Here is a 72,089-nt window from a genome sequence, read left to right on the forward strand (position 1 = left end):
ATCGTCACGCTGTGGCAGTCGGCGACCAGTCAAAGTGCGCTGCCTGCGCAACTCCTCATAACTTTGCCACAAGCTTACGACTTCGCTTACGTTTTGGGGGTTTTTCGCCAGCAGCATCCAGAACGCGTCCTCGTCTATGCCTTTAAGGATGTGCTTGACCGTGTCGGGCTCAGGCATCGACGGGTTCACGCGGCGGCAGAGATCTACTACACCCTCAATGTAGCAGGTGAAGGTCTCACCGGCCTGTTGAGCCCGCTCTCTTAAGCGCTGCTCCGCGAGAAGCTTGCGCACAGCTGGGCGACTAAATACGCCAGTAATGTTCGTTGTAAATGCGGGCCACGTTGCCTTATCAGCTGGGTGGTTCAGAAGCCACTGTTCGGCTACCCCCCTCAAGGAAAAACCCGCGTTACTGAGCTTCGTGACATCGTCCCATCGATTGTACGCGCTTACTCTCTCAAAAGAAGAAAGCCAGTCCTCGACGTCCTGGTCGTCCGCGCCATTGAACTGTGGTGGGTCACGCTGGCGGATCGCGCCGGAGCAGATGATAGCCGGCGGGGAAGGTGACGCCCTGTGTTGGGCATCACCAGGCAGGGCTGACTCAGGGGGAGATGGCTGGGTGCGACTTCGGAGCTCCAGGCTTGAGGGTACACGGGGTGAGCTGAGGCGGAGAACCCGCCCCTCACCAAACTGTAAGATGGGTTTATTGCGGAAGGAAATGCGGCAGGGTGCTCAGAGAAGGCAGTCCAAAGCAAGCGGGGCACACGGCTGGCTCTCACGCGCTCTTCTCGTGGTCCACGCTGATGACGATGATGATGATGTCCTCAATTTTTTTGGCACGTACCCACAAGGGGGGATTGGCCAGGGCTAAACCGGTTAAAAACGTGGGGACTTCAAAATACTTATTTCCGGAAAGAGGCTGTAAAAGGAAACTTAGTTGTGAATGAAACCCGAATTACCCATTAATCAGCACCGCTTAGCAATTCAAACCACCTGAGGCAGAAAGAAAATTTTGAATGCAATTATATATATCCCTTCTTGCAAACCCCAGCTTTGATGCGCCAATAGATAATATAAGTGTTATCGATAATGTCAACCCCAACTTCTCAATCGGCTCCTTCAAAAACAGTTGTCTAGCTGTTGAGAAACGGCGACAGTCGAGGAAAAAATGTTCGATTCTGAACAGATAGAAATTAAGCCTCGAAACCCTGCAGCGCAGCTCGGTGAAGGTCACCTCGCATTGCCGAGAGGCACAAAAATGAACATTCCATTCGTACTTTAAATGTTGGAACTCTTCAAATGATAAGAGTGAATCGGAACGGGTGGCGTCTAAATGCCAATATCGTCTTAGTCTCGCAGACGCTGAAGATGATGCCTTTCCAGTTCAGCGGTGCTTCATCTTCCTTGCCGTTATTGCCCGACGGCCAATCTCCTTGCAAGGGTAGGAGATAGCATAGAGCTTTTGACCTCTGTCACCTCTTCACACTACAATACTCAAATCTTGACTTGGCGATTGGTTCGGCAATTCTCTTTCCATGTCTTGAGTGGGGAGTAGGCACGTGCCCATATGGCAGTGACCACTTCCCCACTTCACTAACATATATAGGTAAAGGCCCAAGCAGTCCATCTTCCCATAATAGGTTCAATGAAGCACGAGCTAACTGGAACACATTTAAAAAGACATCGAAACTACACCACACATCCACAGGACACCTACACGTTGAAGAAGCTACCCAACTCCTCACGGCGCACATCCTCGACGCCGCCGAAAAGTCCATTCCCCACGCCTCTGGTGCCCCGTGCAACCAGAGGAGGCCGTGGTGGAATGAGGACTGTAGGCGGGCGCGAGAGGCCCAGAACAAGGCGTGGAGTATCCTTCGTCGGTACCCCACGTCGGGTAACCTCATTGTGTTCAAACTGGCCAAGGCGTTAGAAAACGTGTGCGCCGTGAGGCAAAACGAGAGAGTTGTCGTTCCTTCATAACATCAATAAACTCTTACACAGACACACGGAAAGTATAGACAAGAATACGCAAACTCAAAGGACAACAAACACACAGCCTGCCTCTGGTCAGCACAACAGGGGACACACTCAAAGACCAGGCTGACACACCCGCACAACACTTCCAACACGTTTCCAGTTCAGCACACTACACAAACACTTTCATGCAACACAAACTTGTGGCCGAAAATAAGCCTTTACAGGACAATGACAGGTCAGCCACTTCTTATAACTCCGAGTTCACGCTTCCTGAGCTGAAGGGTGCTCTCAGCACGTGTAAACCCTCAGCTCTAGGCCCAGACAACATTACATATACAGTGATACAGAACTTACACACAGACACTCGTGTAACACTTCTTCACCTTTTCAACAAGATATGGCTTTCGGGGCACATTCCAAAGTCTTGGAGGGATGCCATAGTTGTAGCATTTTTAAAAGAAGGGAAGGACCTTTCTTCTCCCGCTAGCTATCGACCAATTGCCCTGACCAGCTGCTTGCGCAAGCTTCTCGAGAAGATGATAAACCGGAGGCTTGTGTACTTTTTGGAGTACAACGGTCTTCTTGAGAGCTGCCAGGAAGGCTTTAGGGCGGGAAGATCCACAAACAATCAACTTGTGGCACTAGAGTCCACATTAAGGATGCCTTCATTCACAAACAGTTCTGTCTTACGTTGTTTTTTGACATAGAGAAGGCCTATGACACCGCATGGCGTTATGGCATACTTACTGACCTTAAGTCGCTCGGTGTCTCTGGTAACAAGTTAAATACCGTTATTAGTTATTTGTCGGAGAGAACCTTTCACATCAGAGTTGATTCTGCACTGTCAAAGGTACACGTGCAGGAAAATGGCGTGCCGCAAGGTGGAGTTCTAAGCTACACTCTCTTCATAGTAAAGATGAACTCCCTTGGGAAGGCACTGCCGCCTACAATTTCTTACTCTATGTATGTAGATGACGTGCAGATATCGTTTAAATCTTGTTATATGTCAATATGCGAACGTCAAGTCCAGCTCGGCGTCAAGAAACTTGCCAGCTGGGCAGACAAGAATGGTTTTCAATTGAATCCTGCAAAAAGCTACTGCGTTGTGTTCTCTAGGAAGCGCGGGATCCTTCCAGACCCAGACATTACATTTATTGGCGTGTCGCTTGCTGTGAACAAGGAGCACAAGTTTTTAGGTGTTGCGTTTGACCAGAAACGTTTGTTTGACCACACATCAAGAAACTTAAAGATAAATATCTTAAAACAATAAATATCCTGAAGGTTCTCTCCCACCATTCATATGGTTCCGACAAAGAACTCCTACTACGGCTCTATACTGCTTTGATTGGGTCTCGTTTGGACTATGGCAGTGTGGTGTATGGGTCGGCGAGGAAAACAGCATTGCGAATCCTTCATGATTTACCAGCGCAAATTAAACGGGATGAGAGAGGAGTACACAACACGAGCGCTAACACGAGTACACAACACGAGTGTACTCCTCTCTCGTCCCGTTTAATTTGCACTGGTAAATCATGAATGTATACCAACTAGCTCAGTTCTCGACCTGGTAGCATTGCGAATGCTTGACCCAGTACTACACTTGGGGCTACGGCTTGCGTCGGGTGCTTTTCGCACTAGCCCTGTCGAGAGTCTATATGTTGAATGTAATAAGTGCAGCCTTGAGAACCAGCGAACGTACATGGACTTACTTTATGCTTTTAAAATTTCATCTCAGAATAACCACACGTTTTATCATGTCCTTAACAATACATCCACATCTGTGCTGTTTGTAAATCGCCCGTCCGTTACACTGGCTTTTTCACTTCGAGCGAGAGAGCGAGCCTCGGATCTGAGTGCTTCGTTTTAAAACGTGTACAGGTCATCCTCTTTAAACATTTTACGGCCCTGGCAAGTTCACCCTGTGTCCTGTGACCTTTCTTTTATAAAGCTTGACAAAAATCGGATACCGCGAGCTGCAATACTGCAGCACTTTCTTTCTTTGCAGTTCAAATACCCACGTGCTGAATTCTATAGTGACGCTTCTAAAACCTCCACTATGGTGTCGTGCGCTGCTTATGGTCCAAATTTCAATGCAGCCAGAACCATGAGCGTGCACACAACATTTTTTTTAAGCAGAAGCGTACAGAATTTTAATGATTGTAGGACATATCCTTGAAAATGAAATTCCAAATTCTATCATCTACACAGATTCTTTGAGTGTTGTTCGCGCATTATCATCGCATAAACCCCCCAAAAACCACATAATTAATTTTGTATTCAACACTATCATGTCGGTGTATGCGGAGAAGCATCGGCTGCTCTTCTGCTGGGTCCCAGGACACGCTGGGATCGCTGGGAACGAGTTGGCAGACGAGAGGGCCGGTGCTGCTGCACTCAGGAACACTGTAGACATAACAAGCGTCCCATATACAGACCTCAAGCCACACATAAGACAACACTTGCGCATAACATGGCAAACACACTGAAACGAACAGGCAGACAACAAACTACATGTAATAAAGCCACACTTGGGACGGTACAGAGCTGACTCACACAACAGAAACACAAAAGTCGCCTTGGCTAGGCTACGGATGGGGCACACGCATGTAACTCACTCGTATCTGCTGAAGGGATCTCCTAGACCCCAGTGCGGCAGGTGCGGAGAGGCCCTATCCGTAGTGCACATACTAATAACATGCAAGGCACTTCACACAACACGACACAAAAACTTCAGAGAACTCTACAGACAACATATTCCCCTACATCCATCGCTGTTTCTTGGTGACAATGCCATGGTTTCCCTGAAACGTGTGTTTGAGTATTTGTTAGATGTTAAGTTTTTAAACCTTATCTCATATCACGCATAATCAAATCTGGCCCTATACACCAGCCATCACCATTACCTTTATTTGATTTTACTATGTTCGGTTTACATGTTTTTATACCTACCTTTTTGTGGTAATCACTTCGCTTCATTATATAACTTCTTTTCTGGCGCTCTTTGCCCTCGTTGGCCTTGCGCCATGAAACACCAACCATCACCATCATCATCATCATCATCATGCAACGTACGTGATGTGGCTGCTGATGAAGGATTTTACCAGTCTGATTAGGCTCACCTCTCTCATGCCTGCCTTCGGGACGAGACTCATTTGATAAGTCACGTCGCGTCGGCCGCTTTTGCTATGAGACGGGCAATGGTTACGCCGTTTGTACCGTGCTTTTTTATGACCTTGCCTAGGGTCCTGATTTTGTTGACCTCGGGGATCACATTGCCGGATTTGGTCACGATTCGGATCTTTCATATATGCGTTGCATGGCCTTGCCTATGCTGTTGGTGGGTGGGAGTATTAGGAGCTCCCATTTGCTCGGCGAACATCTCGGGATGATGCCTTCCAGCTGGTGTTATATCGCATCGATAACGACTTGAAGCGCGCTCTAGATGTTCCCTTTGAAATATTTGACTGCGTGCGTACCACAGCATACGGTGGCATATCCAACCACATATAATAAGAGACTGGACGTAGACGTTTGTGTTCTCAGTATTCACTCTGCAATTTCAGGATATGTTTTGGCTCATACCACAGCAAGCACGGTTGTTTATTGCTGCAGACTTTGATGCTTTCCATTGATGACAAACTGAACTGACGATATAGATGTCTTAGAGGGCAAGGTTTAAGCAGACAGGACTTTTTTCAACGGAACCACTTGTTTGTGTTTTTTTATGTTGCTAGCATGCCTAGGCTTTTCGTACAGGGCTGCTGCTGTGACGGTGGTCAATGTTGTTACGGGGAGCATAGTCATGGTCATATAGTCAACAATGTCACGGAGCATAGTGGTGGGCAATAGCACTATACTCCTTGTCAATGTGCTTGGCTATTTATTATTTTTCATGTGGTCGCATGGTTCCTGGTGACATCAGCAGGTTACCTGGTGTATTTTTAATTTCAATTTTGTTATTATAGCTAAGCAAGGCAATTGCTTCAGTCGCGGCAGTAGAAGGCACTTTCAATTTTTCGCACTGCACGTTGCTTAGCTCACACTTCTTCACATAGCTGCCAAATGCAACAACGGTATTGTTAAACGTAGCAGCTTGTTTGGGGCTGTATAGCTAAGTAAATATTTGTGACAACATACGAGACGACATACCGGTTGCTTCACGACCCTACAGATACTGTCTAGCGGATCGTAACTTTATGAAAGAGCAAGTCAACGGATACTTAAAGAAAGACATCGTTCGTCCAAGCGAAAGCGAGTATGCCGTACCGACGATTGTGGTTGACCAACCAAATTACCCGACCAAACCTCGATGCATGGTGCACGACTACAGAAAGCTAAACGAGACCATAAACCCAACGTATCTGACGCCTGTGATGAAAGACGTCATCTTTGATATCACCGCGGACGAAGCGCAGTACTTCACGGTTATAGATGTAAAGGCTGCCTTCTTGACAGTTCGAGTGAAGGAGGATGACGTGCACAAAACAGCATTTGTCAGCCCAGATGGGAAGTACGAATATCTCAGTATGGCGTTCGTTTTCCGCAAAGCGCCACAAATAATGCAGAAAATAATGCGCCACACATTCGACGATGTACCACGTACGGCGAACTGCATGGACGATGTTGCTCAAGGCGCCCGCACGATTCAAGAAGCTTTGGAACTTCTAGAAGAAGCTTTAGCTCGAATCAAGATCAATGGACTCAAGATGGACATCCGTAAATTCTAGTTCATACGTAGCTACATCAGCTTTCTTGGCTACAAAACCTCACTGGAAGGCCGAATTCCAGAGGGTTCACGCATCGCAGCCATTGATAAGTTTGAGCCGCACGTCCACGCTAAGAAGCTATACTCCTTCTTGCATTCTGCGAACCACTATCGCATAGTTATTCCGAACTTCTCGAAAATCACACGACCTCTACCGAATCTGGATTCGAAACAGGCTGAATTTCCGCGGACTACAGAACACGAAAGCATCGTTGACAACCTCAAAAGCACGCCGAAGAGTCCCCCGATTTTGTCAAAGTTTCGTCCCGAATGTCAGACACGAGTCCACGTTGACGCCTGCCAAACAGGACTGGGAGCTGTACTGACTCAGCTCCAAGACGGAAAGGAACGAGTTATCGAGTATGCAAGCAAAGCGCTCAACAAACACGACTCTAAGCTTCATTCCAACCTATTGGAATGCATGGCGCTGCACTGGGGTCTAACAAAGAAATTCGCATTGTATCTACGAGGAGGACCACGTTTCACCGTCTTCACGGACAACTTCAGCATAACGTACCTCATGAAGAAGGGAGCAATCAATCGACGATTTGCTCGCTGGATGCTCGACTTGGCCGACTACACGTTCGACGTGTTGCATCGCCCAGGCCGACTCAACACCGCCGCAGATGCCTTATCACGCCAGACAGAAACGGAAAGAATGTCAGGAGACATTCTCGAAACGGAGGGTGCCAGAGGCTACGTACTTCAATCCGTCATCACCGGTAATCACGAGACGCTGCGGACATTCCAAGCTTTAGATGAGGACTGCCGCAGGTTCACGGAGGACAGCCGGAGACAAGACAGTGCCTTCAAGATGGACGACGGCATTCTGACCAAAGATATCGTCAGCAAGGGGCGTTCATCGAAGAAAAGTATTGTACCGGGAGCTTTGGGCGACACTATCATGAAGATTTTCCACGACAGTAATGGACATCTCGGCGCAACGAAAACGAAGGATCTCATCGGACGCAAATATTGGTGGCCTTTATGTCAAAGGATGTCAAGACATGCGTGCAGTCCTGTCATACCTGCCAGACTATAAACGCAAGAACAAAACGGAATCACGGCTGCCTCCGCCCACAAGAGATTCTGTACGACCCCAACACTGTTATCTCCTTGGATTACCTTGGTCTAATTAATGACAGCGAAGACGAGGATTACGTCATGGTATGCATCGATCACGCCACACGCTATACGGATGCAATAGCAGTGCCAAGTACGGCATCGACATACTACATAGATTATCTACTCAACAGATGGATTCCACGTTTCGGCGTCCCAGAGGTAATCATCACCGACCAAGCCAGAAGATTTGTGAAGAAGAAGACCGCTTCGCTTCACAAACGACTCGGCATCGAACACGTCAACACGCCAACTTACTGGCCTCAGGCCAATGGCCTCGTCGAAAGAATGGTGGCAACATTAAAGCAAGTTCTCAGAAAGCTGCTCAATGAGACGCGCGACTGGGATCGTATGCTTGCAGACGCAGTGTTTGCCACCAAAGTTGAAAAGACACGAAATCAGGGTACAGCGCATTCTGGCTTATGGACGGATACCAGCCGAGACTACCCGGTGAGCTGAACAATGCCTCCGTCAGAAATGACATTGAAGACTCGGTACGTCTTCACGAGCTTGCGATGGCACGCAAAGAAGCTGAAGAAAACTTACAGAAGATCCAAGCATGCTCTACGAGACGATACGACGCGAGAAGGGATCCTCCGAATTTCAACGTAGGAGACAAGGTTTTGTGTTCTATTGGAGCCCCAAAGTGGACACTCGACCCATGATATGACGGTCCCTACAATATCACGGACCTTGCTGGCGAAAGCAGGTGCGCATCAAGAAAATCGGAAACCTCGGAGGCCCAAGTGATAAAACTGTCAACGTGGAACAGTTGCGTCAATATTACGAGCACATCAATTACCCCACAGAGCTCGCGGATAGCTCTATGGGGCGCCAACTCGGTGAAGGACCTGGGGAAAGATCCTTCTAATGGGAGGTCGTGTCAGGGGCTACGAAGAATAAAAAAAGTACGAACGGAAAGCGGAGAAGACGGCCCAGCAGCGTATACGACACCACCACAGCTTACGTCCAGAGCAAGCGCACAACGTTTGCAAGACCACGGCGCCAACCGCCTCCCCAAGACGCCCCCGGTGGTTATAGGTACCATCACGCGGCCCCGAGACGGCGCCACCGTATATACGTGTTGTGCGCGTGTGGCTCGGATTTCGGACTCTGTCTGTTGTGAGGGTGAACTCTGGCGGAGAGACTCGCCCCACCGGCGCGAAACGTGACGGACGTTCTCAGTGCTGTTTCCCCGATCCTATAACGCAATGTAATAAGTTTTCCTGTCATTAAACAGTTTAATCTCTCTCCAAGACAAGTCCTTACTAAAACCGGCCTCACTGACACGCCCCATTTCTATTCTCTCTTGTCTAAGTAAACTTATTGAACAGCTATTTTCCAAACGTCTCAACAGCTACCTCAATAAGTTTAATATACTTAACCCTTGTCATTTCAACTTCTGGGCTGGGCGTTCCACTAACCTAGCTTTGCCTACATTAAGTGACTTTATTAAGAAATCAATTGACTGTGGAACTTTTGTGGGTTCATTTTTTTTTAGACTTCACTAAAACCTTTGATACCATTATTCACCAAATATTGTTTCATAAATTAGAAGCTTATGGCATAACCAGACCTGCATTAATATTTTTGAAAAGTTACTTTCTAAACAGACAATACACGGTACATGTTGCTGATGCTTTCTCTGAGACAAGAACTTTTAATCAAGGCGTACCCCAGGGGTAAATCTTAGGTCCTTTACTTTTTCGTTTATATATTATTAACATTCCAGATTGCGTTAATTCCTCTAATTGCGTCTTGTATGCGGACGGCACAACCATGTCATTATCTAATAAATCAATAATTTCCCTCACCTCTAACTTGAATGCAGTGCTTAACAATGTTGTAAACTGGTGTCATGACAATTACCTAATTATAAACCGAGACAAAAACTGTATTTATGGTGTTAAGGTCATGTCAGAAAACTGTCAGTATTTTTCCGGAAATAAAACTTGGGCCTAATTTATTTGCGCCCTGTGACTGAGTTACGTTCCTGTGCATTCATCTCGACTCTAACCTGACATATAAATCTCAATTTTCAAATCTCAAGAAAAACACCGCTTTTAGCATTGGAGCTTTAGTAAAGGCTTGCCGCTGTTTCCCTCATCATGCAATATTGTCATTATATTTTGCTTTTGTCCACAGTCACTTTCATTATGGCATTGTTTCATGGGGCAACGCGTGCTCTTCTCACGTTTCTGCCATTCAACATATTCAAAATCAATGTATTGGCATTATAACGTTCAGTTCTTGTCGTTCCGCTGCCTCAGGGCCACTACGTCCGAATAACATACGATCAATAATGCAGTATTTCATTATAACTTCGGAATATTTTTCAGAAATTATTACACTGTTACTATTCACATGATTTCATTGATCTTGTTAGTTTGAGAAGCAAAAGCTCCACCCGATTTTCAAGTAATAATAATTTGTTACTACCAACGGTTCGCACTAATTACGGCAAAAAAACCTCTTCTTTCGCAGCCGTCACATTGTGGAATAATTTGCCTGTCACGGTCAAATCATCGTCATCTATTACGTGCTTTAAAAAAATTTAAAGAGTTTCTTTTGGTTTAATTGTGATCCTCTTTTGTTCGTATTTATGATTGCTGTTCTCTTATGTTTTCTTATGCTTTTATTTCCTTTGTGTTATCTTCAAGTTGTGTGTATAACTTTTGGTATTTATTTAAGGCTTACTTTTTGAGTGTATGTACAATATATATTAATTTCACTGGTCCTTTATAATGCTTTATTAAATAATGAGCTGTCATGTCCATTTCCTGCTTTTAGAAATTTGTTTATGCATTCATAATCGAGGGTCCCTTTACCATCTGTTGACTCTGGGACCCTCGTCTGTATATCAATATGTTTGTACTGTTTTTTTTTATCAAATAACCCAACCCCTAAAAAATTTATATATATAACTATGAAATATACTCGAAAAAAACATAAAAACCCTTGTACTTTTCCCTGACTTTCTAGTTCGAAAAAGTTCCAAGAAAAAATTCCAAACTTATAAGGGCAGTTACCTTTGAAAGTTATTAGAAACCTAACAATTTTATATCCTTTTCAGGCACCCTAGAGCAGCTGCTTTAGCTTAGTATGTTCAAAACAATGCAGGACATTTCTAAAAAAAGAACACCTGTTTAAAAATTTTAAAATTGGTATTTTCATCAAAAGTTAGGGTTTTTTTTTGTAGAGGCCTGATATATCAATGCACAATTTGCTGGGTGATTTTAAGAAAAGCCGTTTATTTCAATGAGCGGTCAGCGGGACCTAGAAAAAAGTGCTTTCTTGAAGAAAAAAGCGGCTTTCGACCATACTTTTTGGTCATATTTACCTGACTAGTCATATTTTATTGATCTTTTATTTAATTTATTCGACCTTTAGTCATATTTAATTGATATATTATGGCCTCAACGTTTATATGACGAAAAAGTGGCATTCATACATTAAAAATTACAACATTCACCGACCTAAGTCTCAAATTCTGCAAAGGTCCGTCTATGAGGATTTCGTTAATAAAATATATCAGAAATAGCTGAGGCACTAAGGTACATCAATACAAAATAAAAACCACAACCAGAGGCGTGCGAAATGCGTCGGTAAAATATGTCTGAATATGTCAACGAAGAAAGTACCAGCAATATCTACAGCAAGTCTGCAACATATATCCAAATAACGTCAAAAATAAGCTACACCCTTTGCCCAAATTTTTTAGCGATAACTCTAATCGTACCCGAACGCTAAGAATTCTAGGAATAAACTTTGCCACTAAATGCAAAAAATGTTCCATTTTGTCACATTTTGACCCCAGACATAACTTTGTACATGACATTTTTTAGATGCGCATGGTCGGCTTGACTTAGAAAAAATTGACAAAGACTGTACCAACAACATAATGTTTACATCGCATATTTTTATTAGAAATTGTATCTACTTAGGACTTCTAATATATATACCACAGGGACATTGACATACAGAAGTCTTTGGCATGTCGCAGAGATATGAGTGAATTGCTCAGGTTATTCTTCGTTCAAGGGTAACATAAAGATGAGGTTGTTTGCTTTCTCTTTAAAAGTAGTGATGCTAACGCAGTTGGTGTGGTTGGTTTCTTTTGGGCTTCCCCCTGAGCGGCATCTGTTGCTAAGAATTCTGCATGAACCAGGTTCGGAATCAGAACGAAATGCAAGCAATCCTAAATATAGCAAACTTTAGGGGCCCATCTTTCAGAAAAGAATCAGGCGCAAAGGCCGCGGGTGCTCGTGAAGGCTCGAAATAAATATTAATAGAACAGAAAACCCCTTTTGTCGTAGTGTAGGAATCTCGTTCAACTAGAATAGATTAGCGAACCCGACCCTAAAAGACAATACAAACGAGATGAAAAGGAAGTGTGAATCGCTCGTTTATGTCAGACAATGAAAAAGTAAGAATCTCAAAATCAGAACGCTAAACGATGTCCCGCATTGATGTGGCGCAATGACTACTCACTCTAAGCACCGTTTGTTCAAAAATTAGGGCACCAAATCTGACGGCTTCCACGACAACGACGGATTGTAGAGCAGGGGGCGCGCCGTATGCGTTAACCGCCGATGCTGGCGATTCCGGTCAAGTGAAAGGCGGTTGTGATGGCCGGCTGTACCTTGCTGATGCCATGCTCTTGGTTCGCTACCGCCGGTATGTACAGGGTTATTCCCCACCATGGTGCACTCGAGAGAGTGGACTCGAGCCAGGCGTAGTTCCTGCGACCACTGTCCGGACACTCCCAGAGGTTGTACTAGCCTACATTGCACCGTCACAACCACGCACGCAGAACAGAAGTGGAACGCTAAGGTACCGATCTTTTCGTTCTGTCACAGGCAGGCTGTGGTCATACAATACAAAAGGTCTGTGTATCCTCAAGAGGATAAATCTGGTATTTAAAATATCACTTGATTGGGTGCTTTTTTAATTACTTAATTTAAACGCATTTCAGCTCCGGTCTTATAGAAAACTTAACTGCTGAAAGTCAAAAACTACAGAATAACACTGTTTCAGTGCACAGTCAACGTATTATATGGAGTGCGACATTTTTTATACCCAAACAGCATCAACTACGCAACCGCTTCGTGTGGAGCAGCTGTGTGGAGAGCTTTGTTGAAAACGACTATTTTAGATTTCAAGACTCGGAGGCGGGAGACATTAACGCGTTTAATGACGACGCAGCCTCGCCGGGAAACGAGACAAAAAGCGATGATGGAGAAGGCGCGACGATGATAGATGAAGAAGATGGTGTGGTGCTCGCATGTGGCACACTGATGATGAGTTGCTAGGTGATATTGGCCATTCCAGTAACAGTTATGAAACAACGATGACGCCTGTGCTCGCAATATTTTTTTACGGATGCGTTCAATATTACGAGGCCCTACGCGGGACGCTATAAATGCATCAGAAAATAGTAAACACAAAATTCGCCCTACTCAAAGGGGCACATCTGTTTTCAAGATGTAATAAACATTTTCTTGACAAACTTACGCCAAGAAGAGAAGTCATGTGTAATGAAATTTTCTGAAAGTTTTAAGAAAAATTAATGAAATGTTCTGAGCCGAAATAACAACAAAAATACCACTCCAACAAGACTACCTGGATGCGGGTGTGGGCAGACATTGCATTTTGTATTGGATCAACATACCCAATCGGTCAAAACTGAGAGCAGGCCAAGGTCTGTAATCAGGTTTAACGCCGTCTCAGAAGTGAAGAACAGGTCGACAAATTCACCCTTTTCTGCAAAACAAGAAAGATGACACCAAGATTTTTATGTTTTCGTGACCAAGAGCTCTTGGCACTACGGCAATGTCGTAACATGGCGTGTTGACGAAATTTTGATGCCGTGAGACCGTTAGTTACGTTTTCAAAACGGGTCGTGGATTTTCGCTTTCCTGTGAACGAAATTGGGCCTCCACACTTGGGACAACCCAGTTTCTATGGCTGCAAGTTTTAGAATTTGTGCAGACAAGGATAGAATGCACACGTAGCGGAGATTTTCCTACCGGTAATATACAGGGTGATCAAAATTAGCTCGACCGTTCTTTTTTTAATTGGGTAATTGAATTCACAAGACACCAACTTTACAGTGGAGTTATGCGCCCGGAGGACATGGTAATTATGGATGTCGGTGGTCTAATCACCTAAAATTGAATAATAGTCTTTTTAGGGGCTGCAGTAAGAGGCATGTTTGTATTGAGAAGTTATACGCAATTTTCTTCCAGTGAAGTTTCATTTGGCAGAATTGTTCTAGCGCAAGCGTACTGCGAGATCTCGTATGCGAAGTTTAATTGTCGTAAGCATGTTACGCATGCTAGACAGTGAATACCGGCGCAAAGCTCCTTTTCTTTGTTCAGTGTTTCGATAGCGGTTCCAAGTGCTGCAGATTGCGATAACGCTAGCCAAGACTAGAGAGTTTTAGTATAGAGGGAGCTAGCGTTTAGCACGCGAAAAATATTGCGCTTGCGCTCCGCAAACTTTTTCTACCAACCCCGCTTTAGTACTGCGCCGGCAGCGCTCCGCTAGTAGTGTGGTCCTGCTGCTGATGATGATTGTTGCGGCCAGAAACTCTTTGTATCGGGTGGACACCGAAATGTCCAATGCAGGCTAAAAAGTTTACAAAATTCCTTTAATGCCCAAAGTCACTGCACCGTCCCCACCAGCGAGAAGGCTCCGTGTCGTCGCTAGCGCCATCCAGGATATCAACAAAGAACTATAATTTCGCAAGCCAACCAGCCAATAAAAATACGACCTAAAGTAAACGGCGTTATCACCCACACCAGCGGTGTTCGGTACGGCTTGGCACAGCGATAAAGTGAAGTAAAGTCAAGTATTCTGTGCGACTTCAGGTACCTGTCACTGACAGCAACGCGAGATCGTCGGTGAAGGCAAGGCGCGCGCACAGAACCATTCCGGCCGGCCGGGGCCAGCGGGGACAGGCCGTCTCAAGCAAACAAGTTTCGCGAGACCAACGCGAGCCGCGCGGAGCCCGCAACGCCGCAAAGTTCTACCCGCAAACTCGGGAAAATTGTTTGCGCCCGCAAAACGCAAACCCTCGTTTTGCAGACTGCGCATGCGCACTAGGGCGCGCGCAAGGATTAGCGCGCGCTAAACGCTAGCTGACGCTATACTAAAACTCTCTACTGAAAGGGTTCCAGTTATCACTTTGCCTATGCCTCCACCCCATTGTCAAACGAAAGAGCGTACGCAGCAGCACGTCCCAAAAGGGAGGAGCTTTGCGCTGGTCCTCACAGTCTAGCATGCGTAGTTATGCGAATGGCAATTAAACTTCGAAGTTCAATATCTCGGAGTACGGATGTGTTAGAAGAATTCTGAGAAATGAAACTACGTGAAAATACGATTGCGTCCAACTTTTCACTACAACCATGCCTGCTTACTGTAGCCACTAAAATGTAAATGTTCAAATTTGGTTAATTAAGCCAGTGACATCAATAATTACCACCTAATTCTGTGTCTCCCTGGGCAGAAGAGGTCGGCGGACTCATTCATGAGTCCACTAACTCACAGTCATTTGGACTCACATATGAGTTTGAGTTTGAGGAAGCGCGAGGCTAGTGAGGAAGCACGAGGCCAACTGAGTTTGAGTATGCCTGACACCGAGTGAGTTCTCAGTCCATTTTGAGTACTAAGTACATTCTGAGTTTGAGTACATTTTGAGTTTGAGTACATTTTGAATGCCGAGTACATTTTGTGTTTGAGTACATTTTTAGTTTTGATTACGTTATGAGTTTGAGTACATTATGAGTGAGTACATTTTGAGTACTGAGTACATTTTGAGTTAGAGTACATTTTGAGTTTTGACCACATTTTGATTTCGAGTACAATTTGAATACTGAGTAAATTTTGAGTATGAGTACATTCTGAGTTTCGAGAACATTTTGAGTTTGAGTACATTTTAAGTACTGAGGACCCCCGCACGGGGCACCTCGACCAGTCTTGGTGACGGTACTGGCGATACCGCGGACCCCGAGCCCCCAAACATAAGCTGGATCCAACCGTGGCGATGTGTTTATAGGTGGAGGGTTAGAAACCACGAACGGTGGCCGTCGGAGCCCAGGTCAAGCTCCGGCAGATGGGCTCCCTGTCTGTTCACCAGGCGGGGAGCTCCGGGACCTCTTTGGCTACCAGGGTAAGGTCAAAGAAGAAAGTACCCCCGTCTCCCTGCTTTTTCCTATGCCATATGGATAAATCAAACCCCCCCCCCCCCCAGACGTGATCAGCCCCCGAAAAGGGGTCGCACCGAAGTTTCCTTTCCATCCCTTCAACCAATCCACATTCCGAAACCTGACAGCTATCCTCGTTTTTTGGTTATCGAGGCAGTTGACAAAACAAACCCTGTTTCTTCCATGTCCGTATTCTTGATCACTACGTTCCTGGAAGGCATCCTGGGAACATCGTTTGATGCTAAGAAACTCCGTACCGGTGAAGTCCTAGTCAATGTCAAGACGCCGCAACAAGCCACTAACCTCCTGTCGCAAACCTGCATGGAAGATCTGGCCATCAGAGTCACTCCCCATCGTAGCCTCAACAGCTCTCAGGGTGTGATCTCGGAGACCGATTTGTTGAATGAGACCGAAGCTGATCTGTTGGAAGGCCTGAAAGATCAGGGCGTAACTGCAGTGAGGCGTATCACCATCAGACGAGACAATAAGGAAATCCCCACAAAGCATATTATCTTGACATTCAACAAATCAAAACTTCCTGAGCACATCAATGCTGGCTTCATTAGGTGTGGTGTACGTCCGTACATACCTAAACCGCGCCGCGGCTACAAGTGCCAGCGATTCGGGCACGCTACAACTTCTTGTCGCGGCAAAACGACCTGCGCGAAATGCGCCGCACATGACCACCCTACTGAACACTGTGACTCTACTACCTTCACCTGTACAAACTGTCAGGGGCCGCACGCAGCATGGTCCCGCAGCTGTGAAAAGTTTCAATTAGAAAAGAAAATCATTAACATCAAGGTCACTGAAAACATCACCTTCCCAGAGGCGCGGAAGAGGTTCGCCTCTTTCCCTCTGGGGAGGTACACCGACGCAGCTCGCCGGGGGACGGAGCGGCGTCTGGTTTCTGCGGGGACCCATTACCGCGAGTCGGACTTGGTCCCGCCCCCGCCCCCCTGGGTTGCCTCAGGCAGCCCAACCCACGTCCGCACCGCTCGCTGAGCCAGCAGCGGCTGTGGGGGCAACCACGTCTGGTGAAAGCGATGCTGCATCCTCCACTTCCACTCCAACGTCCCAAACCACAAGCGAGGGCGCAGACGACATGGAGACGGAGAAACTAGCGGCAGCTCCCACCCCCACCGCACCGCCTGCGCCATCCGTGGTGGTGTTCCTGAATCCCTCGGTGGTTGCGGGCAAGGAAAAGCGCGCCCCAAAGGGTTCGCGGTCCAAGGAGCCTGATCCGTCAGGCGCTCTGAGGACATCCGAGGATGAAATGGACGTCGGTCCGTTCTTGTCTGCGGTGCACCGCAAAGAACGCGTCCGGACGCCAAAGCCTCCCGACAAGCCAAAAAAGACGAGAGCCACCGCCCCGAAAGACGACACATAAACAACACAGTCCAGTAGCTCCGAACACTTCATAATGGGAAGAGAGAACATAGTACAATGGAACTGCAGAGGCCTTCTGAATTATCTTGACGACGTATATGAAATTCTTCATACCAATCAGCCAAGTGTAATGTGTGTTCAGGAAACACAATTGAATTCTAAACACACAAATTTCTTGAATAGTTACCTGGTATACAGGAAAGACAGGGATGGCTGCACACACTCTTCTGGCGGTGTGGCCATAATCGTCCGGAAATCCTTAGCATGCAACCCTGTCACTTTAAACACTATCCTTGAGGCTGTAGCAATACGCTTAATAATATTTAATAGCTGGATAACGGTATGCTCCATATACATTCCTCCTGATGTTACACTTTTGAGCTCTGACTTCGAGGCGCTGGTTGACCAGCTGCCTGAACCATACAGTCTAACAGGCGACCTTAATGCTCACAATTCTCTTTGGGGCTCTTCTCGTACGGATGTCCGAGGTCGCCCGATAGAGAGGTTTCTTACATCCTCTGGAGCATGCCTTCTCAACAATAAACAGCCTACATATCATAACATAGGACACAACACATACTCATGTCTTGACTTGGCTATTGGCTCCGCAGTTCTCTTTCCTCTTCTCGAGTGGGGTGTGGGACCTGACCCATATGGCAGTGACCATTTCCCCACTTCATTAACGTATATAGGTACAGGCCCGAGACGTCCATCTTCCCATAATAGATTCAATGAAGCACGAGCTAACTGGAATACATTTACAGAGAGAACCGAACTACACCACACATCCATAGGACACCTACACGTTGAAGAAGCTACCCAACTCCTCACGGCGCACATCCTCGACGCCGCCGAAAAGTCCATTCCCCACGCCTCTGGTGCCCCGCGCAACCAGCGGAGGCCGTGGTGGAATGAGGACTGTAGGCGGGCGCGGGAGGCCCAGAACAAGGCGTGGGGTATCCTCCGTCGGTACCCCACGTCGGGTAACCTCATTTTGTTCAAACGGGCCAAGGCATTAGGAAAACGTGTGCGCCGTGAGGCAAAACGAGAGAGTTGGCGCACCTTCCTTACATCTACAAACTCATACACAGACGCGCGCAAGGTATGGACACGATTACGAAAACTAAAAGGAACACAGACACACAGCCTGCCCCTGGTTAGTACAACAGGGGACACACTGGAAGACCAGGCTAACACACTTGCACAACACTTTCAACACGTTTTCAGCTCTGCACACTACACAAACACTTTCCTGAGACATAAAACCGCTTGTCAAAAGAAGTCCTTACGTGATAATAACAGGTCAAATTCTGGTTACAACTATGAATTTACTCTGTATGAGCTGAAGGCTGCCCTGAGCACATGTAAACCTTCAGCTCCAGGCGCAGACCAGATTACATACACAATGATACAACACCTACACCCAGATACTCTTGAAACACTCCTACACTTATACAACAACATATGGCCTTCGGGGCACATTCCGAAATCTTGGAGGGAGGCTATTGTAGTGGCGTTCCTGAAGGTGGGTAAGGACCCGTCTTCTCCCGCCAGTTACCGACCCATCGCCCTCACCAGCTGCCTGTGCAAGCTTCTCGAGAAGATGATTAACAGGAGACTCGTGTACTTCTTAGAACACAATGGTCTTCTCGAGAGCTGCCAGGCCGACTTCAGGGTTGGGCGATCCACAAATGACGAACTCGTCGCCCTTGCGTCGTATATAAAGGACGCCTTTGTCCACAAACAGTTTTGTGCTACGGTCTTTTTTGATCTTGAGAAAGCCTACGACACCGCTTGGCGATACGGGATACTTAGCGACCTGAAATCATTCGGTGTTTCGGGCAATATGTTTAACACTCTTTATAGCTACCTGGCAGAACGAACCTTTCGTGTAAGAGTTGGTACTGCCCTTTCAAATGTTTTTGTGCAGGAAAATGGTGTGCCTCAAGGTGGCGTTTTGAGTTGTACGTTGTTCATAGTCAAGATGAACTCACTTCGAAAGGCGTTGCCACGAACCATTTCCTGTACAATATATGTAGATGATGTCCAAATATCCTTTAAGTCGGGTAATATGTCAATTTGCGAACGCCAAGTCCAGCTTGGTGTTGATAAGCTAGCTGGCTGGGCTGATCAGAATGGTTTTAAGCTAAACCCAGTTTAGAGCACTTGTGTTCTCCAAAAGGCGTGGGATCAGGCCAGATCCCGACATCACACTGAATGGTGTCTCGATACCGGTCAAAAAAGAACACAAGTTCCTAGGTATGGTCCTTGATGAAAAACTTTCCTTTATCCCTCATATCAAACAACTAAAACAAAAATGTATTAAAACACTGAATATTCTAAAGGTCTTGTCGCATCACTCGTACGGTGCTGACAAACAACTTCTGATGCGAGTGTTTACCAGCCTGGTAGGCTCGAGGTTAGACTATGGGTGCGTTTTGTATGATTCAGGAAGGGAAACTGCTTTGAAAATGCTCGACCCAGTGCAGCACTTGGGCCTTCGACTTGCGTCTGGTGCTTTCCGGACTAGCCCCGTGCAAAGTCTGTATGTCGAGTGTGACAGATGGTGTCTGGGGTACCAGCGCGAGTATGTCGATTTGCTATATGCTTTTAAAGTTTTATCAATGTCTCACCATCCCATTAGGTCTATAATAAACAATACATCTACATCCCAACTGTTTTGAAATCGTCCATCTATTTCTGCGCCTTTCTCGCTCAGGGCGAGGGAGAAAGCCTCTGAACTTTCTGTCTCGTTTTTAGACACTTTTACACCATCTCTCATTGATTCTATAGCCACATGGTATCTTCGTCCTGTATTGTGTGATTTGTCGTTTACGGAATTTAAAAAAACACGGTGCCCAGAACTGCCGTTTTGCAGCATTTCATGTATCTTCAGGCGAAATATGGGGCAACAGAATTTTTTACTGATGCTTCAAAAACATCCATTGTGGTGTCTTGTGCTGCACACGGACCCAATTTCAATGCTTGTAAAACCATGCATGTGAATTCTAGCATTTTTACTGCGGAGGCATATGGTATACTCCTTGTTTTAAATCACATCAGTGAACATAATATCGCAAACTCCATCATTTTTACGGATTCACTAAGCGTCGTGCGTACATTATCATCCCAAAGGTCTTCCAAAAATTACATTGTCAATCTGGTTTTTAAATCTTCGATGTCGGCGTATGCGTCAGGTCTGAATGTTACCATCTGCAGGGTTCCAGGCCACGCTAGCATCGCGGGCAATGAGTTTGCTGATGAAATGGCCGCTGCTGCTGCACTGAGAAACACTCTAGACATAGCAACAGTACCATACACTGACATGAAGCCAGTCAGTGTACGGTACTGTTGCTACCGTACACTGACATGAAGACAACACCTACGTAAAACATGGCAAACACACTGGAGTGAACAGTCAGACAACAAACTACATGTAATAAAGCCACACTTGGGACGATACACAACTGACTCACACAACAAACACACTGAAGTGACCGTAGCAAGGTTACGGATAGGCCACACACATGCAACACACTCGCACTTGCTCACTGAATCTCCAAGACCCATGTGCAGCAAATGTGGAGAGGGCCTATCCGTAATCCACGTACTCATCCAATGCAAGGCACTTGACAAAACACGACGCAAACACTTCCCACAACTATACAGACAACACGTTCCGTTTTACCCATTGTACTTTCTAGGAGATGAGCCCATGTTTTCCACCAACCTTGTTTTTAAGTTTCTCACCGATGTCAATTTTTTACATCTCATCTCTTATCATGCATCATGAACACCTGGCCCTTTACACCAGTCATCTTCATTAGCTTGTTTTAGTTTGTGTATGTTTACTGAAACCCTCTTCTTTTACTTTCACATCGCTGTCATGAAATCACTTTTGTTTGGCGCTCTTTGCCCTAAGCTGGCCTTGCGCCATTAAAATCCAGATATCATCAAGTACTGAGGACATTTTGAGTTTTCAGTACATTTTCAGTTTTAGTACATTTTGAGTTCTGAGCACATTTTGAGTTCTGAGTACATATGAGTAGCCTGGGAGGCAGATATGGTTGGCGGTTAAGTTACATGTGCCGCTTTGGGCTCAGAATTAAGGTTAGCTGTGGGTACGGCAGCATTCGCCATGCGCGTGATCGGTTGGTGGGGAGGTTGGGGACGTCGGGAAAGCGGGGATGGGGGGTGTCTGATTTAGCGGCTGGGCGTCTGAATAATAATTCACTGGTGAGGTCATATAAAAGGGTTATCGCACCTTTTCCTCTTTATGAGTCCTCTAAAAAGGTGGGAGAGGGTGGTGGGAAAGCACAAGGCGGCGCGTTCTTGCTGGTTATTTACCTGCTTCTGTTAATGGTTTGATTTGCTAGGGTCAAAAAGGAAGAGGTGAACACCGGGCAGAACGGGCGGCGGCTGTCGCCTCCGCTGTTTCAAATTTGTTGTCAACTGAACTGACGGGGCGACGCCCGTTTAGATAGAATAACGACCACAATATGAGATAGAGTGTGTAAAAGTGAAACAGGTGTCGCTAAGGCTTGTAAGGTATTATGGTATAGGTCCCGATGAACGGAATCACGCGAGGCAAATTAGAAAAATGCTTCCTGTGTATAGTCATCACACAGTCGTAATTTGTCATAGCTTGGGCTAAAATTCAAAAGAATGCCACGAGGGCGCGTGTTGAATCATATTAATATTCATAATATTCATATTCATATTCATATGTGGAATCATAATCACGTGGGCAAAAATGCGTTATGAATTTATTATAACCTAGTCATGGGTAGTCAGATTGGGTTAAGATTCAAAGTCATAGCGCTAGGGCGTGTGGCGTATGAAATTAAAGGTCTCGATGAGGGGAATCACATCTGAGAATTAAAGACATGCTTCCTCAATAATATCATCTAACATAGTCGTAATAGGTCATCAATTGGGTTAAAATTTAAGATCAAGCAACTAGGGCGCGGGACATGAAATTGAATTTTGGGATGACGGAAATGGCATGCGAGAAAAATGCGGTATGGGTATATCTTGAGATAGTCATGGCTAGTCACTGTTTGGGTTGAAATTCAAATTGATGCTACTAGGTTGTGTTGGGTATCAAAATAATGGTATTGATTAGGTGAATCACGTAAAACAATTACAGAAATACTTACGGGTTATAGTCATGAAATAGTCATGGCGAGTCTTATATTAGGCTAAAATTCCAAGTGGCGTGTCAAGCGTGTCGGACATGCTCGGGCGTGTCGGGTATCGAATTTGGGATCTTCATAAGGAAAATCACGTGGGACAAATAAAAAAGGCTTCGTTGTTCTAATCATGAGGTAGTAATGGTGAGTCATAGATTAGGTTAAAATTCAAGGTGATTCTGTAAAGCAACTGGGATATCAAATAAAGTGTTCAATTAGAGGAATCACGTGGGGCTTATAAATAATGCGTCCTGCTTACAGTCATGAGGGTCATGGCTAGTCAGATTTGATTAAAATTCCAAGTCATCCTGCTAAAGCGTGTAGGATATAAAATTACCGTCTCGTTGAGAGGAATCATGTGGGACAAATAGAAAAATTCTTTCTGGTTATAGTTATGAGACAGTCGTGGTGAGCCATAGGTTGAGTGCAAATTTAGAGTTACCCCAATGGGGCTTGTTGGCTATCAAGTTACAGGTCTCGATGAGGGGAATCGCGTGGAATAAATGAAGAAATGCGTCCTTCTTATCATCATGATATAGCCATGGTTAGTCAGTGATTCGGTTAAAATTCAAAGTGATGCCGATAGGGCCTGTAGGGTATCAAAATACTGTCTTGTTGAACTAAGGTAGATCGGATGCAACCATTGGAAATCATGGCACTGTATAATGACCAGTTAAGTAAAAAAAGTATTATTTAGTGCCTTATAGATACAATTGTATTCGTTGGCACGCCATCTTTAAAGCGTGGTTGGTTCGACGGATTGCCGCACTCAACATCCGTCAACAAGCCTGCATTCCCATGAAACAATTAAAGAACTATTGGCTGATATGCCTCCTACGTATGCGCTAAGAAGTAAGTGGATTGGCGCAATGAGCGAATGCCTTTGATCGCGTGCGATAGTGCAAATGTTTAAGCATCGCTTGCTGCTGTCAGTGCGCGAACGAGTTGGCATTTATTACGCGCTCCCACATCTCATACTAAGTTGGTTGTTAAACAAGGCCATCAATTACTCCTTCACTGTGAAGGTCTTCGACGTACATGCTCATAGAGGTCAAATATTTGCCGCCTCATAACACTATTTTCTGCTCCCACACAGGGACAACCTTTTTGATGCACCAAGATTTCACAGCCGTTTGATTCCTTAGAAGAGCTTTAGCGTTTCACCGGCAGGTGGGAACCGCGAACAGCTATTTCCTGACACGACCGGGCGTTCTCTGCCACAGTGACGCTTTTATTTTGCTTCGGCTAAACTTTTTCGCATACCCGAGCTGCAGCATAGGTGTCCCGATGATTTTTGTCATCTTCGCATTGATGAGGTGAACAGAACATACCTCCGGAGGATAAAAACTTGCGATAGGGATTGAACAAGAGAGTGAATAAACAGTGATCAAAGGAAGCAGCGTACGACCGTACAGGTTTTGGAAAATTTGCTTGGTTCGAATTCTTTCCGATTCTGAACGGCGACCAATTCGCGGTGACTTTGAGGGGGCGCAGGAATTTGTGCAGCGAATAGATTCCACTCAGGCGGACACTTTTTTTGTCGTAGTGCACTTCACACGTTTGTTGCACGAGCTTTTCACCCTAACGCGTATTGTTGGTGCAGCCAACAATGGCGTAATCACGCCCGGACGAGTAGCCTCTGCACATCGCCAAGTAATGGCAATGACGACAACCTGCCCCAATATGAAAATAAAGCCCAATTGGGAATGAAAAGTCGGGCGTCCTCTTTGCATGGTAAACGTAGCCTCACAGGCAACCCCCGTCATGACAAAGCGCTTGTAAGGTGTTCCGCCTCTTAAGCTGGTTTGGGTCAGAATTTATGAGAAATCTTACAGCTCCCGAACGCTTTGAACGTCCTCTTTGCCCCCGTATAATTTGGCGCTGCTGACTAACGGAATAAATGACACTTACCGATTTCCGATGCTGCCTGGACGTCAGATATCCACGCGCGGACCAGAAAAACAGCGTGGGAATGCGACATCGTGTGCTCGTCCCGCAGTACCCCAACAAATGCCTGCCAGGTAGTGCCTCGTTCGTTAGAAAATGGCCTACACGTTGCAATTCTAGTCAATGCAAGTTATAGAAGCGGGGTACAGTGAGCAGTGGTTAGCTGCGAATGTTGACCCATCCCGACATTAAAAAAAGTTTATCCGATTGTCATTTCCATGTTGCCTTTGTGGCTGTTCACCAGAGTTGTTTTGGTGGCTACACGGGCTTTTTTCCAGACATTTCAAGCCGCAGGGTGTCGACTAAGCCACGTTTTAAAGATGGCCTCGTCAAATGCCGCAAGAACAATTGATCCCTCTGAAGCACCAGATGAGCGTTTTTGAATTGTAAGGGCCTTGGGTACTTGGTGAAGTACGACGGTTATTTCACGACACAGCCGTCTCCGAACACTGCTCCAGGAGCCAACGATGATGATGGTCAGTTTATAAGAAGACGAAGTGTTCCTAGAAGTGTTTGATGATGGGATAATGTGGAAGTGAAATAAATTTTTACGCATCGGAGTTTCGCGATTACAACATTGCCGTCCTTCAGAACTAAAGTTGCCATTGCTAAGTAGCATGTGTTCCCTTTTGCTGCACGCGAATCCTGGCACGGAAGGCAATATTTGTACAGCCCCGATGAGCTTACGACACAACTCCGAATTTTTACTTACGGAGTGAGTGACCTAATGATCTTACAATGCTGTCGTTTCCCGGTTTAAATTTTCTTCCTCAAACGCTTCCCTTTTACACCACAATTCCTTTTGTGCTACTGTTCTAGCATCTGCGATGAGTTTCCGCAGTTTACTCCCAACTGGTACTGGTCAGGGGGATGCCCTTTTATCTGCCCCACATATTCAATTGATCTAAACCTGTAATTTTATACCCCCACACTCTGCCAGAATTTCTTTGAATTTTAACGTAATTTGTGTCTTACCATGACTATCACAAGGGGAAAACGAGGAAGCATGCCTTATTTGTCCTAAGTGATTACCCTCATCAAAAATTTCAATTTGATACCCAAACCTCGCCGCAGCATCACGTCGATTTTTAACCCAATCTATGACTCAACGAGCGATGACTATGTCATGATTATGACTAGGAGGAATTTTTGTCTCACGTGATTTCGCTCATTTAAACCTTCAATTTGACACCCCACACGCCCTATTGCAGATCTCTTTGAATGTTAACCATATCTATGACTCACCATGACTGTGTCACCATTATAACCGGCAAGCATTTTTTGTCCCACGCGAATGCCCGCACCGAGATCTTACATTCGGTGTGGGGGACACATTAGCGACATCCCAATAAATTTTAAATCATTGTATAATTCACCGTTACTATGTCATTATTACCAGGATGTATTTCTTATTTGTCCAACGTTAATTTGCTAATCGAACCACTTAATGTGAGACCCCATGCGCCTACGAGTCATCATATGCAGTCCAACCTTTTATATGACGCACTATGACTTAGCCATGATTATGTCCACGAAATATTTTTGTTTGTCCCACGTGATTTCCCCCTCTAGACCTTCAATTTATGCCTCACATGCCCTAGCGGCACATGACTTTGAATTTTAACGCAATCTGTTGCTATCCATGACTCTCGTGTTACACGATTCACCAGTTTCTATATTTGTTCTTATTATTTTTTATTGAAATTTTAAAAGTTTTTTTTGGTGAATTATCTACATTTACGCTTTTATATACATTACCGGTTAAACTTCCGTGATATCTGCATTTTTGTGGAAATGGAGGGCGTCACACGATGCTGGCCGGGGTAAGGGGAGGGGGGTACACTGCAAATAATGCTACGCATTAAAAAAGCAAAGGCATATCTATTTTCGCCTCGCGCTTCAGAGATTCGCGGGGAAAGTTCGCTTTGGCACGAGGCGTTCCTTCAGGATGCAGAGCAAGAATGCACGGAACCGTAACCCTAAACAGCCTCGACGTAAATGAACTGAGCAGTGAGCGCACGTCCCCTCGCCCAATTTTGTTTGTTTCGCCCCAGGGCCCTAGCACACCATCGAGTCTCGACCACCTCTGTGATGAACACGAACACGGAACCTACTTCAACAGTGTGGTATCCAATATATACGTACAATTGCTTGCAACCAGCGCTAATTACCATAGCAAGCAAGTATAGCTGTATTAAATCTGCAACAAAAATTGTTTCCGGCCTCACAGGAGTTACGGTGTCTTGTCGTACCGAATGCAAGAGTTTGAGCGCACAAATTTGCACCCATAATATTTTTACAATGCGTGAATTGTAAAACTCTGAATACTAATGAAATCCGAGTCCATCTGACCCAGAGTGAATTGCTGGCACGAGAGAGTTAAGTTCATTTGAATTCTGAACTCATTTTGAGTTTTTAGTTCGTTTTGAATTTTGAGTAAATTTTGAGTATTTAGAACATTTTGAGACTGATTACATTTTCAGTTTGAGTACATTAAAAGTACTGATTACATTTCGAGTTTGAGTACATTCTGAGTTTTGAGCACATTTTAAGTTTTGGGTACATTTTGAGTATTGAGTACATTGTGAGTTTGAGTACATTTTGATTTCTGAGGACGTTTTGAGTTCGATTACATTTTTTACATTTTGAGTACTTAGTACATTTTGAGTTTGAGTACAATTTGAGTACTGAATACATTTTGAGTATGAGTACAATTTGAGTTTGAGTACAATTTGAGTACTGAGTACATTTTGAGTATGAATATATTTTGAGTTTTGAGTAAATTTTTAGTACTGAGTACTTTTTAGTTCGAGTACATTTTGAGTTTTAGTACATTTTGAGTTTTGAGACCGAGTGATTTCTGAGTGTTGCGCTCACTGTGAGTTTGAGTTTGAGTGAGCGCAGATGTTCTGCTCATCAATGTGTCTGAGTTTGAGTGATTGGTGAATGAAAAAAAATGGTGAGTGAGATTGAGTGAGCCGCGCCTACTTTGCCGAGGTATGCCCCTGGGTGCCACACTTCATTGCAGAGGAGGTTGTCGCGCATAACTAAGTGCATAATTTAAAAAAAAAACCTGTCGATTTAACTTTGATCTTCCTGTATGTTAAGCACCACGGCCCTATTTTGCAGAATACTTTTGCCCTTGTGCATAGAGCACATTTCTGTCGTAGAGGATGTCGCTCTGATGTTGGCTCACTCATGAGCATTACAGTTAACTTTCCGTCACTGGATGCGTCACAATTGACCTCTCGAGTTTCAGAAAGAGTGAAAAATATACTACACCTTCAGAAACATTAGGGGCACTAGTGTCGGCTAAAAGACATTTCAGATATCTTTCGAATGCATAAATACCCTCATCTATTTTTACCACTTTCGGTGACTAAATAAAGTTATGGTAGCACACTGCATTATGCGGGGAAGCAACGATTTATTTTTGAATAAAGCCGTAGACGCCTTTGGTAGAGCGATGCTGTAGAAAAAATGACCACTCCATGAACTTCAATGGGTGTGGTGACGAACTGTCGTGACATGGTGCTTTTGAACATAAGGTTGTTGTGGCGTCGCGCGTCACCTCCTAGGGAATTTCCTGTAAGAAGCTGAGTGCCAGCGTCTAGCAGCAGACGACGCAAGAAACGGCTGGAATTGACGCTACCTTTCAGTTTTGACGGGTGTCTTGCTTGACGATATTCTTTATGAATGCGGAGCGTGCCTGCCTTCAATATTTCTTTCTCCTCTGTGTGGCCCTAATATTATTGCTGCGCCGCACCAACCAATCACCCGACTTGGAGGACCTCTTCTTCATTATTTCTTCGACACTGAATTACCTCTGCGTTTGAGTTTCTTGCTTCTTTCAAAAACGATGAGAAAAACAAAAAATCCGTGCAGAGCTGCGAGATTTCCTAGAAGCGCGCGCGTGTACCGGCCGGGGAGAATTGCAGTTATCGCAATATGACTTTTACTTGTGCAGTGTGCCACTTTTAAATTAAAAAAAAAGTTAGGACGATATATTGTCCCTTCAAGTCAGTTTCCAGATATAGTCATTCCAAAATGCACATTTATTGGCGATAGAGGGTAGTGTAGCTTATTTAGTGGCTGTAAGTGTGAACAAATGTAATTGCAACATGCTTGATTACTACGACAGTAGCCCTTTGTAGTAACTGACGTAGAGCAAGCATTAGATCGCTTTCATCTTACAGGCTTCAAGAGCAGATGTGAAGGCGAGTATTAAATCATGCTCATTTTTAAAACCTGCTGTTGTAAGTGAACCTGCAGTGTAGCATCTCAATCTTTAATCATGTGCTGTTGTAAAGACCTTTACAATGTTCCTCGGACAAATGAATTATAAGTTTCCAGCTTGAGAGGTACAACTTGAAATGGTTGTGAATGTTGGCTACCCTCCAGTTTGTTGTTTAAACTGCAGCATAAATACCAGATGTGAGACCAGGGGACGATGACGTGCCAGTGCTCGTGTATTGTCATCGACTTTATTTCCACGTTCCTGCACTATGTAAAAGGAATATACCAAATCAAGGAGATAGTTTTTAGTCTTATTTATTCCCAGCTCCACAGCCTCAGAAAACGACAGATATCAGAGGTGCCCAGCACAAACGTTGTAGGTGCATCCGGATGCTCGTTGAGACCTCTGTCACTGAAATGCAAAGAAGAAATGCCATTTTAACACGGAAGCGTTTTATTTCCGGCTACACAAAGATTTTGGTGACGTGATATCCGCCACGGAAGTGACGTCGCCAGAGAAAGTGCAATTGACGCGGCGGCGCCCAGTTCCGATCCCACGACTATCTGGCCGTTACGGTATGTACGAAGCGAGCTCCCGACTGCGCTACGAGCGGACGCGTGAATGGAACGACAAACACGCCTCATAGCCTTGCGGATGGTGCTGCGTGGCTTCCACGATCTGCTACCGGTGGCGCGCTGGTGCGCTGCCAGACCCGGTCCGCTGCTCCTTTCTCCTTTCGCTGCAGCGGACCGTGTGTTCACTGTTCACCAAATGATTCGCTGACAACCCGTTTCTTTTCGTTCGTGAGGACGGTTTGCGAGGGCCTGTGGTTTCAGTCGGATTTACGCATTGCTCCGGCGCGTGCAATCCAGTGTCTAACGTTGGTGCGCCGGTGCAACACCGGCGAAATACAAGTAGTGACGTGCAAGTTCATATCGATGCACAATAACCATTTAGCTGGTCCTGCAAATGCACATTTCACTTTCGTGTTCTGCCGGTTCCCATGCAAGCGGAAACAACAACATGTTCCGAAAACTGGCCAAGGGCTACATATATTTCCTTAGGAGCCTCCCATTCAACATTCAAATGACCAAATAGCTTAAACACAGTATACTAATACTATTGTGTTCCTTGCGTGTACGTTTTTAGTATGTGTATGGACACAGACGTTTCTGCTGTATTTTTCCTTTTATTTTGTGGTAATTGGGCAACAGTGGCGAGGGAAAATCCCAAAGGATGGACATGTGCCGGGTGAAGAGGAAGATGTGGCGCGACACGAGCTAGGATGAACATGGTGGACTCGGCTGGGCGAGGTGTGCGCATCTGGGTCGGCTGAGCAGTGGACCTTGGCGGAGAGGGACACCCAGTAAAGGTGTGATTGAGGGAGCTCAGTGCGTTTCTGGGGAACCGCCGCCGGGTGCAAGAACCCCAGTACCACATTTGGCGCCCTGAACGTGGGTCCGGCCGTGGTTCCTGTGAAGGGCATTGTGGTCTTCATCCTTGTTCTGGTGTTCCGCGGTGGGCGTTTTGCGGGGTTAATTACACAGGCGTTTTTTCGTGACCGCCGGGTTTTTGTAGTCTTTCTCGTATTTTGAAGCGCATTTTTAGTGGCTTGTGTTGTTTATCACTATTTTTTCTTCGTGTGTTCGCCTCACGGCACGTGAGAGCATTTCGTCCCAGGGACATGCCTGTCCGTGGAGCCGCTACCCGTCGGAGGTCCTTAGTTGCTTCGCGCGAGCCCGCAAGGGATGCGGTCGCCACTGGGCTCGTCGGCGTGCTCCGCCCAATCATGGACCTCTGCGAGAAGCTCACGAACCGGCTGGCAGGTCTCGGGCTATAACGCGATGGGTCCGAGCACGGGCCATCGTTCCAGCAGAACATGGAGGTACCACGGTTCACGGGATACGATTACCGCAAGACAGTGGCGGACTTCCTTGGCGACCTCACCGTATACAAGGCGGCGTCGGGTGCCTCGGACGAGTTCGTCCTGGCCCGCGTCCTGCCGGTTGCCCTGGAGGGATCCGCCGGTCGCTGGTGGCGCCTGCAGGCTCCTTTTGCGTCCTGGGCTGACTTGGTGGCCCGCTTCCGTGAGGAGTTCCTGCCTCCCGACTACGACTACCGCATCCACCGTGAGTTGGAAGCACGTACGCTGCACCCGCGCGAGGGCTTGCTCGAATACATCCGAGCTATCCAGGAGCTCTTCAAACGAGCTATCCCGGGTGCGTCTGATGCAGAAATGGTTAAGCACGTCTTACGACGATGCCATCCGTGCTTCCGACCTTACTTACGTGGTCATGAATACTCGAGCCTGGAGGAGATGGCACGATGAGGCCGGTCAATCGAGGAAACTCTCATATCGGAGCTGAATTATGTACCCCCTCCGCCAGTAGAGGAAGCAATCGAGCCAGCTTGTGCATGGAGAGACACCTTTGAGACTTCGCCAGAGCGAAGTCCACAGCCGCGTAATGCCGCGGCGGGCTTGAATTCCCCCTTTGCACTACATCCTTCTGCCCTTGGCGACAGGGAGTTGGAGCACGGAATACCACTAGATGGTGCAGCCCAAGGCGGGAACTCCCCGCAGCGGTTTGAGCCAGGGTTCCTGCTTTGGGAAAACAGGCCCTTTTTACTGGCAGGTCACCGCTCCCCGACCCGAGTCTCTCCCTTTGGGGTCGGCAACGAAATCCCCTGAACTCCAGAGGTCCTTCTCGTCCAGCTGTCGAGACGGGAGGGTCGCGAGGCTACGTGCCTGACGGAAATTGTGGTAATTGGGCAACAGTGGCGGGAGACAATCCCAAAGAATGGACATGTGCCGGGTGAAGAGGAAGATGTGGCGCGACACGAGCTAGGATAAACATGGCGGGCTGGGCTGGGCGAGGTGTGCGCATCCGGGTCGGCTGAGCAGTGGACCTTGGCGGAGCGGGACACCCAGTAAAGGTGTGATTAAGGGGGCTCAGTGCGTTTCTGGGGAACCGCGGCCGGGTGCAAGAACACCGGTACCACAATTTTTTTCCTTGAACATGCTTGGCAGAATTCTCTGATGTTCTTATTCTCCGTTCAATCTTCTCAGGTACCACACCCCTCATAAACGCCAGTGGGGCCATAAGGGTATCCCAAATAAATATATTTAAAACACCAAATACATGAAACTACTTCTACAAATTACCGTTCCTGTAGCTGTTAAAAATTTATAACATAAATAAAATGGAACATTTCCACAAAACACCTAGTACAAATAAAAACATGGCCAACTCCACTATTCCTCAAAATTTTGTACACCAGTCTCTTTGAACCAGGCAATAAAGCTAAACATCTTGAGTACAATTTTGTTTACGCGTAAATTGCAGGCAGTGGTGGCCCCAGAGATTGGTTTTGCAAGGGGCGAGTTTTTCTTTTGGGGGGGGGGGGGCAGATAAAGAACTACTCCCCCCTTTGCACCAGTTTTTCGGAGAACGTGATAAACATGCCGGAGTGCGCGCATATGCGGAGTAACCCGCTTGCGCACAATCACTTAGCGGTAGAGAGGTTTTTAGCCACCCTTAGGCAGTAGAACGGCGGTCTCGAGCCCGAATTTTTGTGACGGTCACAACACGTTTGCGACATCGCACAAGTGCGGTTTTTAAAAAAGAAAAAGTAAAAAGCTGAGGACCTCTTCGGGGAGGTGGCGGGGGCCTGGGACTGCCACTGATTGCAGGAAGCATAACTTAGGTATCGCAGAAGCTGTTCTGAAACGATGACTTACTTGCTCCTCTCTATTTTTCTGATTTTGCCCCTCTACAAACAAGTCACATCCTGCAGTTGCCATGAGGTTGGGTGACATGTTATCCCGTTCCAAAAAACGAAGCTATTGTATAGTACTTTTTAAGTGCGATGCACTTTATAAGCGGCCCCGAACCTTCCGCCGTCCGCATTGCTCCTCCTCCTCTCCCCTAGCAACGGCGCGAAGAGCGGAGAGGAGCGTCTGTAGCAACGGCGCAGCGACGTCACACCCCACGTGACCCACGCGCGCTCCGCCTCCCGCGCCGTGGCTGCGCGCGCCCGCGCCGGCTCCCGCACCGCTCCTCGCGCCGTGACGTCACACTCCCACGTGACCGCGCGCTGGCGGCTTTGCATCTGCTCCCCCTCTCCTCACGCCGTGACGTCACATGCTCTGCAGCTGGCGCGCCTCTCCCCCCGTTAGGTTTGCACTCACCCTCGGCGCGCGCCTCTCCCCTCGCCTGACAGCTCCCCCTCGCCGGTACTGCGCCTCTCAAGGCGATGGCAGAATTACTACGCCGTGTACTCTAGGCGCAAGAAATGCATTCGCACTTCCTCACGATTCCCTTCGGGGAGGTGGGGGCAATTTTTTTTCTAAGAGAGAAGGTCCAAGCACTTCTCACTCCTGTGACACTTAAGGCTGATTCGGCTGGAGAGCACTCCTTTGTGACCAGCAAGTTCTATGGTGGTCCTAAGTGGCAAAGACTCAGCTAAACAAAACCCTTTCTGATGTAAGGGTGATCCTCGGCAAGGTGAGTCCAAGGGTTTAGATTGCGTGACCTTTGCCTTAATCACGACTAAGTTCAGTTAGGTGTCCTCAACATTTTAGAGACGTGCAGAATTAAAAATTGTTTTGAAGAACGACCTAGAAATACTGATGGCCAGAAATGGGTGGCCAAAATGTTACGGCCTCTCCACCTCCAAACTCAAAACGTCAGCTTAAAAGAACTAAAAATACCTTATGGAGTAGCACCAAGAATAAACGTTCTAATATAACTGGGCTCTACTTAAACGAGTACTGAGACGAAATATCGAAGCTGAGATAACTATGCAAAAAGCTTCCTTTGTATATAAAGAATTTATTAGCAATTGTGCAGTATATCATATTTTAAATCAATTTTATACTTTGCATGCATCTGAAAGCTAAGAATAAATACCATTTTGACACTGGCATAAGCAGGGCATGTGGGCTGACTCGTCATGCAGTTCGCCCCAAACTGCCATCAGGGCTCCAGTGATTTAACCAATAGACTGCCTGCTGGTGGCGCACGCTGCACGGCCTCGTGTATCATCTCACAATTTCAGGACTGATATCGTGTGGCCTAGGTGCGTGCAACCACAGTAAGCCTGACCGTGTTCGCTCACTCTAGCGCACACGTCCAGTTTGACCATGATGCAATGAAAACCATGACATCAACTGCGCCATTGTCTCATAGCGGCCGCCTTCGTGTTCGTTTTGTCGAAGCCGAAACTGACACGAATAAACAATGCTCAAAATAATTATTTATTTACCCTGCGGTCGACCTAATGATGTTCGATTCTATGATTCCTGGGCTGGTAGGCAGCCATAACAATGGGAAAAATGTAACACGAAAATTTTACACCATACATAAAATATTTACATAGACGCATGAACTGCATGCTAATGGCCCTTTTTGCCAGCTGTTGCCCCCGTATGTCTATCATACCTCAGCTGGGCATGAAATACTGGTACAATAAAGTGTGACATTTAAATTTGACAAGTTTGCAAGCTTAGTGATTCACATTGAACTTTGTGTGATCTTTCTTGACAAGGATTTAACCTATAACCACTCCTCACTGGCTTGGCTCATGTACAATGCTTAAGCTTCACGCACATGCTGTACTTGCAACAGTTCCATTTAATAAAGTGAAGCTTCAAGCCTCTCCCTGATGTATCTGTAATCCACCCAAAATGCACTGCAGGAAAGCCAACGTTTTCTGTTGATGACAATCATGGGTGAAGCGAAAAAACATTAGAATGCTTCCCATGACCTGAACTGAACCTGTGTCCCTGATGCCATGAAGCTGATGTCTATCCCATGGCGCCATTCTAGAACAATCGAAGCAATTTGGATTTGCACGGACGGGGAAAATTCCACAGAAAATGTACGCCTCCATCTAACAATGGTTGTACACTACGGAAGGCCATGGATTGCTCTAGAGAGCCCAACTGCAGTGCAGCAGACCGTCCCGAAAGGAAAAAGGTTCTCAGTACTGGTCTGGTTATTTTGGAGTTGGACTTGGTCTTGGAAAGCTTCACATCCCCTTTTTTTCGTTTCAACAGATGCGCAGTTCATTTTTTTAGTTGTCTTCCCACCAGTAACTAGGACACAGCTACATATTTGGATGTCATACTACCAGGGTGGTCTGTGAGCAGACGCAGTCGGTCTGCTAATAATTTTGAGTGTACCACAAAACTACCCACTTGTGGATGCATTCACCTGCTTTCCATGGTTACCCAGAAAGGATGTACACCAAGCCTTGCCCTCCAGGCCCTGCACCAACATCGTAGGGGTCAGGCCCAAGCACTTCTTTTCTTCCACTAGAAGCCCTCCTATGCAAATGCTGCAGGAACAGGAATAAATGCTGTGTAAGCACAACTGAAAGTTGGGTAGGCTAATATTACATCTTTGAAAACGAAATGCGTAAAATATGGCGACGTGGAATAAGACCTCACAGGACAACCCAGTACAAGAAAGGGACACAGAGCGCACTGTCCGGTGTGTTGTTTTCTGCAAAAGCAAAAGTGGGCAATCACTGCTGCATTGTTAATAACAAGGATCATTTAAGGAAAGAGAGGAGCGAGTGCGGTGTTAACCATGCGCATCCTTAAGTTCGTTGTAAGATTGGCATGGTTTACGGAATTTTGTTGTCATGCAAGTCCATGTATGTGGGCCGGACAAGACGCTGTTTAAGCGTCCACCTCGCAGAGTATTTGTTTACGATAACTAATTCAACGGACGCAAATCTTCCTGCAAATTACAAAAACTGTGGGTGTCACCCCTTATTTGACGATAGGGTGGTGTTTCCCTTCAGCGTGGGCGCGTTGTTTGTGCGGTTTCAAATATTCAGTGGCTTTACGCCCTGCCCCATACTATTTGTCCCATACGCAACTTCTCCTATTCACCTTCAATGTGCACTTTACTAACAGTTGCTCCTGGTGCCTCCTCCCTCATAAAGGGCCCAAAATGCCGCGTAACCTTCACAGCCCATCGGACGATCTGATTCTGCCGCCGTCATTTGATCTATCCTTTCTTTCTCCCTCTTTCGTCTTTTGTAACTCAGGGTTTCACGCTTTTTTTTCTCCTTTAACCGCGATATCCTTACGTTCTCTGTACAGAACCAATGTTACCCATTCATCTCCCGCAAAGCAACTGAACTGCCCGAAGAGCTAGAACTCTGATGCGTGCACACGACATACTCCCAAGATTAACGCTACCAAACACACATACTTTCGATCGAGGTTCTGCACCTCACACATCCACGACTGCACTTCGGGGAGTACATCAACCGGTTCGATTGAACTTGAGCAATGTTTTGGGCTCCTACGCAAAAGGAAGAATAACGAAGCGCTTGAAACTGCGGCCGCAGTGTGTGGGGACATAGCATCGTAATTTTAATTTAGCGTGTGCAGCATACTTGGACGAGAAACAGGGACTGGTAAAAGACAAACCTCAGGCACTTTCGCTACACGAATCAGGTGTTGGTTTGCCCACCAACGTCTGGTTTGTCTTTGCCACTGTTTCTGTTCCTCGTTCAAATATGCAACACACGCTAAATTTAAATTCAAGACTATACGGAAATTCTTAACGTCACATTACAATCGTTAACGGGAATGAAAGCTAGGAGGCCGAGACGGCCACACAAACAGGAATTCGCGCAGCTTTATGTACACAGTAAAGTGGTACACACAAAAACTACAACAAACATAAAATAACGACGTTACTAACCTGGCTGGGAAAATAAGCGCATAGATGCCCTCTTTTCCTCTCTTCCGTGTCTGTGACAGCCAACGCTTGAGACCGGCATGGCCGCTGAGCTCAGGCTGCACGTCTCTCTTGAAATGTCGCAGTAGGTGTGTAAGACTCATATTCGGATAGGCAGATCACACCAATACCAGCATTCACGGTATATCCACGCATTTGCAGCTTCATTTGGTAGCAATCTACACAAACTGACAAGCCGGGTATTCAATGCGCAAATCGTTCACTCGCGGGGGGGGGGGTACCCAGGGAAATGCTGCGCCTACTTCAGCGTTGTCCCTAGGCGCTCAAAAACAAGCCCAGTGACATCACGTTTTGATCACGTCACCCAAGGATTTCTTTCCTCCTTTTAGCCGCTCCGGCAACAACACAGCTGATGATGATGATCGTTGTGGCCAGAAACCCTTTGTATCGGGCGGACACCGAAATGTCCAAGCCAGGTGAAAAAGTTAACAAAATACATATAAAAAGAAAAAAAAACAAAAAAAACCCGGCTGAATGCCTAAAGTCATTGCACCGTCCCCACCAGCGAGAAAGCTAAAGGTAGCAGTTTTCCTGCAGTCTTGTGCATATGGTACACTGCATGCGTATGTACGTCCACTGCACTGTCACCATTCACTGCAGTTCACTCGTGTGTTCACTGCACCGTCACCGCAGCCGCACCCAGCCGAACCGATCGCTGCCAGAGTTGCAGTCGCTCTTTCGTCGTGTGTACGTCCATGGCATTGTCGACGCCGTCCTCGAACCCTAGCGCCTGTTGTATAGTGGCGTTGACTCTGGCGGGTGGGAGCAGCTTGTGGCAGTGCAGCACCAAGTGCTCCATGCTTTCCTCGTGGTCGCCGCATGCCCTGCACTTTGCTGCTTGAACTTCTGGTGTGCTGTCGTAGTGCCGGCAGTACAGCAGCGTGCGCAGTGCCCCCGCACGGGCCTCGAAGAGGAGTGTGCTGCCGCTGCTGTTGTCGTAGACACGCATCCGGCCTATATCTTGCCTGTGGTTGCGGTACAGTTCCAGGGTAGACTTTTGGTGCATTGTGGTCTGCCAGTGAGCGCGTTCCTCTTCTTTCACCCTGGAGCGCACCTTCTCCGTGATCTTGTGCGGCGGGCCCACCTCGATCGGGCTTGTAGTGAAGCCGAATTTTCGACGGAGGTGGTAGAGGCGGTTGCACCACTGTGTGCGAACACCCTTGAATGCCATGTAGCGGAAAAGTCGCCGCGCCCAGCGTTCGTCGTTCATGACTCGGAGTCGCTCTTCGAATGCAATTTTGCTGGTGGCCTCGCGAGCCTCAAATGTTGACCATCCCAAGTCACCCTGTATGGCCTCCACAGCCACTCGGCCATGGCAGCCCAAGGCAAGGCGGCCCACCTCTCGCTGACCACGCTCGAGCCACCCCCGTGTTGGCGCCGACACACACACCACAGCGTTCGCAAAGGTGAGACATGGGACGTGCACCGACTTCCACAGGTAACGGACCAACAGGTATCGGTTGCACCCCCATAAGCACCGTCTGCGCAGGATACAGCTGGCGCGTCTCGACCTTTCTTTCAGTAAAGCCTCGTGTGTAGCATACTTGTCGCCAGTGGTGTTGAAAGTGATGCCAAGGTAACAATAGCTGTGCATCGGTGGAACTTCTTCCCCACCAGGCAGCAGCACAATGCGAGCTTTGTCATCTGGGTCGGAGAAGCACAGGACCGCCGACTTGCGCGTGTTGAAGGCCAGTCCCAGTGTTGACAGATGCTCAGCCGAGGCGGTGACAAGTCCCTGTAGCTCAGCCACACTTCCAGCGAGCAGGACAAGGTCATCGGCGAAGACCAGCCCCGGTAGTGTCCACATTTGCGGGAGTCCATCTTCAGAATAGGGCAGCGTGAAACCAAGTCCCGACGAAATAAGGGCTTTCTCTAGCCCCGCTACATACAGCATGTATAGCAGCGGGGAGAGCGGGCACCCCTGCTTCAGTCCCCGGTGTATTGCCACTGGCTCCGTGTGGACCTCTCCGAAGCATGCCACTGCCTTGTTGCTGGTGTATATGCGCCGCAGAAGGTCAATCCATTTGGATGGCATAGCCAGTCGCTCATGTGCCGCAGCATACGGCCGTGTGGGACATTGTCATATGCCTTAGTGACGTCGAGAAAGCATGTCACCAGGCCGCGGGATTCTTTCCGTGCAATGTCTATGCACTGGGAGAGTACAAACAGGTTGTCCTCCACCCGACGACCCCGTCTAAATCCATTTTGCAGCTCCGTGAGGTGACCACTTTGCTCCGCCCACGCGCTCATCCAGGCCTTAAGCACTTGGGCAAAAAGCCTATACAGTACGCTGGTGACTGTGAGTGGCCTGTGATCCCTGAGAAGGCTGCTGTCACCGCCTTTCTTTGGTATTAATGACACTTTTCCCAGTAGCCATGCCTCTGGGATGGGGTCGCCGTGGATTATGCCGGTGAGGATTGCTGCAAGGTGTGCTTGCGCCACTTCCCCCAGACACTTGACCAGTTCCGCAGGGATGCCATCGAGTCCGCTTGCCGTGTGAGCCCCAATGCGAGCAAGAGCACGTTTGAGAGCCAGCGGTGTCACTTCCCATTGGCAGTCAGCCATGTACGAGTCCTGTTCACTTGGCGGCTCTCCTACCGGGCTGGCTTTGTGCTGGACGTCACCTTGGTTGGGTGTATGGTCAAAGATTCTCTCAAGATGCGATTGGAGGTGCCGACGTATATCAAGCACTGTGTCACCTGTCATTTCATCTCGGAGCTTTGGCAGTGGCGATTTGCGGTCGAGTGAGGAAACATAGGTCCAAAACTTCCGGGTGCTGTTGCGGCCTGCTGCAGTGATCTCCTCCAGTTGCCTTTGGTCGTTTTCTGCGATTCTGCATTGGACCAGCTGTTGCACTGCTCGTTTGCAGCGCAGATACTCTTCCCAGGCTAGGAGGCATTCACTGGCTGTGAGATTTTTCACTGCATGCCTGTGTGCCCGGTTCGCCGCACGCCGCTTTTCAAGGGCCTCTTTGATTTCCCTGTCCCACCACCGCTTTCGCTGAGGGCCTCCACGAGAGCCTGTGCAAACCTCGTGCTTGCGCATGATTCTCTTGAGCTCATCGACAAACTCCGAGTACGTTGCCTTCCCTGCGTGGATGGGGCTGCACTCGAATTCGCTGGCAACTGTTTTGTATGCAGGTGCCGGCAGATAGCGCTTTGCAGGTTTTCGAGGCTGTCGCACACGTTTTTGGTGGGGCGATGAGAGTGACAGCTTGATGCGATTGTGGTCAATCCCCAGGCTGAAGAGGCCGCCTTCGTCGATGTGGACCTGTCTGATGTGTGCTGCCAGTGAGGACGATATCAGTGCGTAGTCAATGCAGCTACGACTGTTGCGAGCACACCACGTAAAGTCACCTTCACAGTCTCCTCGCAGGTTGGCTATCTCGAGAGAGAGCTTCTCAGTCAGGCCAACCATAAGGTTACCATTATAGTCCTGGAACCCATCGATGGCCTGAATGTGCCCATTGAAGTCTCCCATCAGGAGCACTTGTTTGTTGGTTCCCCACCGTGCCACATCCTGTTCTTTGCATTGCAGTATGCTGCAGTTGCCGTCGTGTGGCCCTTGGGTGACAGCTAGGTACACAACACCGATGATCGTGGGCTTACCAAAGATGTTTCCGGTGATCCAGAGATGTTTCCGGCACGATCCTTCCAATCTCGCCCATGCATCACCGTGTCGCCACAGCACGCCCACTCCACCACCTCTGCAGTCAGCTTCCCGGTTGCAACCCGCCCAATGCCAACTTCCATGTATCGGCGGTTCCTCAGAGCCCCGAAGGTGCGTCTCAGTTACTGCATAGATTGCAATGGCCTCCCGGTCAAGAGTTGCATACAGCTCTTCCCACTTTGAAGCTTTCCTTGCCCCGTGCAGGTTTAGGAAGCCGATGTTTACCGTTCCTGCCCACTTTGTGCGGTGTCGACAGGAACGCTTCCTTTTTTGTTGGGCACTTTTCCGGGGGTCAGTAGGAGGTGCTCCCTCCCTCTGCGGGATGTATCTGGTCTGTTGGGTTGGGGGCTTCACGGTGGTGGCTGTGGCCTGCTGAAGAGATGGCGGTGGCGGTGGTGGGCTCCCTCGGCCATCGGTGTTGTTGCAGGTGTCTCCTACTGGGTGGGCCATTTCTTGGCTAGGATGGTTTCCAGGGACTGTGCGATGAGCTGAACGAGCTCCATTTGGGGCTGATTTGTCCCGCTCTTCCGTCTCTGCTGGTTTTTGTTTACCGGCCTTTTTTCGGTATGGTGCATCACCCCTGTACCTTGTTTTGGGTCTCCACGCTTGTGCCCATGCTGTACAGGCAGCTGGCCCTCTTTGGACAGCATCCTTGTCAGTGGTTTTGGTTTCCCCAGTCGGGGTGGGCCTCCCCGATCTAAAAAACGCACCAAGGACTGTCCAATGAGTCGGCTGATGAGGCGTGTGCTGTCCTCGCTGTAGTGGAAGCCATCTTTGCCATAGCCGATAGGCAGCTCTATCTTGTTCATGTCGATGAAACGTTGCCCGGTCTTCCGACACCACTTTTTGAGCTTCGTATTGGCCAGCACAATTGCAGCGCGCACCTCTCCGCCTCGGCTGGTGATCTCTGGGATGGAGCACACAGTAAGCTGTCCGCGCCGACCAGAGCATTCCTGCGAAAGGATGTCTGTGATTCCCTCAGAGGTGCCTTGCAGGACGTCATGGATTCCGGCATGCAGGATGTACTGTCTCTGGGTAGATGGGGCCTTTTTCTCGAAATCAGTGGCATAGCGGACAGCATCGGCCATCGTTGCCTTTGCTCCGTATAGGAACTCAAAAGTTCCCTGCGAACCAGTCTCGGCCATCAAGGTCTCCGCCAGGAGGCTCACATTTTTGTCGCCGGCCATCACAACCTCCCTCTCGCAGGTTGCTGCGCGCCAGCTATCGGCAGCGCATGAAGCTTTTGCTTCCCTCGGTGGGCGCGGTGTTGCTGCGGCGCGCTCACCCAGCAATCTCGCTGCTGGCGACAGCTCGGGGAACAGCTTCACCGGCATAAACGGGCCCTCCCGATAGCCTCCATTGCCGGTGTCCACGACGCGGTTACGCTGCGCCGCTGTCAGCTCACTAGCACCTGCTAGGAGCGCGCGTAAGTCCTCGCTCCGATTTGGGGCTACAGGGCTGGCGTGGCAGGAGAGTCGAGATGGGAAAAACGGCTCACTCCAGTGAGCGGCTCTGAACGGCTCAGTTTAGTGAAGAGAACCGGTTCATTTCAACGGTTCAGCGGTTCATTTAGGTCTGTAACCCGTGTTAAGCATGCATAAACTAAAGTATTGCTTAATTGTTATTGAGACATTTATTTGGTAACAACATACAGTGTATTTGTACTGAAACTAATTGGCCTTATCATCATTACACAATTTTTTATGTGTCAGTGGCATTTCAAGATCACTCTCGGTCGATATATAAAGAAAAAAATGCACTCTTTTGTCAACTTTATTACCTCGCTTATAAGATCTTTATTTGTGAGCGGTGACGCCAGAAAAAAAGCCAAGCAGTCGAAACGAGGGAAGGTGGAAAAAAGAAAAAAACCCACCTCGCATGAAGTCGCGCACATATAGGTAGAGACGTCACGGTGCTGCGTCCAAGGAGGTTAAAAAATTGCAATTTTTTTAACCTCATTGGCTGCGCACCTGCTTAGGGGGTGTGGTCGGCCTGGTCCCCTACGGGATATGGTTTGGGAATACGCGCCCGGGATTGCATCAAGTTCGCCTGCGGCACCTTCGTGCAACCGGTCTCCACCCTGGCCGACCTCCTGACGTGCAACGCTAAGTGCATGGACCGTGTCACCGACAACTACTGAACTTTTTACATGAAACTAACTTGTTCGTGTTTCTGTACACGCCTACATCTATTATGTCGCAGGGAAAACTTTCGAATTTAAAAAAATATATATTGGTATTTCACTGCAAAGTTCATTGTTTTTATTTTGGGTATTCATATCAGCTTTTTGCTTGAAACATTTCGTGCTAGGAAGCAGTTTTAGCCCACTTTTGCCGTCGCTGGCAGGCAATGAAATCAGGTGGGTAAGGTCGACTATAATAAAAGGTAGTGGGGGATGGGAAAGTGCCACATTCAAAATCGTTGGTGCTCGGAGTTATGTTACCAAAATCCGTCTTCCGCTTTTCGATACAAGGTTTCCTTAGGGCAAATAAGCCTGCTTACGTGGTTTGAAGGCGAAAGCTTGGCGAATATTATTACCGTTTTTACGGGGCACTGCCAAAAAACCACACGACCAAAGAGCACGCGACAGAACCGCACCGACATAACAGCGTAGCGTGAAAGGGCACGCGACCAAACAGCACGCGACAAAAAAGCACGGCATCAAATGCGCACGCAACAGATCAACACAGCGACAAAACAGCAAAGCGTCAAAACAGCACAGCGACACGACGGCACGAATTCTTAGAACGTCAAAATGGGCAAACATTTTGATTGTAACATGTATAAAAACACTATAGTGAGCAAAAACTGCACTCAGTTAGTTTCTCTTATCATTTCGTTACTCGTTCTCGGAAAGAATACAATGGCTTTAATATTAAAGTATGCCGGATGTTTGAAATGAAAGCGGCAAAAGCCAGGGACGACATTTAGAAAAACATGTGTTTCTTTTTAGGTAGCCCTACAATTTTTAGGGTAATAGTAATATTATAATATCAATAATAATAGTAATAATAATAATAATATCATAATAACAATTCTAATATAATTTTTTTTGTCTCTGCTCATCACTGTCCCTTTCATTTTATTGAAATATTTTCCTGCCTTACCGTTCCAATTGAATGAGGAGTGCCGCGAAATATGGAAGCTTTCTTCCGTCTCATGCGACTTGGCATTGCCTAAAGAAATTTTTTTGTTAAAAAAATGGCGCAGCTTGAACAAGTGGTGCAACGCAGGAGAAAAGCAGAGCTGGCGGCCCTCTTCCTTCGTCGTAGACCAGGCTGTTGCACCTCACATTTATAAAATGGCGCAGCTTGAACTACTGGTGCAAGGCAGGAGAAAAGCAGAGCTGGCGGCCCTCTTCCTTCGTCGTAGACCAGGCTGTTGAAACTCACATTTATAAAATGGCGCAGCTTCAACTAGTGGTGCAAGGCAGGAGAAAAGCAGAGCTGGCGGCCCTCTTCCTTCGTCGTAGACCAGGCTGTTGCACCTCACATTTATAAAATGGCGCAGCTTGAACTAGTGGTGCAAGGCAGGAGAAAAGCAGAGCTGGTGGCCCCCTTCCTTCGTCGTAGACCAGGCTGTTGCACCTCACATTTATAAAATGGTGCAGCATGAACTAGTGGTGCAAGGCAGGAGAAAAGCAGAGCTGGTAACCCCCTTCCTTCGTCGTAGACCAGACTGTTGCACCTCACATTTACAAAACGGCGCAGCTCAAACTAGTGCTGCAAGGCAGGAGAAAAGCAGAGCTGGCGGCCCCCTTCCTTCGTCGTAGACCAGGCTGTTGCACCTCACACTTAAAAAATGGCCCAGCTTGAACTAGTGGTGCAAGGCAGGAGAAAAGCAGAGCTTGTGGCCCCCTTCCTTCGTCGCAGACCAGGCTGTTGCACCTCACATTTATAAAATGGCGCAGCTTGAACTAGTGGTGCAAGGCAGGAGAAAAGCAGAGCTGGCGGCCCCCTTCCTTCGTCGTAGAGCAGGCTGTTGCACCTCACATTTATAAAATGGCGCAGCTTGAACTAGTGGTGCAAGGCAGGAGAAAAGCAGAGCTGGCGGCCCCCTTCCTTCGTCGAAGCCCAGGCTGTTGCATCTCACATTTATAAAATGGCGCAGCTTGAACTAGTGGTGCAAGGCAGGAGAAAAGCAGAGCTGGCGGCCCCCTTCCTTCGTCGAAGCCCAGGCTGTTGCACCTCACATTTATAAAATGGCGCAGCTTGAACTAGTGGTGCAAGGCAGGAGAAAAGCAGAGCTGGCGGCCCCCTTCCTTCGTCGTAGACCAGGCTGTTGCATCTCACTTTTATAAAATGGCGCAGCTTGAACTAGTGGTGCAAGGCAGGAGAAAAGCAGAGCTGGCGGCCCCCTTCCTTCGTCGTAGACCAGGCTGTTGCATCTCACATTTATAAAATGGCGCAGCTTGAACTAGTGGTGCAAGGCAGGAGAAAAGCAGAGCTCGCGGCCCCCTTCCTTCGTCGTAGACCAGGCTGTTGCATCTCACATTTATAAAATGGCGCAGCTTGAACTAGTGGTGCAAGGCAGGTGAAAAGCAGAGCTGGCGGCCCCCTTCCTTCGTCGTAGACCAGGCTGTTGCATCTCACATTTATAAAATGGCGCAGCTTGAACTAGTGGTGCAAGGCAGGAGAAAAGCAGAGCTGGCGGCCCCCTTCCTTCGTCGTAGACCAGGCTGTTGCATCTCACATTTATAAAATGGCGCAGCTTGAACTAGTGGTGCAAGGCAGGAGAAAAGCAGAGCTTTCGGCCCTCTTCCTTCGTCGTAGACCAGGCTGTTGCATCTCACATTTATAAAATGGCGCAGCTTGAACTAGTGGTGCAAGGCAGGAGAAAAGCAGAGCTGGCGGCCCCCTTTCTTCGTCGTAGACCAGGCTGTTGCATCTCACATTTATAAAATGGCGCAGCTTGAACTAGTGGTGCAAGGCAGGAGAAAAGCAGAGCTCGCGGCCCCCTTCCTTCGTCGTAGACCAGGCTGTTGCATCTCACATTTATAAAATGGCGCAGCTTGAACTAGTGGTGCAAGGCAGGTGAAAAGCAGAGCTGGCGGCCCCCTTCCTTCGTCGTAGACCAGGCTGTTGCATCTCACATTTATAAAATGGCGCAGCTTGAACTAGTGGTGCAAGGCAGGAGAAAAGCAGAGCTGGCGGCCCCCTTCCTTCGTCGTAGACCAGGCTGTTGCATCTCACATTTATAAAATGGCGCAGCTTGAACTAGTGGTGCAAGGCAGGAGAAAAGAAGAGCTGGCGGCCCCCTTCCTTCGTCATAGACCAGGCTGTTGCATCTCACATTTATAAAATGGCGCAGCTTGAACTAGTGGTGTAAGGCAGGAGAAAAGCAGAGCTGGCGGCCCCCTTCCTTCGTCGAAGTCCAGGCTGTTGCATCTCACATTTATAAAATGGCGCAGCTTGAACTAGTGGTGCAAGGCAGAAGAAAAGCAGAGCTGGCGGAACCCCTTCCTTCGTCAAAGCCCAGGCTGTTGCACCTCACATTTATAAAATGGCGCAGCTTGAATTAGTGGTGCAAGGCAGGAGAAAAGCAGAGCTGGCCGCCCCCTTCCTTCGTCGTAGACCAGGCTGTTGCATCTCACATTTATAAAATGGCGCAGCTTGAACTAGTGGTGCAAGGCAGGAGAAAAGCAGAGCTGGCGGCCCCCTTCCTTCGTCAAAGCCCAGGCTGTTGCACCTCACATTTATAAAATGGCGCAGCTTGAACTAGTGGTGCAAGGCAGGAGAAAAGCAGAGCTGGCGGCCCCCTTCCTTCGTCGTAGACCAGGCTGTTGCATCTCACTTTTATAAAATGGCGCAGCTTGAACTAGTTGTGCAAGGCAGGAGAAAAGCAGAGCTCGCGGCCCCCTTCCTTCGTCGTAGACCAGGCTGTTGCATCTCACATTTATAAAATGGCGCAGCTTGAACTAGTGGTGCAAGGCAGGAGAAAAGCAGAGCTGGCGGCCCCCTTCCTTCGTCGTAGACCAGGCTGTTGCATCTCACATTTATAAAATGGCGCAGCTTGAACTAGTGGTGCAAGGCAGGAGAAAAGCAGAGCTGGCGGCCCCCTTCCTTCGTCGTAGACCAGGCTGTTGCATCTCACATTTATAAATTGGCGCAGCTTGAACTAGTGGTGCAAGGCAGGAGAAAAGCAGAGCTGGCGGCCCCCTTCCTTCGTCGTAGACCAGGCTGTTGCATCTCACATTTATAAAATGGCGCAGCTTGAACTAGTGGTGCAAGGCAGGAGAAAAGCAGAGCTCGCGGCCCCCTTCCTTCGTCGTAGACCAGGCTGTTGCATCTCACATTTATAAAATGGCGCAGCTTGAACTAGTGGTGCAAGGCAGGAGAAAAGCAGAGCTGGCGGCCCCCTTCCTTCGTCGTAGACCAGGCTGTTGCATCTCACATTTATAAAATGGCGCAGCTTGAACTAGTGGTGCAAGGCAGGAGAAAAGCAGAGCTGGCGGCCCCCTTCCTTCGTCGTAGACCAGGCTGTTGCACCTCACATTTATAAAATGGTGCAGCATGAACTAGTGGTGCAAGGCAGGAGAAAAGCAGAGCTGGTAACCCCCTTCCTTCGTCGTAGACCAGACTGTTGCACCTCACATTTACAAAACGGCGCAGCTCAAACTAGTGCTGCAAGGCAGGAGAAAAGCAGAGCTGGCGGCCCCCTTCCTTCGTCGTAGACCAGGCTGTTGCACCTCACACTTAAAAAATGGCCCAGCTTGAACTAGTGGTGCAAGGCAGGAGAAAAGCAGAGCTTGTGGCCCCCTTCCTTCGTCGCAGACCAGGCTGTTGCACCTCACATTTATAAAATGGCGCAGCTTGAACTAGTGGTGCAAGGCAGGAGAAAAGCAGAGCTGGCGGCCCCCTTCCTTCGTCGTAGAGCAGGCTGTTGCACCTCACATTTATAAAATGGCGCAGCTTGAACTAGTGGTGCAAGGCAGGAGAAAAGCAGAGCTGGCGGCCCCCTTCCTTCGTCGAAGCCCAGGCTGTTGCATCTCACATTTATAAAATGGCGCAGCTTGAACTAGTGGTGCAAGGCAGGAGAAAAGCAGAGCTGGCGGCCCCCTTCCTTCGTCGAAGCCCAGGCTGTTGCACCTCACATTTATAAAATGGCGCAGCTTGAACTAGTGGTGCAAGGCAGGAGAAAAGCAGAGCTGGCGGCCCCCTTCCTTCGTCGAAGCCCAGGCTGTTGCACCTCACATTTATAAAATGGCGCAGCTTGAACTAGTGGTGCAAGGCAAGAGAAAAGCAGAGCTGGCGGCCCCCTTCCTTTGTCGTAGACCAGGCTGTTGCATCTCACATTTATAAAATGGCGCAGCTTGAACTAGTGGTGCAAGGCAGGAGAAAAGAAGAGCTGGCGGCCCCCTTCCTTCGTCGTAGACCAGGCTGTTGCATCTCACATTTATAAAATGGCGCAGCTTGAACTAGTGGTTTAAGGCAGGAGAAAAGCAGAGCTGGCGGCCCCCTTCCTTCGTCGTAGACCAGGCTGTTGCATCTCACATTTATAAAATGGCGCAGCTTGAACTAGTGGTGCAAGGCAGGAGAAAAGCAGAGCTGGCGGCCCCCTTTCTTCGTCGTAGACCAGGCTGTTGCATCTCACATTTATAAAATGGCGCAGCTTGAACTAGTGGTGCAAGGCAGGAGAAAAGCAGAGCTTTCGGCCCTCTTCCTTCGTCGTAGACCAGGCTGTTGCATCTCACATTAATAAAATGGCGCAGCTTGAACTAGTGGTGCAAGGCAGGAGAAAAGCAGAGCTGGCGGCCCCCTTCCTTCGTCGTAGACCAGGCTGTTGCATCTCACATTTATAAAATGGCGCAGCTTGAACTAGTGGTGCAAGGCAGGAGAAAAGCAGAGCTCGCGGCCCCCTTCCTTCGTCGTAGACCAGGCTGTTGCATCTCACATTTATAAAATGGCGCAGCTTGAACTAGTGGTGCAAGGCAGAAGAAAAGCAGAGCTGGCGGAACCCCTTCCTTCGTCAAAGCCCAGGCTGTTGCACCTCACATTTATAAAATGGCGCAGCTTGAATTAGTGGTGCAAGGCAGGAGAAAAGCAGAGCTGGCCGCCCCCTTCCTTCGTCGTAGACCAGGCTGTTGCATCTCACATTTATAAAATGGCGCAGCTTGAACTAGTGGTGCAAGGCAGGAGAAAAGCAGAGCTGGCGGCCCCCTTCCTTCGTCAAAGCCCAGGCTGTTGCACCTCACATTTATAAAATGGCGCAGCTTGAACTAGAGGTGCAAGGCAGGAGAAAAGCAGAGCTGGCGGCCCCCTTCCTTCGTCGTAGACCAGGCTGTTGCATCTCACTTTTATAAAATGGCGCAGCTTGAACTAGTTGTGCAAGGCAGGAGAAAAGCAGAGCTCGCGGCCCCCTTCCTTCGTCGTAGACCAGGCTGTTGCATCTCACATTTATAAAATGGCGCAGCTTGAACTAGTGGTGCAAGGCAGGAGAAAAGCAGAGCTGGCGGCCCCCTTCCTTCGTCGTAGACCAGGCTGTTGCATCTCACATTTATAAAATGGCGCAGCTTGAACTAGTGGTGCAAGGCAGGAGAAAAGCAGAGCTGGCGGCCCCCTTCCTTCGTCGTAGACCAGGCTGTTGCATCTCACATTTATAAATTGGCGCAGCTTGAACTAGTGGTGCAAGGCAGGAGAAAAGCAGAGCTGGCAGCCCCCTTCCTTCGTCGTAGACCAGGCTGTTGCATCTCACATTTATAAAATGGCGCAGCTTGAACTAGTGGTGCAAGGCAGGAGAAAAGCAGAGCTCGCGGCCCCCTTCCTTCGTCGTAGACCAGGCTGTTGCATCTCACATTTATAAAATGGCGCAGCTTGAACTAGTGGTGCAAGGCAGGAGAAAAGCAGAGCTGGCGGCCCCCTTCCTTCGTCGTAGACCAGGCTGTTGCATCTCACATTTATAAAATGGCGCAGCTTGAACTAGTGGTGCAAGGCAGGAGAAAAGCAGAGCTGGCGGCCCCCTTCCTTCGTCGTAGACCAGGCTGTTGCATCTCACATTTATAAAATGGCGCAGCTTGAACTAGTGGTGCAAGGCAGGAGAAAAGCAGAGCTCGCGGCCCCCTTCCTTCGTCGTAGACCAGGCTGTTGCATCTCACATTTATAAAATGGCGCAGCTTGAACTAGTGGCGCAAGGCAAGAGAAAAGCAGAGCTGGCGGCCCCCTTCCTTCGTCGTTGACCAGGCTGTTGCATCTCACATTTATAAAATGGCGCAGCTTGAACTAGTGGTGCAAGGCAGGAGAAAAGAAGAGCTGGCGGCCCCCTTCCTTCGTCGTAGACCAGGCTGTTGCATCTCACATTTATAAAATGGCGCACCTTGAACTAGTGGTGCAAGGCAGGAGAAAAGCAGAGCTGGCGTCCCCCTTTCCTTTGTCAAAGCCCAGGCTGTTGCACCTCACATTTATAAAATGGCGCAGCTTGAACTAGTGGTGCAAGGCAGGAGAAAAGCAGAGCTGGCGGCCCCCTTCCTTCGTCGTAGACCAGGCTGTTGCATCTCACATTTATAAAATGGCGCAGCTTGAACTAGTGGTGCAAGGCAGGAGAAAAGCAGAGCTGGCGGCCCCCTTCCTTCGTCAAAGCCCAGGCTGTTGCACCTCACATTTATAAAATGGCGCAGCTTGAACTAGTGGTGCAAGGCAGGAGAAAAGCAGAGCTGGCGGCCCCCTTCCTTCGTCGTAGACCAGGCTGTTGCATCTCACATTTATAAAATGGCGCAGCTTGAACTAGTTGTGCAAGGCAGGAGAAAAGCAGAGCTCGCGGCCCCCTTCCTTCGTCGTAGACCAGGCTGTTGCATCTCACATTTATAAAATGGCGCAGCTTGAACTAGTGGTGCAAGGCAGGAGAAAAGCAGAGCTGGCGGCCCCCTTCCTTCGTCGTAGACCAGGCTGTTGCATCTCACAATTATAAAATGGCGCACCTTGAACTAGTGGTGTAAGGCAGGAGAAAAGCAGAGCTGGCGGCCCCCTTCCTTCGTCGAAGCTCAGGCTGTTGCATCTCACATTTATAAAATGGCGCAGCTTGAACTAGTGCTGCACGGCAGGAGAAAAGCAGAGCTGGCGGCCCCCTTCCTTCGTCGTAGACCAGGCTGTTGCACCTCACACTTAAAAAATGGCGCAGCTTGAACTAGTGGTGCAAGGCAGGAGGAAAGCAGAGCTTGTGGCCCCCTTCCTTCGTCGTAGACCAGGCGGTTGCACCTCACATTTATAAAATGGCGCAGCTTGAACTAGTGGTGCAAGGCAGGAGAAAAGCAGAGCTGGCGGCCCCCTTCCTTCGTCGTAGAGCAGGCTGTTGCACCTCACATTTATAAAATGGCGCAGCTTGAACTAGTGGTGCAAGGCAGGAGAAAAGCAGAGCTGGCGGCCCCCTTCCTTCGTCGTAGACAAGGCTGTTGCACCTCACATTTATAAAATGGCGCAGCTTGAACTAGTGGTGCAAGGCAGGAGAAAAGCAGAGCTGGCGGCCCCCTTCCTTCGTCGTAGACCAGGCTGTTGCACCTCACATTTATAAAATGGCGCAGCTTGAACTAGTGGTGCAAGGCAGGAGAAAAGCAGAGCTGGCAGCCCCCTTCCTTCGTCGTAGACCAGGCTGTTGCACCTCACATTTATAAAATGGCGCAGCTTGAACTAGTGGTGCAAGGCAGGAGAAAAGCAGAGCTGGCGGCCCCCTTCCTTCGTCGTAGACCAGGCTGTTGCACCTTACATTTATAAAATGGCGCAGCTTGAACTAGTGGTGCAAGCCAGGAGAAAAGCAGAGCTGGTGGCACCCTTCCTTCGCCGTAGACCAGGCTGTTGCACCTTACATTTATAAAATGACGCAGCTTGAACTAGTTGGGCAAGGCAGGAGAAAAGCAGAGCTGGCGGCCCCCTTCCTTCGCCTTAGCCAAGGCTGTTGCACCTCACATTTATAAAATGGCACAGCTTGAACTAGTGGTGCAAGGCAAGAGAAAAGTAGAGCTGGCGGCCCCCATCCTTTGTCGTAGACCAAGCTGTTGCACCTCAGATTTATAAAATAACGCAGCTTGAACTAGTGGTGCAAGGCAGGAGAAAAGCAGAGCTGGCGGCCCCCTTCCTTCGTCGTAGACCAGGCTGTTGCACCTCACATTTATCAAATAGCGCAGCTTGAACTAGTGGTGCAAGGCAGGAGAAAAGCAGAGCTGGCGGCCCCCTTCCTTCGTCGTAGACCAGGCTGTAGCACCTCACATTTATAAAATGGCGCAGCTTGAACTAGTGGTGCAAGCCAGGAGAAAAGCAGAGCTGGCGGCACCCTTCCTTCGTCGTAGCCCAGGCTGTTGCACCTCACATTTATAAAATGGCGCAGCTTGAACTAGTGGTGCAAGGCAGGAGAAAAGCAGAGCTGGCGGCCCCCTTCCTTCGTCGAAGCCCAGGCTGTTGCACCTCACATTTATAAAATGGCGCAGCTTGAACTAGTGGTGCAAGGCAGGAGAAAAGCAGAGCTGGTGGCCCCCTTCCTTCGTCGTAGATCAGGCTGTTGCATCTCACATTTATAAAATGGCGCAGCTTGAACTAGTGGTGCAAGGCAGGAGAAAAGAAGAGCTGGCGGCCCCCTTCCTTCGTCGTAGACCAGGCTGTTGCATCTCACATTTATAAAATGGCGCAGCTTGAACTAGTGGTGTAAGGCAGGAGAAAAGCAGAGCTGGCGGCCCCCTTTCTTCGTCGAAGCCCAGGCTGTTGCATCTCACATTTATAAAATGGCGCAGCTTGAACTAGTGGTGCAAGGCAGGAGAAAAGCAGAGCTGGCGGCCCCCTTCCTTCGTCGAAGCCCAGGCTGTTGCACCTCACATTTATAAAATGGCGCAGCTTGAACTAGTGGTGCAAGGCAGGAGAAAAGCAGAGCTGGCGGCCCCCTTCCTTCGTCGTAGACAAGGCTGTTGCACCTCACATTTATAAAATGGCGCAGCTTGAACTAGTGGTGCAAGGCAGGAGAAAAGAAGAGCTGGCGGCCCCCTTCTTTCGTCGTAGACCAGGCTGTTGCATCTCACATTTATAAAATGGCGCAGCTTGAACTAGTGGTGTAAGGCAGGAGGAAAGCAGAGCTGGCGGCCCCCTTCCTTCGTCGAAGCCCAGGCTGTTGCATCTCACATTTATAAAATGGCGCAGCTTGAACTAGTGGTGCAAGGCAGGAGAAAAGCAGAGCTGGCGGCCCCCTTCCTTCGTCGAAGCCCAGGCTGTTGCACCTCACATTTATAAAATGGCGCAGCTTGAACTAGTGGTGCAAGGCAGGAGAAAAGCAGAGCTGGCGGCCCCCTTCCTTCGTCGAAGCCCAGGCTGTTGCACCTCACATTTATAAAATGGCGCAGCTGGAACTAGTGGTGCAAGGCAGGAGAAAAGCAGAGCTGGCGGCCCCCTTCCTTCGTCGTAGACCAGGCTGTTGCATCTCACATTTATAAAATGGCGCAGCTTGAACTAGTGGTGTAAGGCAGGAGAAAAGCAGAGCTGGCAGCCCCCTTCCTTCGTCGTAGACCAGGCTGTTGCATCTCACATTTATAAAATGGCGCAGCTTGAACTAGTGGTGCAAGGCAGGAGAAAAGCAGAGCTGGTGGCCCCCTTCCTTCGTCGTAGACCAGGCTGTTGCATCTCACATTTATAAAATGGCGCAGCTTGAACTAGTGGTGCAAGGCAGGAGAAAAGCAGAGCTGGCGGCCCCCTTTCTTCGTCGTAGACCAGGCTGTTGCATCTCACATTTATAAAATGGCGCAGCTTGAACTAGTGGTGCAAGGCAGGAGAAAAGCAGAGCTGGCGGCCCCCTTCCTTCGTCGTAGACCAGGCTGTTGCACCTCACATTTATCAAATGGCGCAGCTTGAACTAGTGGTGCAAGGCAGGAGAAAAGCAGAGCTGGCGGCCCCCTTCCTTCGTCGTAGACCAGGCTGTTGCACCTCACATTTATAAAATGGCGCAGCTTGAACTAGTGGTGCAAGCCAGGAGAAAAGCAGAGCTGGCGGCACCCTTCCTTCGTCGTAGACCAGGCTTTTGCATCTCACATTTATAAAACGGCGCAGCTTGAACTAGTGGTGCAAGGCAGGAGAAAAGCAGAGCTCGCGGCCCCCTTCCTTCGTCGTAGACCAGGCTGTTGCATCTCACATTTATAAAATGGCGCAGCTTGAACTAGTGGTGCAAGGCAGGAGAAAAGCAGAGCTGGCGGCCCCCTTCCTTCGTCGTAGACCAGGCTGTTGCATCTCACATTTATAAAATGGCGCAGCTTGAACTGGTGGTGCAAGGCAGGAGAAAAGCAGAGCTGGCGGCCCCCTTCCTTCGTCGTAGACCAGGCTGTTGCATCTCACATTTATAAAATGGCGCAGCTTGAACTAGTGGTGCAAGGCAGGAGAAAAGCAGAGCTCGCGGCCCCCTTCCTTCGTCGTAGACCAGGCTGTTGCATCTCACATTTATAAAATGGCGCAGCTTGAACTAGTGGTGCAAGGCAGGAGAAAAGCAGAGCTGGCGGCCCCCTTCCTTCGTCGTAGACCAGGCTGTTGCATCTCACATTTATAAAATGGCGCAGCTTGAACTAGTGGTGCAAGGCAGGAGAAAAGCAGAGCTGGCGGCCCCCTTCCTTCGTCGTAGACCAGGCTGTTGCATCTCACATTTATAAAATGGCGCAGCTTGAACTAGTGGTGCAAGGCAGGAGAAAAGAAGAGCTGGCGGCCCCCTTCCTTCGTCGTAGACCAGGCTGTTGCATCTCACATTTATAAAATGGCGCAGCTTGAACTAGTGGTGTAAGGCAGGAGAAAAGCAGAGCTGGCGGCCCCCTTCCTTCGTCGAAGCCCAGGCTGTTGCATCTCACATTTATAAAATTGCGCAGCTTGAACTAGTGGTGCAAGGCAGGAGAAAAGCAGAGCTGGCGGCCCCCTTCCTTCGTCAAAGCCCAGGCTGTTGCACCTCACATTTATAAAATGGCGCAGCTTGAACTAGTTGTGCAAGGCAGGAGAAAAGCAGAGCTGGCGGCCCCCTTCCTTCGTCGTAGACCAGGCTGTTGCATCTCACATTTATAAAATGGCGCACCTTGAACTAGTGGTGCAAGGCAGGAGAAAAGCAGAGCTGGCGGCCCCCTTCCTTCGTCAAAGCCCAGGCTGTTGCACCTCACATTTATAAAATGGCGCAGCTTGAACTAGTGGTGCAAGGCAGGAGAAAAGCACAGCTGGCGGCCCCCTTCCTTCGTCGTAGACCAGGCTGTTGCATCTCACATTTATAAAATGGCGCAGCTTGAACTAGTGGTGCAAGGCAGGAGAAAAGCAGAGCTCGCGGCCCCCTTCCTTCGTCGTAGACCAGGCTGTTGCATCTCACATTTATAAAATGGCGCAGCTTGAACTAGTGGTGCAAGGCAGGAGAAAAGCAGAGCTGGCGGCCCCCTTCCTTCGTCGTAGACCAGGCTGTTGCATCTCACATTTATAAAATGGCGCAGCTTGAACTAGTGGTGCAAGGCAGGAGAAAAGCAGAGCTGGCGGCCCCCTTCCTTCGTCGTAGACCAGGCTGTTGCATCTCACATTTATAAAATGGCACAGCTTGAACTAGTGGTGCAAGGCAGGAGAAAAGAAGAGCTGGCGGCCCCCTTCCTTCGTCGTAGACCAGGCTGTTGCATCTCACATTTATAAAATGGCGCAGCTTGAACTAGTGGTGTAAGGCAGGAAAAAGCAGAGCTGGCGGCCCCCTTCCTTCGTCGAAGCCCAGGCTGTTGCATCTCACATTTATAAAATGGCCCAGCTTGAACTAGTGGTGCAAGGCAGGAGAAAAGCAGAGCTGGCGGCCCCCTTCCTTCGTCAAAGCCCAGGCTGTTGCACCTCACATTTATAAAATGGCGCAGCTTGAACTAGTGGTGCAAGGCAGGAGAAAAGCAGAGCTGGCGGCCCCCTTCCTTCGTCGTAGACCAGGCTGTTGCATCTCACATTTATAAAATGGCGCAGCTTGAACTAGTGGTGCAAGGCAGGAGAAAAGCACAGCTGGCGGCCCCCTTCCTTCGTCGTAGACCAAGCTGTTGCACCTCAGATTTATAAAATTACGCAGCTTGAACTAGTGGTGCAAGCCAGGAGAAAAGCAGAGCTTGTGGCCCCCTTCCTTTGTTTTGACCAGGCTGTTGCACCTCACATTTATAAAATAACGTAGCTTGAACTAGTGGTGCAAGGCAGGAGAAAAGCAGAGCTTGTGGCCCCCTTCCTTCGTCGTAGACCAGGCTGTTGCACCTCACATTTATAAAATGGCGCAGCTTGAACTAGTGGTGCAAGGCAGGAGAAAAGCAGAGCTTGTGGCCCCCTTCGTCGTAGACCAGGCTGTTGCACCTCACATTTATAAAATTGCGCAGCTTGAACTACTGGTGCAAGCCAGGAGAAAAGCAGAGCTGGCGGCACCCTTCCTTCGCCGTAGACCAGGCTGTTGCACCTTACATTTATAAAATGACGCAGCTTGAACTAGTGGGGCAAGGCAGGAGAAAAGCAGAGCTGGCAGCCCCCTTCCTTCGCCGTAGCCCAGGCTGTTGCACCTCACATTTTCCGCGCCGCTCTTCTCAGGACCAGCCCCAATTAGTGCGTAGGAGTGTCCGACAAGGCTGTTGCACCTCACATTAATTTCCGAATTTGCCGCAGAAAGCTTTCCAAGACTGGCATGCCCGTATCGATTCGTCCGCAAGCTTTCACATCTCTCCCAAAGTGGACCGCTTTAGCACGTGCTAAAACCAGCGACCGAGTATAAAGACAAAGCCTGCGCTACGAACGCACAGGAATACGGTTCGCCCGGAATGCGATCGGAGCCAAATCGGTACTCATAACGCGAACGACCCAGGTTCGCTTCGGACCGCAGGCGGCGTTTTTTTTATTTCGAATTATTGTCGTGCTTTTGTTCACCGCCACCGCCAAAGCCGTACCTCTCGGGCCTTTGGTGTGGCAAAGTGTTAGGTTGCCGCTTTTACGGTGTTTAGGGCCGGGTTTCGATGCCGGAATTTCCCTTACCACAAATATTTCTGAGGCTTCCAGGTGTTGTGGTGCGACTAACGGTCAAGACTCGGCCTAACCAACTCTGCTGTGAAAAATTGCTGTGAAAGTTCATCATCCTGCGCATGCGGAGAGCACAAGAAATATGGTTCCAGCATGTTATTGATTGTTTATTATATCGTATGAAAACAGCGCGGCAGACGGGACTGAGCAAGTAATAGACGCCACAAGCGCTGAGGAACAACTGAGCGATTTAATTCGCAAAAAAATATATACATGAAAGACTAGAGTAAGAGAAGGAAAGAGCCATAAAAACATGAAAGAAAATTGGTTGATAGCAACTGAATAGTGAGTATGAAAACGACAATCGTTCGCCGCGTGACGATTTGAAGACGACTAGTCACGTAGGTACTCGATATCCTTATCCAACAGTGCCACGGATGGTTCGCTGATACAGTCGCTCCCTTTCTTGTTGATTTGGAAGGCCTCGAAGATCTCCCTCTCCCTTCGCACGCGGTAAGAGGTGAGTATGGCGCATTCAGTGAACCGAGGGGTGCAGCCGCACGAGGCGCAGTGTGCTGACAGCGTGCCACCTGTGGAAGACCTGACTTTGTTGGCGTGCTCCCTCAAACGTTCATTCAGGCAGCGGCCTGTTTGTCCTATATAGGAGCGTTTGCACGACAACGGAATCTCGTACACGACGTTACTCACACAATCGACATAACATGTCTCGTGTTTTTTGACGCACGCTGGTGATTTGCTGCTTTCTGCGTTAACGTGCTTACACAGGCGGCTCAGTTTCTTCGGAGCAGAAAACACAAGCCGTACGCCCGCCTTGCCAACAATCTTCTTGGGCGCATGGCTCACTCCATGGACGTACGGGATGACGCCTGTCTTGTGTCGTTCTGGTTGAGGGCACTTCTCCGGAGCCTTCGAAGTGAGTTCGCGTAGCAGCTTAGTTGCCAAGGCACGCAGGAGGTCCGTCGGATACGCGGCACACCTCAAACGGCTAGTTGAGCCTCAAAACTATGTTGTGCACGGTGGGGGCGGGATCTCTTCAGAGCATTTCTTAGCACACTCGTGGCAACTCCCCTCTTGACTAGCTTCGAGTGTGGTGAGCTGTATGGTAATAGGCCCTTTTGGGACCTAGGAGCATACTCCCAGCAGGTGTGCTCCTCCTCAAAATGCAAGCTGATGTCCAGAAATCTTATCTGGCCGTCCGTGGGCAGTTCCATGGTCAAGGTAAAAGCCGTGAGGAGCGATTGAAACACGCCAAAACTCGCTTCAGCCCCTTGACTGGTTGTCCGCTTCTCGGTTTCAAAAATGACTAGAAAATCGTCCACGAACCTGAATAACTTTAGGACTCCGTGCTCAGAAAAGGCTCCCTGTAGCTGTCTGTCCAAGCGGGCAAGCAGTAAGTCGCTCAGAATGGGGGCCAGGCACGATCCTATGCAGATTCCATCTTTTTGGATGTACAAGCCTCCTGCGTGTTCAATGAAAGTCGAGCGTAGATAATACCGTAGTAGCTCAATAAAAGCAGACACGCTGGTGCCGCATGCATTCTGGAAGCGAACCGCTCCATACTCCATACGGTATTATTTACGCTCGACTTTCATTGAACACGCAGGAGGCTTGTACATCCAAAGAGATGGAATCTGCATAGGATCGTTCCTGGCCCCCATTCTGAGCGACTTACTGCTTGCCCGCTTGGACAGACAGCTACAGGGAGCCCTTTCTGAGCATGGAGTCCTAAACGCATTCAGGTTCGTGGACGATTTTCTAGTCATTTTTGAAACCGAGAAGCGGACAACCAGTCAAGGGGCTGAAGCGAGTTTTGGCGTGTTTCAATCGCTCCTCACGGCTTTTACCTTGACCATGGAACTGCCCACGGACGGCCAGATAAGATTTCTGGACATCAGCTTGCATTTTGAGGAGGAGCACACCTGCTGGGAGTATGCTCCTAGGTCCCAAAAGGGCCTATTACCATACAGCTCACCACACTCGAAGCTAGTCAAGAGGGGAGTTGCCACGAGTGTGCTAAGAAATGCTCTGAAGAGGTCCCGCCCCCACCGTGCACAACACAGTTTTGAGGCTCAAGCTAGCCGTTTGAGGTGTGCCGCGTATCCGACGGACCTCCTGCGTGCCTTGGCAACTACGCTGCTACGCGAACTCACTTCGAAGGCTCCGGAGAAGTGCCCTCAACCAGAACGACACAAGACAGCCGTCATCCCGTACGTCCATGGAGTGAGCCATGCGCTCAAGAAAATTGTTGGCAAGGCGCGCCTACGGCTTGTGTTTTCTGCTCCGAAGAAACTGAGCCGCCTGTATAAGCGCGTTAACGCAGAAAGCAGCAAATCACCAGCGTCCGTCAAAAAATACGAGACATGTTACGTCGATTGTGTGAGTAACGTCGTGTACGAGATTCCGTTGTCGTGCAAACGCTCCTATATAGGACAAACAGGCCGCTGCCTGAATGAACGTTTGAGGGAGCACGCCACCAAAGTCAGGTCTTCCACAGGTGGCACGCTGTCAGCGCACTGCGCCTCGTGCGGCTGCACCCCTCGGTTCACTGAATGCGCCACACTCAACTCTTACCGCGGGCGAAGGGAGAGGGAGATCTTTGAGGCCTTCCAAATCAACAGGAAAGGAAGCGACTGTATCAGCGAACCATCCGTGGCACTGTTGGATAAGGAAATCGAGTACCTACGTGACTAGTCGTCTTCAAATCGTCACGCGGCGAACGATTGTCGTTGTCAGACTCACTGTTTAGTAGCTATCAACCAATTTTCTTTCGTATTTTTATGTCTCTTTCCTTCTCTTCCCCTAGTTTTTCATATATAAATTTTCTTGCGAATTAAATCGCTCAGTTGTTCGTCAGCGCTTATGTAGTTTATTGCTTGCTCAGTCCCGTCTTCCGCGCTGTTTTCAAACGATATGATGTACCAACAAGCCCTTCAGTTCACCCTTTTGTTTATTATACTCCTGGCTAAGATGTGAACTGTACCAGAAACTATAGCAGTAGCTAACGATCTTCTGCTGGGCCCAGCTACTTTATTAGAATAATGGTTTGACGCTGGCCGTCAAAACAAGATTGACTCTGCAAGTATCCTTTCAAAAAAAATAAGCTTAGTGTAAGCCTTTCACCACGAATCTTTGGATAGGAACCTCGAAGGACCAACTAGCGCTCAGGAACCTTGTCGACTTTGTCGTGTACTTGTGATTTCTTTAAGCGGGTCTACGGCTGTTCAGTCAGTAAAATGGAGTAGTCTACGTTCACTGGCTTTCAACCCCTCCTCTGAATATACCTGTTAACCGTGCTAGCTACCTATTTTCTGGAAAACCTAGATGGGTTCCTAGGCAAAAAGCTCGAAAGACACCTGGACTGCGGACCAGGATCCATTAATGGATTGGCTTAGACTGCGTAAACCTAGAATGTCGAAATATTTAGAATATTAACCATACGATGTTTCCGATGATGCTTACCTTGTAAAAAAATAAAAAAATTCAAATTCTCCAGTTAAAATAATACAGAAGTTAAAGCGATTCCAACACACTAAGTTTGAATATGATAGCGAAAGTGTTTGTGAAAGAACAAAAAAATCCCGGACCATCTCCACTAGCGTGAATACCAGGGAGAGGCGAAACATGCCCTGTATAAATGTATCCTTTGCGGCTTGGCATTTTTGCCCAGGAACATGAAAGCGTTGGCGGCAGAGGTATACAGCTTTTCTGAAAGTCTTGTGCCTTTGCAGAACGAATTGTTCTGGCGCGAGACGTTGGAAAATGAGTGTCCCGGTGTTTAGTACTGTGACTCCAAAAGCGACGATGACGGCAGACGACGGCAGGAGACGGAGACAGCCCGAGCACCTAAGACCCTTCGCCGCTAAAACCAATTGTACACGTGTGGAGAAATGTCTTTTGTGTGTATGTACAAACGATAAGCGAGGTTGATATATTGGCGCTCGCTTATATCTTCACGTTTGGTATTTCGGAAGCGATTTTGTGTATTCTTATTTGATTGTACACTGTAGCGACATATGCAGCTCAGTTATTTCTTGCAAAGCCTCTTTCGGCTTCTGCGGGATAGTTGCATGACTTTTCAGAGCGTGGCAAGAATGTGTGCCTTCTTTCAGTTGGTGCCTTTCAAATGCTCTACCCAAACACGGCTTCAGTAAACAAAAAAATCAACTCCACGGTCATCTAACGCGGCAGATGGCTGAAACACGAAGCTTTCTCTGGTTGAAATGAAGAAAGTGGGCGTTTACGATTGATTTCTTTGAATTCGATTTGCGAATCTGCCCTGAAAAAAAATAAAGGAAAAAACTAGCTTAAGCGCATGTGCATTTCCTCTTTATTATTTTCTGCATTAATCTCGTCTTTGTTGCATTCGGTATCGGTTGCACTTATACGGTAATCAACGATCGTATTTACAGGGGCATCGCTAAAGGTGGGGGGGTGTAGGGCAGGGCTGAGCACCGCCGCGTACCAGCCCTCTTGTTAGAGAGAGGGGAGGGGATGGTGTCATTTGTGCTTCTTCAAAGTGTAAACCGGACATCGAAAACTTGAACACGACTGTCGCGGCTCTCGCCAAACCAGCTTATTCAAAATTTTCTCGTTTTACAGTGGACGAAAGGGAGAATGCCTGGGGAGGGTGTCGGTGATACGGCAACTTGAAGAGGTAATTGCGGACGGGGCGACCGAAAGCAAAGAAAGAGCGATTCCTGGAGATGGGTGCCTTCGGTGTGACTGTGACGGGCGGAAGAGTGCAGCCAGCAAGCTTATTCCTCGAGGGGGGTGACAGGCGGCAGCAATCCTGGTGATTGTGTCCTCAGCAGCTATACGGGTGCCTTTTTGTTGTGCACTAGAGAAGTGGTGAGCTCATGCTGAGTGCACGGCTTTTTCTTGCAACAATGCGGTGACGCTTCGGGGACTGCGATCACTCCAATGCCTGTAGTACCCATGCCACACGTACACGAAAAATGACATTAGGTGTTTAAGGCCATAAGATAACAAATGTCATTAATTGGGCGGCCCGTGCTACACGCGAAAACGCAAAGGCTTTACACCGACGCAAGCACAGCTAATCCACTAGTTGGCATCGCATGGACATCACCTGATCTCCCCTCCATCCAAGGCAAACGAACCCTTAATATTCCATGTGCTACCATTCTGGAAGCGGAACTCCATGCCATCATTCAAGCCATCGACTTCCTCATGTTCGACTTTCACTCCTCCGTCCCTTCACAAATACGCATCCTGACGGACTCATTCGAAGCCCTAAAGACACTACAAAGTCCCACATCCACCAATCCCATTGCCAACAAAATCCTGCATCAGATCTCCATCCTAAAATCTAGCGGCATCCACCTTCGCATCGACTGGTCGCCTGGACACGAGGAGTCTTCACCGGGGAACCAGGCAGCTCACTCGGCTGCACGGGAGTGTATAACCTCCAGTCCTCCGCTGCTACCCGACTTGGCTCCTCCGCCTCCTGAGTCATTACCGCCAGCCATACAGATTCTACGGTACAAAAAAGACAAAAAAGACCGCCTCAAGACCCTCACTCCAACCTGCTTTTTATCTGCTCTACCCCCGCTCCCAAGATCAGCCGAAATTTTTATGAACAAATATTTTTCAAATGCTAGCTTAACCCCAGAGACATTCCGTAAATGGTACACCCCATCCCTGCCGCCTCGATGTCCCTTCTGCGCCTCCCTCACACCCGCCAATCTCCAGCACCTAATTTGGCACTGTCCAAAATTTACGCGTTACAGAAACTTCAAGCCTCCTCCAAATGCCTCCTCCTCATACATCGACCCTCGAACACTGGAACACTCCACACTGACTTTAATTGCGCACTACTCTCTAGAAAGCGGTCTAGCGCAAGCAGTTTAGAGCCGTGAGCCTGCTCTCCTCATCCCACGTGGCCTCTTCCGCCTTAAGGAGCCAACCAGCTTCAACTTGAAGGGTTTATTTTCAAGATGTCCCAAGCCATGAATATCCCACACTCTACTCCCACTTCCCCCACTTGACCTAGCGTCTTCCTAATGTAATAAAGGCTATCTCCTCCTCCTCCTTTATATGTGTTATGCATGATGATGATCATGACCAAAAAAAGAAATTCACTCATATTTTAGAAGTCTTGAATGTAGAGAAAAAAACCTTACAAGCGTTAAAACTGTCTTTTGCGAAAGAAAATTTTATGACAAATAGCGTTTTCTTAAAAATGGTGTGAGCCATTTCAAAAAGTGGCTTCAGCATGCCGTCGCCGGCCAGCGGTAGCTAAATCTGAAAATATTAACATGGAGAGTAACGCGATGTTCTTGCTTTTCCCTATGTTCTTGTGAACTTTGTCGTCTTAAAAACTACACCACCAAATGCGCACAAAAAAGGGTCATATTTAGAAGTTAAGCTACATTTTCGCGTCAACACTCTGATGCTAAGAGTTTCAGTGGCTTCATTTCGTGCTCATTCCGTTCGAGAGTAGGCAGATTTAAGGCGTTCGCGAAGGTAAATGAGTTGTGTGGAACTCCTTAAACCAAAATGACATTAAAGCGAATGGCATTAAATTTTTTGCGTCTAGCAGCAAATTAATGGCATTCAAACTTAAGGCATTAAGCATTTAATGTCATTTTTCATGTACGTGTGGCACGTGTATAACATTTTCACGGGAACATATTATGACTGAAAAAGAAATCTGGGAATGATTCAAACATAAAGACGGGGGGGGGGGGAGTCTTAAAATAGGATAATATTAGGCATGTAAATTTACAACAAAGGTTGGTTTGAGCGAAAAGAATGGGGGGTATTTGTAAGCACAACCAGTGCGAGCTCGATAAGCATTGAGCATTTAATCCAAATACTTGCATTAAAATTTTTAATCGATGTTCAGCCCAGCTATTCATCCATCCATCTGTACAAACATCGCCCATCCATCTATCCATCCATCCATCCATCAAACCGTTCATCCGTACTTCTTTCTGAACCATTTGCTTTGTTATATTTTAGCCTCCAGAGGCGCTAATTTCTCCCCCTTATGGGAATATTAAAGTATTCCATCTCTTTCTCAACCCATTAGCTAAAACACTAAGGGACAAAATCAAAACCGCAAGGAAGTTCCGATCTCACTAACTTGAAGGGAAGCACGTCGACTGGAGCATGGGAGAATTTTTTTTTAGATGGTCACTGGGACTGGGACTAGGCCCGATCGTCACACGCGTTTCGTCATAGGCCGGTTCGTAATAGGCCGTTTGGTCACATAGGATCATTCGACATAGACCAGTTTGTCATTTAGGAAAGCTCGTCACAGGAACGCAAAAACAAAATACGTGGCATTTTTTAGACATAAATGGTGATTAGGCATGACTATACCTACTTTGCACACGTTTTCGCAGTACCGGTCCTCCTAGCGGCCGCCACGGCCATCTTAAACTGGCATTGAGGCACGCCCAAACAAGTTTGGCTTCCGTGAAACCCGTGCACGAATTATCCTGGTCCTGCAGTCCATACCTCTCCCACCAGTCCCCCTTGCCTTTCACATGAATGCCACGGTAGCAGGCGCACGTTCGCGTGACTAATTTGCAGTGGCCGTAGCACTGCGTTTTCTTCACTTTTTTATTTTCGTTGATTCCTCACTGGTAGCACAGTGCTCACAGCGTGGTCATTTTTGCCCCTTTCTTCGGAAAGCCTTTTTTGTGTGCACGTAAGAACTCACTCGAACTGTCCGAAAAGAGGATATAAAAACGTGCAGCCCTATAAGAGGCATATCCGCTCCCCAAGCAGCTATCTTAGGGGGTGCCCTTTTGTTTATTTTTCCCGAGAGCTATTGCAAAGAATAGCGGACCGGCGCTCCGCGCAGGCGCCGGTGGCTACTGGAGAAATGTCCATCAAATAATTAGTTTCACCACTTGTATTTAACCACTAATAAGTGACACGAAATGCAACTTGTGAAATTTCCTACAACGAGAAGGTCGATGCTACCACTTTCCCTATTACGGTACCACTTAGAACCCGTCGCCTGGCCCGTCTTTCAAGAACTTTGTTGGGCTACGTCCCTGTCTCACTTTTCTGTCTTGGGTTGTTGAATTCTTATCTATAATCTTGTCCCAACACGTCACCCTACTTGCCAACTCTGACTTGCATTCTTTGTTCAGCTTTGCTAGATTTACGACCCAAAGTACAAAAAAAAACCAAACCTGTGCCTCACTTCTCTCTTTCGAGTCGAAAAAAAACACGTGGACATTCATTTTGTGCACCTGCGACGAAATTTCCTAAGTGACAAACTTGCCTATGACGAATGATCCTATGTGACCAAACGGCCTATTACGAACCGGCCTATGACGAAACGCTATGTGATGAACGGGCCGTATCCCATTTTTGGGAGCATTTTTTCCGGGGCCATTTTTCCGGGACCAATTTTTGTTTCCAGAAGTTTCACATGGGCCATTTCGTGTCACTTATGACTGGTTTAATACAAGTGGTGCAAATAATTATATGGTGGACCTTCCTCCAATAGCCACATGCGCGTGCGCGGGGCGCTGAATCGCCATTCTTGGCAGTAGCTCTCGGGCAAAATAAACAAAGAGGCGCCCCCTCAGCTAGCTGTTTGGGGAGCGGATATGCCTTCTATAGGGCTGCACGTTTTTTATATCCTCCTTTCAGACAGTTCGAGTGAGTTCTTATGTGCACACAAAAAAGGCTTTCCAAGGAATAGGGCAAAAATGACCACGCTGTCAGCACTTGGCTACCAGTGAGGGAGCAACGAAAATGAAAAAAAGTGAAAATAAAGGAGTGGTACGGCCACTGCAAATTAGTCACGCGAGCGTGTGCCTGCCGCCGTGAAATTCACGTGAAAGGCAAGGAGGACGGGTAGAAGCGGCATGGACTGCAGGACCAGGATAATTCGTGCACCGGTTCTCCGAAAACCAAACATTTTTTGGGGCATGCCTTACTGCCAGTTTAGGATCGCCGTGGCGGCCGCTAAGAGGACCGGTACTGGGAAAAGGTGTGCAAAGTAGTTATAGTCATGCCTCATCACCACTTACGTCGTAAAAAAGCCCCCAATTTTTTTGCGTTCCTGTGACGACCTTTCCTAAGTGACAAATTGGCCTATGACAAATCATCCTATGTGACCAAACGGCCCAATAAAGGGGCCCTAAATAGGGTACAGAATATTACAATTTTGCCTGCGCAGTCACTGGAGTACCATCCAAGGAAAGTCATCCCGCAAATATTGTTTAAATACGTTAAGTATTAGCCGAGTTGTCGCTCATTAAAAGGGGCCACCCTTAAGGCCTGGGGCTCTCCTCCTCTAGTAACTCCTCCGAAGCACTGTGGAAGCCACGACGTCTTCGACCCGGCGCAAGACCACCGAGAGAAGCAGGGTAATTCATCACCCTCCTTGATGTGCCTGCAGTCATTGCCTGCGCTAAGCCCTGCGCGCACTTTTTTTCAGCACTCGACGCGCATGCTCCGCCCCCCAGATTCCGGTTGTACGGTGAGCGCTGTAGCTGTGGTTCGCGTACGCGGCGCCTTACTGGGCAATGTCTCGTGCGTCATAAAGGCGCGTCAAAGCCAGAAAGAATGCGCCAGAGTGCGGCAGAGTAGCGGCAAGGTATGGTTGGTGAGCCAGGAGAGAAATAGAAATCTTTTTTTCGTGTTCCTGTGGCCCCTACTTTACGCAGAGAATTAATATTCGGTATACGTTTTCGTGAATGGGTACTCTAACGATTGCGCGATTGAAATGGCGACCTTCGGAAACCCATTTAGAGCCCCTTTAAGAAACGGTTTATGACGAAACGCTATGTGAGAAACGGGCCTACACTTGTCCTCAAGGACCTTTGGGTCGCTATTTGTAGTGCATTAGCCAGGTTGGGCGTGCTCATGGTGAATGTCTAGCTTTTTCTTGCTTTATTGCGGTGACGTTTCGGAGGCCTGTAAGGTTTTCAGGGGAAGCCAAAAATAATATGACTGAGAAAGATATCTGGGGGAGGTCGAAACTGGGGGTGGGAAGGGGTGGATGGAGGCTGGGACAAAGAATTAAAATGAAATGAAAGTACGCGTGGAAACACAAAACAAGGGTTCCTTTGCTCGAATACTGGAATGAGTGGTATTTGTATATGCACAACCCGTACTAGCGTTGTCGGCATTATGAAGATATAGAAGCAGTAGCTGTTCAAAAAGGCCCGTTGTTTCTTTCACGACAATGTTGCTTGTAAAAAAGCTAGCGACAACAGTGTTTGCAAATTCCTTTTAGCGTGTCAGCGCAGTCTACATAAAGCTTTTCATAAGATTTTCTGAATTTCGGGGGGCAACCAAATGTTTGTAATGCGGCTTTGTTTGGATAATGAGAGTGTGCCTTTCAGTTATAAATAAGTACATAAAAATACATTACACCCTCATAAACATTGGCTGATTGTCTTACCTGATTAGTGTGCCACAAAAATAATGAATATAAGTTAAGTGGTCGTCAATTATGAAATATATATAATATATGTCCTTAATATAAAATAGATTCTCGTAAAAGTGCGGAAGATTTAATCACTTAGCTACATAACAGCTATTCTCTGAACAAGGTAGTTAACAAAAATACAAATGTTCCAATTCTAACAATACCAGGCAAGAATCAAACACGGCGTCAATCAAGGAATGCAATCACTGTACTAGATTGTTGTCCATAACCCACGTTATGTGGAAATAAAAATATAACGGCTGTTTCAAACAACCAAGCGCCGATAATTCGGTGGCCGAAATCTTTTCGCACCGAAATGTCCGTGCACCGAAATGTGCGCGCACGGTTATGTCCGTACACCGATATGTTCGTGCACCGAAATTTCCGTGCACTGACCTGCGCAGCAACGGTTAGGTCGCTGGTACAACGTGGCAATCACAGTAGATATAACAATACTAGCACATATAACAATACTACCTTAAGCCACAAATTTGACATCTTCTTAGCAAATGGCAAGCAAAATGGAATGAACAGACAGATAACAAACAACACGTAATAAAACCACACTTGGGACGGTACACAACTGATTCGCACAACAAACACATTGAAGGTACTTTAGCTAGGATGCGGATAGGCCGCACGCACGTAACACACTCACACGTGCTCACTGGCTCTCCAAGACCCATGTGTAGCAGGTGTGGAGAGTACCTATCCCTAGTCCACATCCTAATCACATGCAAGGATCTCGACACAACAAGACACAGACACTTCAAGGAACTATACAGACTACACTTTCCGCTACACCCTTCCTTGTTTTTGGGTGGCGATGCCATGGTTTCCGTGAAACGTGTGTTTGAGTATTTGTCAGACGTTAAGTATTCAAACCTCATTTCCTATCACGCATAATTAAAACTGGCCCTATACACCAGGCATCACCATTGCCTTTAATTGATTTTATTGTTATTCTGGCTTTAGTAGCCAACACTTTCTTTTAGATGCTTCTGTTTGGCGCTCTTTGCCCCAGCTGGCCTTGCGCCAAAAAACTCCAACCATCACCATCATCGTATTTTCGGGGAAAATCAACAGTATCGAAGCTGCAAGCTGCAAAAGTAGCAAGGTCCAAAATGTTATTGCCGCTTTGCTTGATTGTAACTGCAGATATCGAAGCCTTTGAGATGAGGAGAACCGTAACGCAGCTAAGCAAACCATTCATCGGGTAACGTTTTTTTTAAATAGCGAGAAATCGGCGAGAGCGATGCGCTAGTACATCCCTATGTTGTCTGATATTCAATGATGCCGGCCCACTCACATTTTCGATACATCATGCAAACTAAATAACACTGTCCCTGTAAATAGGCTCACTGCACAGTCTCAATTGTGGTACTCGCTCCGAGCCGGAACCGACCCGAGCTACGCAAGCCGCTTGCGGGCGGTTGGGGCTCAGCGTGCTCTCATTGGCTGTGGCCTCACGACGACCGCAACGATGGCACGACTGCAGCTGGATTGCCAGTCGCACGTCGTGAGCCTCGTCCGACCAGCGAACGACGCCAAAACAGGTCTTAACGATCTATCGTAGCGATCAGTCACATGCGAATCGTGTGCACCAGTCGTACATGTGTCCAGCTCTTAAGGCTTCTGGTCTATAAGGGCAAACCATGACGCGCGCTCGAATTGACGATGAAAGTTGCGGATGTGAACAAAATAAAGGGAGACGTGCTGTGTGCTAATGGCAAAGCTCCTCCTGTGCTTTCTATTCATTGGGAAGTCGGTTATATCGAAGTTCTTCGCGGTCCCCAGGAGGGCGCTGTGGTCGCCGCAGGGTGCGAACGCACTTCGCCTCAGCTCCGACGTTTTCGAATAATTGCGCCGGTCCAATCGATTATATCGACGAGATTCTGTTGTAGAGCAGTGCAGCTTGGCCTGAGGAATCAACCGATACCTTTTTCGGCAAGTTGCAGCGATTTTTCGCCTATTTATCGACGAGAAGAGATCCGCCAACGTGGCCGGCTTGCTAAGCCTAACCTAGGCTTAGCGCGACTTTGGAGCCGGGCGTGCCGGGGGCGGCCGCCACGGCGAAGACGGCAACTATCCACGAAGAGATGACGACAACCATGGATATGGGTACCAATTTTCTTCCCGAGGAAGACGACGGAGCATCGGCGATGCAGGTCAGCTACATTCACGGGCGGATGTCGGTGGCGGTCGCCGACAGCGCGGAATCAACACCAGCGAGAGCAGCGCAAGAAGGAAGGTGGCAGATGGCGAGTCGGAAGATGCGGCGGCAGGAGATCGGCGCGGCTGGCGGTGAGTCAGTCCCCGTTGTTTCTGCTCCCGCTGCCCCCCCCCCCCCCGCAGCCCCTAGAGACCCAGCAAAATTTGCGAGGCCGGTCGCAGCTAAGCTAACTAAAGCAGCGCGCATGCCGCGCGTGCTGCCGCGTGAGGATATTAAGATTATTCTCAGGCCACGTGGCGGGTTGGACGAAGCCCGCACCGCGGCACCCACGCTAATGGAGGCCATTTTCGCAGTGGCAGGAACTACCATGCAGGAATCCAGAGAGGATACAATATGCACTAACAACGCGCAGAACATTATCGTGGTCAGCACGCCACACGAGCACAGGGCTCGCATGTACTCGGAGATCCGCTCGCTAAAGATCGCGGGTAGGGAACACGAGGTGTACGCGTACGTGCCGGCGCCCGAGGGCACGGTCAAGGGTGTTATCAGAGATATCCCACTCACGTACTCCGAGCAGGAACTGCAGGAGAATATAGTTAACGAAACGAATCTGCTCGCGCTAGAGGCGCATAGGATAGGTAAGACAACTACAGTCACCGTAGCCTTCGAGGGCTCTAAGGTACCCAACACGGTCAGGTTCGGAGCCTTGGTTACCAAGTGCAGCCTGTACAAACAGCATTATGAAGTGTGCCGATGCTGCGGCAGAGTAGGACACAGGGCAGACGTGTGCCCCCACCCGGACGCGCAAGTATGCTTTGCGTGCGGAGCGTCCAACCCGGGACCCACGCACGACCAGGTCTGTAAACCCCCATGCAAGGTTTGTGGAGGGGCTCATCCAACCGGGGCGGCGGGCTGCAAGAACCGCTACAAGACCCCGCACGTGGTCAAACAAAGAAGATGGGAGCGCAAGCAAGCGGAGGAGCAGCAGAAGAGCGCGCCGAAGCTGGGCTTAGTCGACTTCCCGCAGCTGCGCACGCCCGAAAAAGGCGCGAAACAGCCAATGTCACCGAAGAGGAACGCTGACGTCAGAAGAGCGGTAGCTGGAACAATAACAACGCCGGCAGCTGGCGGAATGCGAATGGCGAACACAGCTGGCGAGGCTGGCGGGAAGGGCGGAGTAAACAAAGCCCCCCACCACCGCTCCGGCTGTGCGCCGCGCGCCGAGCCTAGCTCGAAGACAGGAATCACGTGGGCCGCAGCGGTAGCGAGCCCGAGGCGGGAAATTCAACTGCAGGCATCCACAGAGAACGATGGCGAGCTGCGACAGCAGCAGCAAGGGCGAACATCGATGCAACCCGCATCGGAGACGATCTTGCTCCAAAACGAGGTTGCGCGGCTCCGAGCACAACTCGCGCAGAGGGACAGGCAAATACAAGAGCTCAGCAGTAAGCTGGACCAGATTCTAAGGAACCAAATGCAGCTGCAAAAGACCCCGTGCGAGCCAAGGAGGGCAGCGCGCAGGCGGATGCGGCAGCACAGACAAGCCAGCGAGCAAGAATTATCAACACAAGAAGAGGCGATGGACCCACAAGGCGAAGAGATAGTCGAAGAAGAGGAGAGCACCGTAACGGTGCACAGTGACGATTACTATGCGGAAGAAGAAGTAGGAGAAAAGGAAGCGGAGGCCGAAGTTGAGCCGGAACACACGTACGCCAGCCCCAGAGCAAAGAGGAGAGCTACAACTACGAGCGTCATGGAGCGCAGGCAGCAACTGCTAAAAGACAGTCACCAGCAGCTCGAGAGAGAGCAGGAGTCAATAAGCAAGAGGCAAGCGGCGCTAGAAGCGACAGTGGCCGGTGGCAACGTCCGGGTTACCAACATGGAGTGCATGCTACAGCAACTCCTCACGCAAATGAACGAAATGAAAGAAATCATCCACCAACAGCAACAGCAGCAGGCGCAGATGCTGTCAACGCAACAGCAACAGCAGCAGGCGCCACCTCAATCACAACAGCAACAACCAACGACCAAGACTCGCCCAGTATGGCCGGAGCAATGTTAGGTCGAGAGTTGGTCATATGGCAATTGAATGCGAACGGCCTACGCACAAAGAGCGCATCGTTACAACAGTACATACGACACGCCGGCCAAAGACCGGACGTTATTCTAATACAAGAGACACACACCGAAGACACTCTGAAACTGCCGGGGTATCGCTCCTACGCCAGCCCGCCCAGCGCGAGAATCGCAGGGAAAGGAGCCGGGCAGGGGGTGTGTACCCTGGTGAGGAAAGGAATCACCTACGTAGAGCACGGCCTACTCCGGAATACCGCCATCGAGCACCTCGCCATCGAGGTGGTAACGGGCCGTAAGAAGGAAAGAACCTACATCGTAAATATCTACAGCAATCCAAAGCAAGTTCAACAAAAGTTCAGAACCCTCATACACAAGACCATGCAGCTGGCGGGTAACAACACCGCGCTGGTGTGTCGCGACTTTAACGCGCCGGACACGGCGTGGGGCTACCCGAGGACGACGACCAAGGGCTACAGCCTCCACGAAGAGACCCTGGAGGCAGAATATCACCTACTCAACGACCCGGCAGTCCATACGAGACACAAGAGTAGAACCTGCACTTGCTCCGTCACCTGCTCGACGAAGGCAAGACAAAGGGAACGCAACATCACATCCTGGCGCGAACGTTGCACAGGGCCAAGCAGGAACTCGGGGAAGACGAGGTCCGCCGGTGCATAAACGACACATATCTGCCGGCCACGCCGCAGACCCCCTCCCGAGCTACACCGGCGCAGCCAACGCCGAGCTCGATGCGGACATCGAGGAGCGGGAGGTCAGAGCGGTGATCCAAAACATCAATTGCAAGTCGGCTCCGGGGCCGGACGGAGTGTCAAACAAGGCGCTGCGCAACCTGAGTGACGCGGCCATAACCACGCTCACCGGTTATTTCAACAGATGCTGGCGGGAGGGCAAGCTCCCCGCCGGCTGGAAGGAGGACAGAACGGTCTTAATTCCAAAGCCGGGCAAAGCACCGAGCATAGAGAACCTGCGGCCCATCTCCCTGACGTCCCGCGTGGGGAAGGTGCTGGAGCACGTCCTCCTGAATCGGTGGCAAGCTTACCTAGAAGAGGAGGGACTCTACCCCGACACCATGCTGGGGTTCCGAACCAAACTCAACACCCAGGATGCGATGTTGCTAATCAAGCACGAAGTCCTCGACAGGCCGACCA

This window comes from Haemaphysalis longicornis, unplaced genomic scaffold (assembly GCF_048455015.1).
Source record: "Haemaphysalis longicornis isolate Haplotype H1 unplaced genomic scaffold, Haemaphysalis longicornis Haplotype H1 scaffold_2, whole genome shotgun sequence".
Lineage (NCBI taxonomy): Eukaryota > Metazoa > Arthropoda > Arachnida > Ixodida > Ixodidae > Haemaphysalis > Haemaphysalis longicornis.